This window comes from Ictalurus furcatus, chromosome 19 (genome assembly GCF_023375685.1).
Source record: "Ictalurus furcatus strain D&B chromosome 19, Billie_1.0, whole genome shotgun sequence".
Classification (NCBI taxonomy): domain Eukaryota; kingdom Metazoa; phylum Chordata; class Actinopteri; order Siluriformes; family Ictaluridae; genus Ictalurus; species Ictalurus furcatus.
This window is the reverse complement of record NC_071273.1, coordinates 15727212-15799300: the sequence shown is the minus strand read 5'-3', so window position 1 is coordinate 15799300 and position 72089 is coordinate 15727212. Positions and strand designations below refer to the sequence as shown.

The following is a 72089-nucleotide window of genomic DNA, read 5'->3' as shown; positions in this document are numbered from 1 at the left end:
TTTTAAAGAAATGTACTTGTTTGCTTGCCACACGTCCTGTTGTTAAAGGCAAACCGAGTTAAATGTATTAATGTAATATTAAATCAGAACAGCTTGTATATCATGTATGCATGATGAGAAGAGTTTTTCTAAAAATGTAATTGAATCGGTTTTACATGAAAACTCATTTTGCTAATCATGCTGGAGATATTTGGGGAAAAAGAACACACACTCTTTTCCAAAATATATCATAGGAATAAAAGGCATTTCATGGAGCATAAAACATTTTTTTGCTCCGTGGGAAAAAAAAGTGGAAGATAAATTTGATGGATTTGTTTGGATTTAATAAATAACACATTCAGTCTCTTTTAACCGGGGTTAATCATCAGGAGACGTTATTGCTTTGAAGAGAGACCTTGTACAGGGACAATCATCTCTGAAAACCATTTCAGTTTGTTTATATATTTTTAAAAATATGTCTTATATCCTCAATTTGCCCTCTTATTCAGTTGAAATGAGACATTTACCCAAAATAGAAATCAAAAACATGTGACAAATGTCCAACTCATGACATTATAACTTGTCTTTCCACTTGCTATATTAAGAGGAATTTCTTTAGTTATTTCCATCTGATTATTTTAACATATTAAAGTAGTGTATTTAGTGTATTTAATGTGTTTAATGGGTTTCCTTTATTTGGTGATCACACCTTATAAATGGATTTTTCCTATGAATAATGTAGCAACATGGATTTATATTTCTAATATCTAAATGTTTTGTGCATGCACAAAATTAACAAGTTAATATTTTTACCTGAAAAATAAAATTGTTTAAGCCCTTAAATAATTAACATAGATGCAACGTCTGTATTTAGGAGTATCAGATTTTTATGGCACTTTTACACCTTTTATTTTACACATTCCTTATCAAGTAATTGAATACGTTTTGAATATAGTGAAAAAAGAAATGACAGTGCTGAAGATTCTGTCACAATCAGACCTATTAATAGTTAACAGAAACATTTTCCGTCCCTCTGGAAGCACCAGAGTCAGCTCGTGCATACTCTAGCGATGAGTGCTGAAAATCATGTTGCTTCTTTTGCACAGGACGTTTTATTTTTTTGTTTGTTTTACCTTCACCATAGTTGTTTCTTTTTATATTGTAATAATGCATACCATTGTTCATAATTTCTTATCCTGCCTGTTTATACATTGAGATGCACTTTTATAAAAAAAAAAAAAAAAGGATCCGCCATGTTGTCTCACTCTGCTCCATTTTGTTTCAGGGTTTCACTGCAGCCCTGCCCCACCCTCTCAAATTTATGTCTCTGAATGCCAATTGATCCTTAATGAACAAAGTAAAACTAATCTATTTTCCTATTAAATACGTTTCTGTAATAAACACATTCAACACTTTTCTTTAATAAAATATCCTAAAGTTGTGTTAGTCCATCACTTTCTTTATTTTAGTTCATTTGACTGTTGTTTCACTTCAGTTTCATGCTGTTTCTTATTTTATTTAATTATTCAATTATTATTATTAGTATTGTTAGTATTATTAAAGAAAACTGTATGTATTTTGTAAGAAACAAAAAAGTGTCCTTAGCTTTTTTTCTTTGTCTGACTGAAAGTGACGAAATGGAAAGTGGTATGTAAATATTAATGTTACATATTTAAGTTAATTTTAGGACAGGTTAATGAAATCAGCTGAGCATTTGCGATAACAGCTGTTCAACGGTGTAAAATTAAAACAGCTGTTTTTCAAGATGTACGTTTGAAGTGTGTGTGTGGTTGTTGTTGTTTTTTTCTCAGTGATTGATACAGCAAAAGTAATTGTTTCAGTGATATGAGGTTTTTAATTTGTACGTAGGATCTTATAAATGTATATATTATTTAAATGTAATTGCATATATATATATATATATATATATATATATATATATATATATATATATATATATGTGTGTGTGTGTGTGTGTATTTATTTTAGATATGCATGTGTATTAATTAAAGTAAATTAGTAGAGGTTTTTGGAATTTGGTCTGTATTGAGTGTGTACAGCAAAATTAACCTTTCTGCTTTATATGCTGATAATACACAAAAATTTCCCTTGGTGTAATTATTTAAAATATATTTATTCTAGTGTCAGTGTTTTTTATTTTTTTGTTATAAAAATGATGTTTTTCTAATAAATATGCAAGTGGAATTATTTATTATTATTATTATTATTATTATTATATCCTTTTATATTAATTAATTACTTGTGTGAGTGACATCTGTAAACTGCATAGACTTGCTCTCATCAGCTTTGTGAGACAGACGGGTGAGAGCACTTGGCTTTTCGGCTCCTAATGGAAGCCGTCAGGTCATGCGTAGGCTCTGAGTGACAGCCCTAAGGGGATCACTTCCTAATCCCTATTACTCAGTGTTTTAGTGGTCCTTACCTACACAAAGCAAACAGTACACTCCGTTTGAATGGGGGCCGACCTGCTCCTAGTGTAACACTTCTGACCCCAGGGTCATGCCCTTTGTTTCTCTCTCTACAGAGGCTGACCCTAGAGTTCACAGCTGTAATTGAGAAGTCTTGCAGACACGTGCGCGTGAGGCCCCAGGAGAGACCACCACTGCAGCAGAGCCGCGGAGAGAAAGGTGTGTGTATAAGGTGTATTTTTTCCACTTTTAATTTTAATCTAATGACACAAAATATTCAACAGCACAAAGTATTGATAAAACTTTCACATTGATGCTGAACATTGAGTGCTAAATCAAAAGGGAGTTCAGGTTTTATGCATGCCTTATTGAATTTTATTGCCCTTAATGGTCCTCGCTATATGTCCTGATCCATATTTATTTCCATTGTTTTTATTTTCTATGATGTGCAATATTTAATCACCACATTATTTGAACACAGCATAGCAAGCACTGTTAAGGGCTTAATAATACCATGCTTGAACTGGCCATTGATTGTAAGTCCATGCTTTGCTCTCTCCTCCTTTATACCAGACTTCTGCTCTAGAAATCTAGATGTTTAAGATCCCTTTGAGCCAACAATAAAGGTTCAGGCTCTGTTATCTGTGTGCCAAATTTGTTTAATCGTGTGTTCATTTGTCTGGCAGATCTGGAAGTAAAGTTGCCTTGTACTTAATTTACTGTACTTTTGGTTTCTGCTAATCCTCACAGTTGAAACAGACAATAGTGAAACTTGCTCACTCAACTCTTGGTTATGGATGATCCCCCACCCCCACCCCCACCCAAACATAAATGTTCATATGTGCATCCGCCTCCCAAAAAAACACAATGCAGAATCTTAAACAAAAAGAAATACTGAATATATAAGGTATACGTTTTGTCCCTTTACACCAAGAGTACATTATTTTCTAGGGTGTAATGTGTATGTACTGTATGTATTATTTAAATATACCACTTTGTACTTGTGCACTAACCTGTTGAGGTACAGCAGCCATTTTGTTTTGTGAATGAAAGGACATTTTGCCTGGCTGCAGTGACATTAGTGGAAATTTAAGCCTGTTGCTGATGTACATCTTTGCTTTGATTAATTATATGCACTATTGGACTGAATGAATAACTCTGTAATTTTGTAAGATAACAGTATAACAAAGCACCAGTCATTATATATATATATATATATATATATATATATATATATATATATATATATATATATATATATATATATATATATATAATGGGTTGTAATTAACTGAGTACTTGCAGACTTGTAAGTCAAATCAGCTTATTTTTGCATATTACTGCCTGATAAAAAATAAAAATATGTAAGCAAAAGCAAATCTAGCCATGACCATTAAGGGTTGAGGAGATTAGGTGGGACCTTCAGGGGGAAAAAAAGCTTTTAAATTGAAAGAACATTTCACAAATGAAACAGCCCTGAGGTTGTGCCGTGAAAAGTATCATAAAGAGTTTGTTATGATTGGCACTCCGAGTCCATCGGTCTTATGAACGATAGGCCTTATAGAGCAACATACTGTTTGGGAGTTGGCAGCCAAGCCAAAACCAAAATTGTGTCCTCGTGTGAACTCTGCAGTGTACAACACTACACGCATGCCAAGCCCAAGCTCCTTAGACACAGGTTAAATAGTAAACAAGCATCAGATTAGGCCAGCGTCACACAAAATCACCACTGCGAAGACAAAACATTTCGAATGTGTCTCCATTTTCCTTTAGCCGCTGTAGTGCTGTTGCATGTGTAAAACATGTCTGGTCCATTTTTTGCTATTTCTCGATTGGTCAAAAGACATGGCGCGAGGTGACGTCAGAGCATTCGAGGCCTTGCCAAAGTAAGTGCGCTATCTGCTTTTGTTACATGAAAACTAGAAGTGCTTACTTTCCATTTTACCCGTCACGGTCTCACGTGGTACCCTGCGGCCCAGATTTGCTATTGGTTTGAAGGTGTGGTGTGTGTCTGGCACTGACTGATTGTGTGTGTGTCTGTCTCGAATGACCAGTTAGCACCAGCAGCAGACATGAGGCTAGACATGAGGCTAGAAAGCTCCCAGAGAAGCAGGGAGACAGCGAGAGGGAGCTGGGGTGGACCGGACACTTTCTTTCCCACCTCCTTGTCAGAGAGTGTGTTTGTCTGAGATTCTGTGTGTGAGAGGGATTAGGAGCGCTCAAGGAGTAACAGCAGCACCCTTCGTGTATCTGTGCTAGGTAGACACAGCACAGGCTTTTGTCACACTGATAACTGCTCTATGAATAGAGCCACATCGGCTAAACACGGTAAAGCATTAAAAGCAGCAGAATCCCGAGTGTGTACTGTAACACAGACAGCTCCATCTATCCTGTGGCCGCTCTGTTCAGCACTATACATGTGCACTGCTCCTGTTTCTCCAGGGACATGAGCACAGTAAGAAGTTCTTCATCTTACAGTGTAGTAGTAACAGTGTAGTGTGTCTGTAGTGTGTGTGTGTGTGTGTGTGTGTGTGTATATATATATATATATATATATATATATATATATATATATATATATATATATATATACACACACACACAGACACACACACTCCATATATGTGTGTGGGTGTGTGTGCATGCCATATTTGTGCTTACGTGTTAAGCGATTCATAGCAAATTGATCATGGATTATTAGCACATGGCACGCGGTACACCATTAAGAGCTTCAGAGGTCTGAATTTGTCTCGATTTTTGTGACCAAAATAAGAACAGGAGGAACAATGTCAGTGGCGAGCGTGATTTGGTTAATACTGCAACCACATAAACCCCTCCTGTCTTCTTCTGTGAAACACTTCTCAACCTTGGGCAAAGAGTCAGGTAGGCTGTGCTCTAGCTGTGGTGTGGCTTCAGTGTGTGCTCGTGTGTGTGTGTGTGTGTTTGTGTGTGTGTATGTGTGTGGGGCGTCACTGCATAAGAAGTTTTCCCTGCAAATGACAGCAGCTGTTTCACCTCTAGCAAAGCAGGCTTTCTTTTAGCTTCTGATTGGTGGAAGTACAGTGTGAGGGGGTGGGGTTTGGGGGGGGTCTCTGAGGTACTACAGTCACACACACTGATGAGTAGCTTACCCACAAACTCAAACAGGAGAAGCTGTCAGGAACCATCCTGGATCCATCTCTTATGCTTTGGACTTGTTACATCCAGCATCTTGATATTTACAGCTTTGCATGGTGAAATTTTCCCCCTTTTGCTGTGGCAATTGACTCGACCGTCTCTTGACGAAAAAAAAAGAGTCAACATCTCCTTTATATATGTGACCAGTCCTATTCTTTATATATGTATAACTGCATGTAGACAGGAAAAAACATATTTAAAAAAAAAAAGATTCAAAGTTTAATTTCACATGTAGAAGTTAAAACTGCATTTGAATAGTCAACTTCACGTGGGAGTGTGTGATGAGTCCATATGAGAACTACAGGCTGTGTCACCCTTTTCTCCACTCTTTCTCGACCCTCCCTCTCAGCGCTGTCACTCTGTCTCTGTGGCTTTTCTCACTGGCTGTGGTGGAGAATAAAAAAGCTGCTTTGCCCGTGTTCTTTGCAACTCCCTCATTTCATCATCCCCTTCTCCTTCACTTCTCTCTCTCTCTCTCTCTCTCTCTCTCTCTCTCGCTTCCTCTCTTCCCTCTACCATAGTTGCCCCCCTTCCTTTTCCAGACTTGACCGCATGTGAGTAGTAGAACGGAGAGAGAGTGAGAGAGCATGCAGCTAAAAAAGAGAAAAAAGCATCTGCTGCTATTTCTACAGTAAGATCCTCCCCTTCAGGCAGCCTGTGCCAAGAGAAGGAGGGTTTTTTACAACTCTCTGGATTTTAACCCTATGTCTCCATCCAGTTGTGGAGACTAGTTTCCATTTTTCTGTCAATTATTTTCTGCAATATTTAACCATTTTGTTGCATATCGATAGCTTTTTGTGGCTTTTATAAACTGTAGTGTGGGCTTTCCCTGTTTTTTTCCCTATCCAGAGTGACTATTCTCTTCTACTGCTTTGCAAAAGATTCATTTTCTCCTCCTGGCTGGTTTTGTTTGGATCTGGTGTGCAGGTGTTTGTGGTTATTGCTCAGGTTTCTCAGATGGTCGTTCGTAATGCTGAGGTTTGAAAATGGCTGTGGTCTTCCAGCTTGTTGCATGTCTCAGGGAAGGGAAGTGCCAATAGCTCTATTGCTGAAGCACCGCCCCCTCTCTCTCTCTCTCTCTCTCTCTCTCTCTCTCTCACTCACTCTCTTGCATTCTCTCTCACCCTCCCTTTGCTCACTCTCTCTCTCATGCGCACACATACAGTGCTTCTTTCACACTCCTCTCGCTCTCTCTCTGAAAGGAGTGCAGGAGGGTGGTGCAGTGGTGGAGCTTTTTCTGGGACAGGTGCCAATTCCAAACAAAAGACATAAAAAGGCAATGAGTGAGAGATGCCTCCATCGAAAGCAATAAGTTGCATGTTGAAACGAAAGAGCAGATTTGGAGCTGGGTGTGTACGTACATGTGCTCGTGACATTGCGTGTTTATTCAGCTGGACCTAAAAGTGGACCTTCAGCATGCCATGGCAGAGGAAGTGAGCTAGCGAGCGAGCTGAGATTTGGAATACTTTTCCTCCGTCTCTCCTGCTCTCTTCGTCTCTCTCCCCTCATGCGCTCTCTCCGTCCACTGAAGGCATTTCAGATGCGTGGGGTGTGGAGGGGAGGGGGTTAAAGGGGGAGGGAGCTCAGTTTTCAGCCTGCTGAATTATTCATAGGCCCGGGCCAATGCTGCAAGCGGACTGGCTGGATCATTAGCATGCAGCGGACATTCTATTTGCCTGTTTGCTAACATTCCTCATTCAAAGACTTGTTAACTGGCAGACGGGCCGACCCACGCGCCTCACCGATGAGCCTCATGGCCTCCTATTGTGGCTTGGGCCTGGTTGTCCCAGGCCAGCGGTGGTGGACAGGCATGTGGCCCAATGCTGGGGGCTGCAGCTGGGCTAGAAAGACTGGCTTGGCCCCCTCGGGCCTGCCTCCTCTACGAGCGCTCACTGTTTGCTCTCTCTCTCTCGCTCTCTCTCTCTCTGTCTGTCTCTTCCTGAACACAGGCCTTCAGGACCAGTCTGTATCGCCTCATTCTGCCCACATTTTCCTCATTCATGAGGTAAGTTTTTTTTTTTATAGTTTTGTGTGAGGTTTTGCATATAATTTAATTCTTAACTTGCACAGTTCAGGTCTGTTATTGTTATCGGATGTAGGCTCTTATATTTAATTCAAATATGTGTCTATGTTTGCATGTCTTGGGATGCATTTTGAATCACGTAAAAACATTGTATTTTTTAGACTTGATTTTACTAATGGGTTTTGAAAAAAAATTTCCATGAGCAAGATTCAAAATCTGCATAGTAGCCGATCGAATAAAATTTGAATTTATTGCTACAAAATATGGTGTAAATCTGCGGGCGGTTTTTAATAATAATAATAGTACGTCAACCTCATAGATATTTGGGTGCTTAGAATAAGAAAACTTGCCTACTTTACCGTAGAACTTTGGACCTGTTGTCTTTCCTGAGCTTATTTGGTTTCCGATCACTAAAAAAATAAGGCTGAGAAAGGAGTCCTTCTCAAGCGACTCCTTATAAAGGCTCATTACGACATTAAGGCCAGGCCAAACCCTACTACCATCTCAACATTTTCTACAGGCATCCATTTCGTTTAAGGAAGCCATGAGTACAGGACACTTCATATGAACACTTCATATGCTGCCTGACTCTGGGTTTGTTTTATATATGCTCAGCCTAATGATTTTTAAAAAAAAATTTTTTGCATAATTTTGAACTGTATTGTGTTGCGCTTCGTTAATATTTTATAAATGTCAAATTTACAAGAAATAAACAAATAATTCTTATGCTCACAAATACGTATCAATAATATATGCCTTTTTTATTTCTAATGTTTACAATGTCATTTTAGTATTAACGTTTGCGATATATGTACTGGTTGTATTATTACATAATAACATATATGTTTCAAAATATTTCATTTTTCAGAATTGTGAATATTGCAAAACATAAAGCTATGAAAGCTTTGCTATTGCAATCGATATTTTGTAATTTTTTTTTTAATTTATGTAACATTACTATTGACATTTTGTAATGTTTAAAAAAAATGGAACGTAACATTACAATCGATATTTATCACTAAAGTCTGCACAGAAATTCAGATGTGTCACTTTATATTTACAATAAGTATTTGAATATTTTTCTGGAATTTTCCATCATTCATTTTATGCATATCTATCTATGTCTGCATTTATTTTATTTTGTTTTATTTTTAATAGTCTAATGTTGCTGGTATATTATTTTTTGTAGATTAATATTGGTAGCAGTAATAAGACAAAAATAATCTCAGTAGCACAAAAAGAGATCTCTGAGCACACACACACACACATTAAGTGCCTTTTGTAGATCTAATCATTTGTTCTTTCACATGTGTACTCAACAAAACAATCAGAAATTGTGTTCAAAATGTATAGGTGGTGGTGCAGTTGCGAGGGCAACATTTCTCTCTGTAAATGCAATTAAATTAAAATGTATAGGCAAGTAGTTCAGCAGGTCTGCTTCACCTGAGTTGCTTTATTATAGGTAGTTTACTGCTGGACAAATGACAGATTAAACTCTGAGTGGGGGGTTTTGAAGTGTTTTGGCTCATAAGTGCCATATTGAGTTGGCAGTGAACTCCCCCCACCCACCCCACCCATCCTTTCCCGATCTACCGATCTACTCTGTTTTTTCTGTAGTGAATGGAGTGTTCCAGAAATGTTGTATGGTAAAAACACATTGCAGGTGGCATCATGTAAACGGAAAGGGCAGTTGGTACATGATTAAAGCTAGAGGTTAAACCCTTAACCCTTTGAAATTATGAAATATAATGTGTTTCTTGGATTTTGGCATTATGATTTATGTTGTGTCTTGTGAACGATTAAATTTTTACATTTATCTGGGGTATTTCTGTAGAATATTATGACACGTCACGTGTGTGTGTGTGTGTGTGTGTGTGTGTGTGTGTGTGTGTGTGTGTCTGGTTAAAATGTGTGCATATTCCCAAAATTGCAAAACACACTCCATGACTGTCACATAAAGACACACACACACACACACACACACACACACACACTCAGACACACCTAAACACACTTGTCATGTGCCCCACAAGAGGACTCTAGTTCAGCCCTGAATGAAATTCCCACGCCTTTAATGTGTGCATATGAGACTAAAGGGTTTACCCCCCCCCCCCAACTGCCTGTAAAGACACTCATCCATACCCAGTCTAGACAGAAGACGTGTCTTGTGTTCAGTCCAGAATTAATTTTTTTTTTTTTTAAAGGAACAGTGAGACATGAAATTAAAGTAACGATTTAACAGCAAAAACTGTATACAAACAATATTTATCTAGTTATTTCTGGAAGTTAAGGATATTTATTAACATAAACATCTAAAGCATAATTATTGCTGTAGCACACACAGTGTATACACACTGGAAAAATTAACTCACGATTTCAAATTAGCTAAATATTTCAAGCATGTGTAGGTTTATAGAATTGGAGGTTCTGGTGTTTGAAAATTTGATTAATTCATTAATTAATAAATGGTGTTTGAAAATTTTATTAATAAATAAATAAATAGTTTTGTGTGAGCTGCAGGAGTTTAACGCATGGACATTTTTCTTGTGCCTGTGTACATGTGTGTGCGTGTGTGTGTTTTAATGTTTAACTGTATGTTCAGATGAAAGGTAAATTGTAGTGGAACTGAATGTCTTGTTTGTTTTCAAAGCAGTTCGACTGTGTGTGTGTGTGTGGTAAGTTTTTGATTGAGCTCTAAAGCAAATTGCTTCACAAATCTTTCAAACAATTGAATACAGAAACTCTGTGGCAATTTTTCTTCTAAAGGAAAAATAGTTTGTGTATATGTGTCAGTAATGATTAAGCAAGTTGTGTGTTAATGTTGTCAACAGTTATTTTGCATTGCAAAAGGTTATGTACATAAATCTTTTTTTTTCTTTATTTTCTGTGTGTGTGCGTGCATGTGTGTGCGTGGTGTACCTGCAGCAAAATACTGACTTTTATGACAATACCTGCATTACTTGTGTCTCGTTTCAATTCTCGAACAGATTTAAATGGGAGGGGAAATCATAAATCATTTTAAATCAGATTACAACAGTATGTGTAAGCTCCTCTATTTCTGTGACTGCACTGTAGAAAATAGTGAAAGTGTGGTTTTCGAATTATACAGTGCCATTTAGAAGTATTTAATGAAAAAGTACAATCGTTATGCCCATTTATTTTGCAGGCCTACATCTGTAAAATGATTTTATATTACTGTATGGATAATTGATTTATTCTATGAAAAAAAACTTACATATAATAATAACTTATAAGATATTGCAAGTACTACAGCAACAGATGGATTTTACAGTTAATTAGTAAAACATTTAAAAAAAAAAAGGTACTGCTCATTTTCTCTTGATTTAAAACGTGTCGCTGAAATTACTGCAGATTTCTTTCAATTATCTGATTTTTTTTCTGCTATATGAAAATACCGATTCAATTCATTTAATTGCTTTAGTGACAATATAATGTTTGGTCTCAAACCGCATTCAAACTGACAGTAGTGTTTTATCCTAGTGACTCACAAGGATGAAGAGTACAGTAGTTGCACTGTCACTTAGATGTGGCTGAACCAAACCTATTTGCTTAACGTTTGCCATTTCTGTTTTGGCATTACATCAATCTATAGTCAAAATCATGTAAACGTGTAGACGACGGAATATAGACGAGTGACGTTTTGTAGAACGAAAATTTATCTTTTAAAATCGTGTCATGATTTCGGTCAAGTCTATACATTTGTTAAAGTGAGGGCAAAGATCAAGCCAAACTTGTCTGGAATGAACAAATCAAACTGATTTTTTTTTTTTTTTTTTGCTGTAAGAACGGTGAAAAGAAAAAAAAAAAACTTTGCCAAAAAATCTTTTTATAAACCATCCTGATTAGGACTTTGACTCTGCTGCTTGGTTCTGTTTAATGTATTTGAATGTCTTTGCGTTTATTACGTCTATACCGTGTTCAGTTTTTTTGCTTAAAAGCCGGGAAGCTTGTTGATGCCTCATTTTTATGGTCTGTAATCTCAAGAGTTTTGCTATCAAGTATTAAGTCTCTGTATTGTGATCATTTAACCACATGGTATTATTTGTTCATTTGGCTAGTGTGCGATTGGCCATCTTAAATGTTCAACACTTCAAGCGGTGTTTAAAGGTTTTTTTGTTCTCAGGCAGCAACTTCATTTTTCATTTTGTTGACTTATGACTTTAGTGCGAAAAGACGTATTCAAATACCTGCAGCAGTGATTGATCACTGGAATATTACACCAGACAGGGTGCATTGCTCTCTGTCAGTGGAGCCCACACACCACAGCAAATCAAATCGTTCTCTGTAAAAAAAAAAATTGTCACAGTGTCCAGGTTCCTCGCTGCAGCTTTTGGTAACAGAAATCAGGTACATGAAAAACGTGAAAGTGACTCCAGTGCCCAAAGGTCAAATGGGGATTAAGAGAAACAGGACTCTGGAGCAGTGCAGAGAGTGGCCTGTTCTGCATAAAAGCCCTATTGTCACAGAACACAGCTCTCTCAGGGCAAGGAGCAGGCAGGACTCAAGCCTTAGGAGTACAGCGCCACCTACTGGCTGCTAATCGCTCCAACCTGACACCGTCTCCACCAGGCTCCATAGGGTCATATGAGCAAAGTGTTCTAACAACAGACAATGATAACCTACATCTAGCACAAATGAATACACAAGGGGTGCATTGTGAATGTATAGGATGTGCGTGTTTCAGACTGAGAAATGCATTAAAGGATATTATAGCTCACTCTTATAGATGCGCCACGTGTATGACATGGCCTCTCTCTTTAACTTATATGCTTATATGATCGAACCTGGCCCTATGAGGTGTGCCAGTCTTGCATCTAGGTCACAGGTCACGTAATGGCACGGTCACGCTATGCAATGTTACAGTGATGTGATGGAACTGGGAGGAGAGCAGAATGTGTAGGATAAAAGAAGCCTTCACATTTATCTATTAAAAGTCCAGTACAAACAGCCCCTGTTATGCCAAACATTGTTAGACACATGGACAGGGAGTGGAGCTCAGCTCCACATTTAACTCTACTCACTCCAACAGGTCTTTCAAGGACACCAAAGAGGCCTTATAATTACTCCCACCACAGTTTGATGTGGATGGATGATTTGGCTTGAGGGATGTTGTTAATTCACCCGCTTTATTTTAGAGGTGGTTGATTTTTTAAATGCCCTTCACCCAGGAGGTGTACATTTATAGAGCATGATTCAGAGCAGGTTACTCCTACTCTATACTGTCCAATAAAAAGCCTCAGAAAGAGAAAGTGTTTGACATGTAATGTAAATGACACTGCGAATTGTTCATTTTTCAAAACTGGTCAAAGTCAAAAAAGAAAATAAAACAGTGTGCCTATTTTCTGAAAATATATTTTTAAAAAAAAGAACATTGAAAAAAGGAAAAGAAATATGTTTAAATACAATTTGTCCTTATATAACTTCTTATGGAGGCCAGAGCAAACTAAAGAGATTTCATTGGTTTTTCTTTTCCATGGTGTTTGATTTTAACAGTGTGATTTTTGAGTTGATTGATTTAATCCATTTATACTACATGATACATTCAGTGTGCTGAATTTCTGTTCATCCTATTTGAAATGTATTTTATAACATTATTCCTGAATAAACATTGCATAAGAATAATCCCCGAACCTAATATTAAGCCATGAAATATATATATATGGCTCTTAAAAATAGACCTTTGATGTTTTCGTGTTATTCTGTTTTGAAAGTGACTTGAATCAGTGTTTTAGTTAGTGGTAGTAGTGTGTTTGTGCATTGTGTGTGTATGGTGAGTCAGTGCTGCGCTAACAGCAGGGTCTGTGGTAGTATGAGTAAGCTGCGTGTGTGTGCCTGAGGTAAACCACAATGTAGCCCACACTCTCACTCCCACACATGACTAGCTCCTTACTCTCACCACAGACCTCCCGATTACTGGAGATCTGGACACTCACGAACGCATGCCGAATGCAGTCGTACCTGCACTCTGGCAGTCCACACATGCGGATGCGCACCGATGCGCCAGAGCTCACTCGAGCCAGACAGAGGTGCGATCTGATCCTCCTCAGGCTCAGCATGCACAACTGTAAACAAAGATTCCATTAATAATGAAGGGAGCTTGAGAAACATCACACCATGCAGATGCAGCTAAAGACACAGTGAGAGAAAGCAAGTGTCACTGCTGTGTTGACTGTCGTACATGTAAATAAATATGTTGACAATCCAATATCTTTTTGTCTCTTTCTCTCTTTTTCTCTCTTCCACAGATGGCCAAATGATGTCTTTTTACATAGAACCGTGTCCCATGGAACTCCTCATGAAGCAGAGCTGGGTATTAAGGTGGTATTATTAATGCACCCTTCTTGCCTACATGTTTGTTCTTGAGATGTGGTGCCTAATAATCATCATGTATCATTCGTTACTTTGTACAGAATTGCGGGAATTAATTGTTGGTTAGTTGAGATACAGGAACCATCAGTTCTGCTGCAGAGAGACACTGTCCTTTGGGGTGAGGTAGTAGGTTGTATAGTTTTAGGGTTGAGCCCTTGCTGTCAGATAACTATACAACTTACTGTCTTTCCTGAAGTGACCGTAATGTCATCATTCAAGAGCTGCACGACCAGTGAAGGCCATCCACATAGATGCTTTTGAGGATTTACTAGACTCCCTGTGATAGTAGCTACAGAAGGATATAAAAGTTTGCACCCCCAAAGGTTCTGGGTGAAAATTAAACAAAGAAATAGATGTTTACAATTTTTAAACACGAAGTGTTGTGTGTATTATGAAACAAGACAAGAATCTACAACATAAATGCAAAGCAAAATGAAACAAAAAAAAATATTGTGAAAAGACCTTTTGCCCTGACCTTGACCTTGATTTGAAAAGGAGCACAAAGAAGTTCTAAAGAAAAAGCATGGACATACAAGATGTTAGAAATAATTTACATGACATTCAGAAAGGGGGATGCAAACATTTGAACTTACATACAGTTTGACCATTTTTATTACATGTGATAACGATGTAATCTTTGTGAAACCTAACAGAAAAAGTCTTCATTAATGTCTTCTTTTTTTTCTTCAAGCAAAGGCAAACCTTTGCACTGAACTGTGCTAAAAAAAAAAAAAAAAAAATTTGGCTTCAATGAAATTGAATAACGAGAAACTGAGTTTATCCAGCAGTGTCTTCATATATAGTCTGATTTCTGGTGCCAGTCTGAGACAGACAAAAGCCGAGCAGCGCTTCTTTGAGTTCCACTGATGTTTGTTCATCTCTGAACTCAAACGAGATGTCTGTGTCCTGGAGAACCCTTTCAGTGATGTTCGTACAGGGTGAGGTAGTAGGTTGTGTGGTTTCAGGGTCGTGATTTTGCCCCATCAGGAGATAACTATACAACCTACTGCCTTCCCTGAAGGGCAGCAATACATCACTGGATACCAACGACAAAATGGCGCCAAGCTAGTGGAGATTTTTTTTTCTAGTAGGACTGTCAAATTTTGCAATGTGACCTGAAGAACAAAATAAAGATAAATATATAACTACATGTGTTGTGTCTGTTGAATATTTAATACAAAATACTTGTTTAAGTTATGTATTACTGTTGTTCTTTGAGGAAATTGTTATTCTTGCTATAACCTATGGGACCAGGAAATCAGCAAAACATCCAACACTGTTCCCCAAAAACACCCATTTTGTAGCCCTGGAGCAGCTGGTTCTATAACCAAAGCCATTATCCAGTGTTAAGAGAGCAGTTACATGGCTGCAGGCTGGCCAGCCTTTGACTCGGTACAGAATTTATAGATGCTGGCGGGCACCTAGACACACAGAGACTGGCACACGCAAGAGAACAGACGGAGGGGCAGACAGGAAGTGATGGCGCTGACATGGGACCATGGTAACCTTGTTGCCATGGTATTGCATGATGGGGATGATAGGCTGATATCAGCATTCTTCCCGTCTACCACTGTTTTAATGAAATTGAATATTTCATGTTATTCTACTTGTATGGGAATAATCCATGGGAATTTGATTTGTTTGTTCCAGATAAACTTACACACACACACTCACTCATATATATATATATATATATATATATATATATATATATATATATATATATATATATATATATATATATATATATATATATCATAAATCTGTACCAGTTGGTTGCTGGTATTTTTTTACATTTTGCAATGGAATGTTTATTTATGCCAGTGAGGGTTTAACTAATGTAACATGGATACATTTGCATACTTAATAAAACCCAAAATCAAGTCTTTTGATATTATTAAATATTAATCTTTATTTAACAGTGAAGATGCTCTTAAGATAAATAATTTTACAGAAAAGTTTGTTGGAAAATAATTTATTGTTTTATTTTTTTTTAAAAATCATACACATTAATAAGTTAAAATATATTTTTTAAGCTGTTTTAAAATCTTTTACAAAGTTATTTTATGCTATTATCAAATTTAATTAATTTAATTAAATAATTTCAATAATCAACATTTTGGGAAATTCCTCTGTAATATTCTTATCAGGGATTATAGAAGAAAAAAAACATTTTGAGAAAATGTGAAAAGCACAAGGCGATTTAATATTTAATGAGTTAATGATTGATGTGACCAAACTTACTGTCTTTAACCTGTAGTGTCTTGCCATTAGGAAAAATACCTTACCTTAGTTGAAATGCTTAGTTTAACCAATTAGAACTAAGTGACCTTAGATGAAGTAATTAAAAGCATTTAACAATTTAATATTAAATTTAATACATTTAATCTTCCTGACATCTAATGAATGAAGGGTTAGTGAAAGTTGAACTGGGTTTTGAGACTGTTTAGTCCATTATGAATTTATCAGCAGGTGGCAGCACTGGCCAGATTTTTCCTTAACACCTTTAACAGGTGGCTGTATTATTAGCAGTGTTGGATAAATTACTCCAAAAAAAAAAAAATTTAAGTAATCCACTACAGATTACTAATTACTACTTTAAAATTGTTTTACTGCATGTAATTGTAATGACTGTAATTTATTACTGAATGTAAAAAGTGATCAGGTTACTAATTACTTTCAAGTTACTTTCCAAACATCTCAAACCTACAAAAATACACTACAAAGTGAAACTCATAGTTCTTTCAGTAATGTTAGTGCGCCTCAGTGTATGACAGGATCAGAAAAAGTTGGCTTTATCATCAAACTTGCCTCAGGTGTTGTTACTGTTTGTAGGACTACCAGACTGATAAAATATAAAACTTTTCTAACTAGGTTAGTTTGGTGTCACTAGCCAAGATGAGGCACAGCTAAGCTATCATTGTATGGGTTTAGCTGCTACAGTGCCATGCAAAGTACATTATCTTTCCTTATGCGCTGCTCATATCATGTTCACGTAAACTGGAACTCATATAGACATTTACACATCTTGTTTTCCTGCCCAACATCGCAGGATGTTAGTGTTTCAGTTTCAACCCATTTACTGGTTTTAAAATAATAATAATAATAATAATAATAATAATAATAATAATAATAATAAATCTGGGTATATCCATTTTTCCTCACACTGACTGTATGAGCTAGTGTTTGTTAGAATTGATATCTGTCAGCCAATAAGACTCGAGTATTTCCACGTATTTTCCTGTAAACCCTGTCTGATTGGTCTCCTCCATTCACTGAAGATATAAAGTTACAACACTGCTGTCTTCTTTTACTGACGTTCAGTTACATAGTGACAAACCGCTCACGTAGAGAATTATTCAGGGCTAAAGAAAAAATCTTCAGTGCTACAGCCCCTAATGCCCAGGCCAGGTTACACCCCTGGCAGCCGTGCAAAACTTGATTTATTTTAAAAATACATTTGACTTAATAATGTTTTCTTAACAATACATTTGTAACACAAGTAACATAATGTTATTGATATCAGTAACTGTAATCAAATGACATCAATTTAAAATGTAACGCGTTACATTGCTTCGTTATCAGAAAAAGTAATTGTTGTGATCAGAGTTAGAGTTATACCCAACTCTGATTATTATTATTCACACTGAGAAGATAGTCAAAGCAACTGTCTTTGGAGTAACTCACACTTTACAGCTTATCTTACATTTTACAAATAGTACATTTTACTTAGTGTAGCTTCTTTTTTATATATATAGTTTCTCAATGATTTGACTTCTTGTGCCATCCTGACCGCCGAAACACTGAATGCCTCCTCAGTAATCACATACTCTAAGGTACGTTGCCGTCGCATAGCAACCACTCCGTTGTCCTTCGCTTATTGGATGCGCCGATGGGTTTGACCGGAAGTGGAGCGGCGGCGAAGAGGCTGGAAATAGGAGCTCTGGTGGGGCAGTTTGGAGGGACTGGTGGATGGCGACTTTGGACTGAGCGAAATGAACTTCACTGAGGTAGTGGGGCATTTTGGTCAGCAATGAGCTTGTGTGTCACTGTAATAGATTATATGAATCATTGATATCAGTACAGTTCGATTCTAAATGCTCACTGCAACTCAAAAGAGAGCTAGTATCTACAGTTTGTTTTGTTTTTAGTTTTTTAGAAAAGAGTCTGTTCTCTTTTTAATCTAATATAAATGTATACATTTCTTTGCATGTCAAGACAAGTTTGCATATGAATGTCCATTAAGTGCCATAACAGTTCAACTTTGGCCTCAGCTTTCTATACGGTAGCATTGCCTTGTATGGTATTGGTTTGAATCTGCACTGGACGGACGGATGGATGGATGGATAGACAGACAGATCGATAGACAGATAGACAGATAGATGAGTAGTAGTAATGGCATAAAATTATATGACTGAAATTATATAATTATATTGCCTGCTATTATTATTGTTGTTATTAATAGTAGTAGTAATAGTAGTAGTAGTAGTAGTATTGTAGGTCAGTTTTATATCTTTATTGATCAATTTAATTTGCAGCATTGCAAATACTCCTTTTATCTCCCTGCTATGATTAAAGCCACTTTTAGCCGTCACATGATATCTTCTAACTTTATACCCACTCACTGGCCCGAGTATGTCTTTTGGATTTTCTGACAAACTAATGCATTGGACCATATTTTTAATCATCTGTATCTTTAGTGTCTTGTCCATTGAGGGCCCTGGGAATCAAACCCCCTAGCTCAGCTCATCCATCCTGTTTACAATGAATCTTTTCTTTTATGTATTTTCACTTGTACTGTTTTTGAATCACTGCAGTTGATTGTACTATTTTTTTAAAAAAAATCCTTTTCTATGTCATACCTTAGTTGATTCTTGCACAATGAATGTTCCAGTGACCTTGAATGTATCTCCAGGTTAATGTGAGACAAAAGCGTAACACTGCCCCTGCTGCACTTCTGTTTGTACACATGTTTTACAGACTGAAGCTGCATGGTCTGTTTTACGCAGCCCCCAAAGAGTTATCTGCTCTTTCTCGTTTCTCAGATCACTGAAACGGACTTTTCTGAGAACTGTGTGTCAGGTAGAGTCGGGATATTATAATAGATGTCTATGAGGGGGTGTTTAAGGACAAGCCTCTCTTGTTGTTGACATGAATGCACTTACATGTTTATCGCTTCCTACATATTGAGAAAAAAGTCCATTTTATCAGATGTGAGTGCTTCTGGCTTGCCCTCTTGGATTGGTGAGGTGCCAGGAAATCTGCTCCACAGCGAGAGGCAGGAGAGTTGTGTGTGGGGTTTGGACTTTGGCCCCCGCTGGGGCCAGACGTATTTATTGGCTGTTGCTGCTCGAACAAAGTCGTGTGGAGTGATCTGGTAAGCATTGATTTCCTTCTGCTCTCTCTTGGTGCTGAGGGATATCTGTGGGTCTTACATATATCTTTATAACGTAGGGATCTTCAGTAAAATTGAGATTTCTGTTTTTTTAGGGCTATAGTTTTATAGTCTAAAAAATAGTCAAAAAAATATATAGGAATATATTCCTGCCTTTTTTACCTTTCATACCAATTTCTGTGTTGGTTCCACTTGTCTGTCTCATGTTGCATCCAGCTGTGAGACATTGACCATGAGACAGATTTGACTGGAAAATGTCTTTTTTTGTTCCCTGCAGAAAGCAGCACTGTGTGTTTAGGTGTACTAATGGATGTCTGGTGTGTTTTTGAGTCTGTTAATCTGTTGTCTACATGTACAAGATACTTTTGCTTGTAGTCTCAGTGTTGTATTAATCTGTTTTGCACAAGTTCATTTATTATGCTTTTGAGATAATGTCCAGCGGCTATTCCAACATCAAAGAGCGTCCTGTATCAGTGAGGAGTGTCATCTCAAAGAAGGAGCATGCATGTTTTTATTGTTGTTGTTTTTTACTGCAGAGACATTGATTGTCTTCCTGTTCCTGTGGTCCCAAAAATATTTCTCAGCTATTGTTCAGGAAGAGTAACGTAGACCTGCCGTGAGAGGACAATGAGAAGAGAGGGGCTTAATGGAGCTTTATTACTTTCCCAGTCCTCTCAGCTCTAACCCTCCACAGCCTGCTTCCTCTTCAGCACGTAGCCTGTGCTGGCTGCACATTGGGAATAACACGTGTGTGTGTGTGTGTGTGTGTGTGTGTGTGTGTGTGTTGGTTGTGGGTCAGTTCTCCTCCCTCTTGCTTAAGCGTGAAACAGGAACCCTAAGCAGCTGTCTTATGCACACAGCTGATACTCTGATTGCTAGCTGTGATATGATTACAGTATGTGTTGCAGTTGCAGTAATGTAATTAATCGACGTGCAGAGCCGAAGATTAGGTGCTGGAGGGTGTGGATGTGTGTTTAGGTTATGGAGGATGTAGATATGTGTTACTGGCAGGTTATTTACAGTATGCTGTTGAGTAATGAAGTGTTTGTACTGGCTTCAGGGGGCATGCTTCTCCACTGTTGATGACCTTCCTGTACTTGGCTACAATTTCGTTTCATAAGGCAGGTGCCACGTGTGCTCTGCTTTGGACACAGAGTATGATCACCTGGCATGTTAGACTCCACTGCAAAGTCAGTCGATTAAATTTACAAAATTGGGTGATATGACCAAAGGGAGAAATCCATAGCTTAACCACAAGGCCACCCTAAAGTCTTCTGACCACCAGTGCATGCAAGGGGAGCTTAGCTCTATAGCATGAAGTTCTCCCACTCTTTTTTCTGAAGTGATTGTTAGCAAAAAGGCAGAGAAACCTATTTCAGCTTGGCATCATATATAGACCCGTAAGGAAGGGCCTTAAGAGGCTGCAGCACAAGTGGGAGATACCACAGCAGGGTTTTCTGTGGAGGATGGAGACGCATCACCACTTTCAGAATGTTCTTAATAAATTTATAAGTCCCCAGAGAGATGCCATTCATAATACCATGGTGTGCTGCAATTACCACCAGATTTTGTGTGGGATTTTGTCACCTTTAGTCTAGGACTTGCAGTCCCTCTCTAGCAGTCCCTGAAGAAAAGTTGGTATATTGGAAATCATGCAATGTACTGGATCCAGCCAATGAGGTGCATGTCATTCACAGAACAGTTTCCACCGAAGGGCATATATGGTCCATGTATTCATTCAACTCATTCACAGACACAGGTGATCTGGTTGTGGGACAACAGATCTTCTTTGGGAGGAAGCCATCAATGTATTCTGACCACTAGCTGTCAGGGCCACAAGTAGGATTCTGTAGACCTTGTTGACTTGCGTGCAGAATGACACTTTCCCAGACCTGTGCTGTCTTGACAGTGTGTCTGCTGCACTCAGAACTGGTAAAAAGAAGCTAATTCTAGTGTCCCGTGGCCACCACACTGTTCCTCTACCAGTAAACTAAGTACACACAGGGCAGAGTTTGCAGAGTTGATTTGCACACTTCTAGTAGAATGTGTTGTGCTAATTGCACTTGGCACTGTCCGTAAACTAGTAATATACCGCATATCCTGGTCTAGGTGTTCCACTGCTAGGAAAAAGGAGGGATGAGATGAACTTTTGAAGATTACTTTGATTGTTCCAATTCTAAAATAATATGGCAAACATATTGCCAGGGCATGCCACAAGCAGTGCAATATCATAAGCTCTCAGTAGAACATCATCAACTAGCAAGTTGTCTAGCTAAGAAGCCCAGCAATACTATCAAGGGAAAAACAACTTGAAGCTAGATGTCTAGTTTCATTAGAAGAAGCACTTGCCATGTAAAAAAATACTCTCACCAAGGTAGAATAGATGAAGTTCCTACCCTTTACACCAGCTGCTAAGCAGATAGCTCCATATGGTGTACATGTGGTCCAACATGTGTATGAGGCGGGAAGAAGAAAGGGAAGGATGGTTGTATGACAGTGGCAATTATTGAAATACTGTGTCACTGTGACTTTGTTGGAAGGTCTCTTTACCTAGCAGGGGTTAAATATAATAAAGCTAACGCTTACTTTCGTTCTTACTTTCGTTCTTTCTTTCTTTCTTTCTTTCTTTCCAAGACCATGGCTTTTTGAGAGGCTGCACAAAAACTAGGCACCCAATACTCGCTAGTCACTGACCTACATTCCCAAAACTGATGTCTGCCTGTGTGGCTCCTCAGTGAGAGTGCATGTGGCAACACTTGTCTGTGCATGTTTGACACAGCCGGGCTCAGGGAATATCTGCTAGTATTCCTGTGGAAGCTTCAGAATCGTCTGTTCATAGAACAGTCGCTTTAGGTCTCCTTTAGGATTGCTCTAAAAGCGGCATTAGGAAAGATGTTAGCAGCTGGGTAAGATTTCTAGCTTGACATGATATGAATCGTACAGAGCAATGAGCAGACAGGAGTTTGGAACCCCTTGCAGTTGGTTTTTCCCAGGCTGGACAGAGCTCTGGAAACACAGGAGCAGTGCCCAAGCCTTTCAGTCAGACGATGCGGCAGAAGAACGCTTTTCCTGTTTGATATTTATTGTCGGTGTTATCATGACACCTTTTCCATCAAGCTGTGACCCAGTTACATTGAGCAGTAGTCATGTGATACTTGCTCTTCCTTTATTGGCTATAGGATAGACATGTCACAATAAAATAAACTTCAGCATGATATAAAATTATGGTAATATTTTTGCATGGATATTATAGTAGTAATGCCTATAAGAACATTTTACACATTGTCCAGTGTGTTATATAATTAGGAACACCTTGTACTCTTGTGCATGTGTGTAAGAGAAGAGGCATAGTGATAATCAATAGTACAATCAATAAGAGGATCTGTTCACATGCAACTAATGTCACAATTTCTCTAAAATGGAAATTTTCTGCCATACCCTGTGATAATAAATCTATTTTATTATATCACAATTATTTTACTATGTTGGCGTATCCCCATTACCTTTGGTCAGTGTGTGAGATAAGATGTTGCCACTCCTTTGTTTTTTACTCTGAAGACAATACGCTGTTTGACACAGTGAGCATCTCAAAGCAAACATGCCAAAGTCTCCCTACCAACTATCTCACCCATGGATAAGGCCATGTCTTATTGTGATTGCACTGTCTTGGTTGGTTGAATGTGCGGTTGTTGAACCTTTGTGGTATCTGTGCCATTTGGCATGACAAATCAAAATGTGATGTTTATACTGTTTGGTGGACTCTTTATTTATTAACTTTGTAATCTGAACTTGTTCTTCTTCTCTCTCCAGTCTAATGAGTGATCCAGTGCTTGCAGTCCCGTGGCCCAACACCATGGTAGACAAGCCAAATCCATTCAGCCCGTTGCCCTCAGCGGGGGAAATAGTGTTGGACAGCCCTCTATGTGGGGAGCTAATCAAGGAAATGGAGGAGCTAGAGGACATCTCTCGAACCTTCAGCGATGACACCTTCAACTTGCTGTGCCTGCCTGACTTCCAGGAATCCAGCACTAGTTCCAACAGCTCTGCTACTCTCGGTAAATATGTGTATAACACACATCCGAACACAGCACATATAAACATACACACTGTAACTGCATTTTAAGTGTTACTATTGTAGGTTTAAAGTGCTTTTAAGAGTCAGTTCAAGGTATACAACTATTTGTAATTTCTTTCTAAATTAAGATCACTATAGTACACTATTTGACATGCCCATAAACTCTGAAACTATTGGGACCCATTGGTAGGTCTTACATAGATGCAAACTCCTCACCTTTCAGAGAAAATTCACCTTTTTGAGATCAAAATAGGTCACCTACGAGATTCGCGTGAGATTCGATGAGAAAGTGTTTGGGGTTCGGGGGGGAGCGCGGTTCGGCTGATCGTGTTTTTTTTTCTATACAGCAGAGCTGAACGTAAATGGTGATCTTACAAGGGTAAATAAAGAAATGGTTGTTTCAATCAGTACAGCGTTTTCTTTACACTTTACTTTAAAAACTATGTCTATAAGAGGGATTTATGTATTTGAGGTCTGAGATGAGGAAACGGCGAAGAGAGAGAGGGCAAACAGTTTGCAGTTTAGCTTAGCATTGCCGTCTGATCAGCCAATATTGTCATAAATAGCCTGTACATAGCATTTCATCTTTTATAACATGAGATTTTGGCTAAATGTATTCAATCTAGATTTTGGTAAAAGTTGCGACAAAATGTTAAAACAATTTGGGGTTTTTTTTCCGTTTCGTAAAAAGTGACAGTTTTGGACATACAAGGTAATAAAAAACCAATAAAAGAAAAGAAAACATGTCTCATGCGTGAACATGACAACAGCACATGTTCTCCATGGACTGCTCACTGCATCTCAAAGCAAATATCTAAAGCAAATATCTTTTAAAAAGATTTCCGTGCTGAGCATGCCCCGGACCCCACTACTTGTGGCAGGTGTTCTCACCTTTTTTTTTTTACCCTTTACCTGTTTGCATCCCTGGTCTTACCCTCTTCACTCTCATAAATAAATAAAAAAATCTGTTCTATTTTTTGTTTCACTGTAGTTGCTGAAAGATTCATAGTGGTTACTGAATAATATGCCTTAAAATGAATTACTGCATGATATTCTGAGAATAGGGAGTTAAACAGACTCTGAAAAGACTGCTGCCTTCATATAAATTTCTGAAACGCTCATTCCAAATGTTATATACAGTGATGGGTTTTCATTGAAAAAGAAACAGAACAGATGCTGTACTTTTCATGAAATATGTGAATGCATATTGAACATAGAGGAATACTCTTAAAATAAGCATTTAAACTCAGAGTTCATCTAGTGCGTACAGTAATTTATATTGTCCCAGACTGTTCTTTATATTCACAGTGATTAAATTTTTAAACTTGTTTTTTTGTGTGTGTGTGTGTGTATGTGTGTGTGTGTGTGTGTGTCCTTAGATGTTTTGAGCCCAGCCTCTAGTCCGTCCTCAGCAGTCTGTGGAGCAGTCACAGGGCAGGATGAAATCAACCCCAGCCCCCTAAACCTTGAGTGCCGTATATGTTCAGATCGTGCCTCAGGCTTCCACTATGGAGTACATGCCTGTGAGGGGTGCAAGGTGAGCAGATGCACACACACACACACACACACACCAGTTTCATGTTTCAAGCTATTTTTCCTCGTGGGGACCAACCAGATGTTCCCACAAGTTCAAAATTCCCAACCAGATGTTCCCACAGGGTCAAAAAGGTCAGATATTCCTATCCTGGTGGGGACATTTAGTGCACAACAAGAAAATACAGCACACCCTGGTGTGTGAGGGTGTGGAGAAAGACAGGGATCTGGATCATTGCTCCTGCTTCCATGAGGGAATGCTGATCCTGAAAATTGGAGGAACAGTGGGGAGGAAACCAGGTTTGGGGGCCCCTGCACCTCGCTTCTGGGGAGCTGGGTCCAAGGGAGGAGTAAGGAAGAGAGAGAGAGTAAGAGAGCAAGGGAAAAGTGAGACAGGTGGAATTTTAGCTGAGCACAGTGCTCGCATTTATTTAGTCTGTGCTTTTTAGCACACTTTTAAAAACTCAACAAAACCAAAACAACTCATAAAAGGGTCCATTCCGGATTCGCAGCTTTCATCAGGCTCCATCAGTGCTCTCTCTCTCTCTCTCTCTCTCTCTCTCTCTCTCTCTCCCTGGTTACGGGAGACTGAAAGCACAAAGAGTAATGTAAACTGGCGGTAATAAGACGCAGGTGAGAATCATCACGCATTATCTGCTGGTTTGACCTGCCTTCTCTCCATCCACAGCTGACACTCGACCACACACCCGCTGCCACATACCCCCACTGCCCAACTCAGGCCAGGGTGTCTTAAAAATGCAACCGAACCGACACCATAGAGAAGAATTAGATTTTATTTTTGCTCTTTGCTGTTTTAAATGGTAAACCATGTGAATGTGTTGACTCAGAGTGTGTGTGCGGCCCATCAGTGTTTTAGAGCGGCTCAGTTCACAGTAAATGCCGCTCCACATCATCTTCATCTCTGTCTGTGCTTTGGTTTTACATTAGTGTAATCTCAAACATTTTTGTGGGCATAGGTTTACAACATTTCACCTGATTGGTAATGAGAAGTGAATCTTAAAAAACTGTTGCCAGTTTTTTTTTTTAGGAAGGATGTCTTCCTACGGTTTTCCGCCAAAATAAAAGCACATAAAAGTGAATTAATTCAGAAATATATTACAATTGTTATATTACTATTTGTACCCCAAATAAAAATGTATTATTATTATTATTATTATTATTATTAAGTCTTATTCAGTGCATTAGTAATATTATAAAGTATATTTTCTTCTTTACAAAAATTTATGTATATTTATAACACTACTTTTAACACTTATAACACTACTATTACATTACCCTGACATTAAATTACAAAAAAACTTGTAAACACTGCTGCGAGGGGGTTTCTAATACAGCTGCTGAGGGAGTGATGGTAAATTTGACATCTTGTTCTCTTCTGACTGCTGTAATCCATCTCCCTGTATTTTTTTCCCTCTCTTGGAAAATCATGGAAAGGAAATACTGGGTTTTCTTTTCTTTCACTGTTGGAACAAATATTAATGCAAAAAGAATATTTGCTATAGTCTCCCATATTCCCCTTAGATGTTTACCCTGTTATAGTTTACTTAAACCCAGAAATGGATGTATATGCATGAACACAATCCATTATAGCTGATGTATCGTGTAGCATGATTGAAGTGACATGCAGGTCTTACATTTTTTTGGAAATGTCTTGAATATGGTATTTAAAAGTATTAAATATGAAGTGCTGATACCTGCAGATACTCTGCAGGCCAGGGAGCCATCTGGGCTGCAGCTGAGAGGTAATCCGCCACCACCATCTGCGCCCTCGGTCTGTGGACCACCTCGAATTTGAATAGCTGAAGCGCCAGATATCACAGAGTGTACCGCACATTGGCATCCTTCATGCGGTGGAGCCACTGGAGTAGGGTGTGATCAGAACAGAGGGTAAAAGGCCCCCCAGTAGGTAGTACCGGAGGGAAAAGACTGACGACTTGATGGCCAGACACTCGTTCTTCATCGTGCTATACTTGGTCTCACTTACCGATAGCTTGTGGCTGATGTACAGCATGGAGCCTTCCCCCACCTCCACAACCTGGGACAAAATGGTCTCCAGTCCTCTGTCCGACATGTCAGTCTGTTGAGCAAAAGAGAGAGAAAAGTCAGGAGAATGCAACAGCAGGCCCCCACACAAAATCACTTTTACCTGTCAGAAAGCCACACAATCCGTCTACTGGAGCGGATCCAGCACTCCCTTTTTAGTGAAGTCAGTCAGCTGGCTGGTGACATCCAAAAAATTAGTTACAAACCTATGATAATAGCCAGCCAGCCTCAGGAACTGTCTCACCCTCTTTTTGGTCTTAGGTCTCGAGCAGCCTGCAATCACTGCTGTTTTATCAATTTGGAGACGCGCCTGCCCATGGCCCAAGTGGAAGCCCAGATAACGTACTTCCACCCGTCCAATTACACACTTTTTTGGGTTTGCTTTGAGTCCTGTCTCTCTCAAGGATGTCAGGACAGCCCTCAGATGTTGTAAATGCTGTTGCCAATCATTACTATGAATGATTATGTCATCTAAATAAGCAGCAGCATATGCATTGTGTGGGTGGCTGATTCTGTCCATGAGATATTGAAACGTTGTTGGGGCTCCAAACAACCAAAAACGGAGGGGTGACAAATTGGTCTCTTGGGATAATGGAGTCAAGGGAATCTGCAAATACCCCTTGGTTATGTCCTGTGTCGAATAAAAGCAAGCCGTGCCTAACTGATTGAGTAATTCAACAATGCAAGGCACTGGGAATGCGTCAAATTTAGACATCATGTTGACTTTTCTAAAGTCCACACAAAAACAGACCGGCCCGCTGGTCTTGGCCACAAGCCCACCGGCCTGCTCCAATCACTGTGGTACTCCTCAATGACTCCCATATCAAATATAGCCTTAAGTTATCCTGAGCATCTCAAACAACATTTTTTTTGTGTTCAGGTAACCGGTATAAATTTGATTAAACCATTTGACAAGCCCATCCATCCCAATTCATGCGAATTGATATGTACAGTTTGCGAAGAGTGCATGACATAAAGGACATGCCCTGGTCAGTCAGGATCTTTTTCGGGATCCCGACTTGGGAGATAACATGGAAGAGTGCATCGCAACTCTGTGTGCTGAGATGTTGCATAGTCCACTAAAACTAACTCAAACCGATGCCCTCGTACAGTCCGTTCTAATGGCCCGATGAGGTCCATACCAATTCTTTCAAAGGGGACATCGAAAGTGGCCACAATGGTGCTTTTTGGGTGGCTAGTGGATTCACCAGCTGACATTCGCAACATGCTGCACACCACCTGTGAACATTGCCGTGAATGTCCGGCCAATAAAACTGGCCCATGAGACAGCTTAGTGTTTTATCTTGCCCCAAATGCCCAGCCAAGGGATTATGATGTGCTGCATGGAACAGAAATTTCCTACGGCTCTTCGGTACTAACAACTGGGTTGTCTCTTCTTAGTTTGATTGTCCTGCATCACTCGATATAACCTTCCTCAATAAGTGAAAAATACAGGTGGGATAGTGTAACATTAGGCTGAATTTGCTTGTCTCGTCTGGGCCTCATCACGCGACTGCTCCGAGGGGAATCTCCGTGTTCCCCTTACATGGAGCTGACATCAATGGCCCTGGCACTGCCTCCACAGCCAACACTACTCACATTCCACACCGTGCAGGACCCATCCACAAATATTTACCTCACTAATGCCTGAAAAATAATTAGTGGATGGGTGAGGCAAGGACTAACCGCCACCTCCACTTTATGCTTTTGCCCCCATAATTTAATAATGAATGGCACCAGCGGGTACTCGTGAACATCCCCGTGCACACATCTCACCTTCACCAACTGTGCATTTCCCAATGCCCCGCACTGAATCTTTGGATGGTGGTTGGGTTACACACGAGTCCACCAAGGCCTGAATTGTACTCCCTTGTATACTCGCTGATATGTGGTCAGGGATCTGGATTATTGCTCTTGATTCCATGAGGGAATACTGATCCTGAAAATGGGAGGAAACCAGGTTTGGGGGGTTGGTTTTGGGGCCCCTGCACCTCGGTTAGGGAGCTGGGATCTGGGAGGAGTAAGGAAGAAAGAGAGAGCAAGGGAAAAGGGAGACACCTGGACTAGTGATTGCCATCAAGTGATCCTCTACCAGCTGCACAGCTTCGTCCAGGGACACAGGAGTTGATCAAAGAATTTTATTGTATGGTATTCACCACCTTGATGATCTGTTTTGAATCCCACACCTCTGCCATCAACCACGGGTGACAGGAGTCCTTCAGCTGCTGCACTTAGGTGAAGGGGCAGCCGACCTTGTGGAGCTGCAGCGACAGGAAGCGTTGGCAGTGCTCCTGAGGTGTTCGGCTGACACGCTATAGGACCACCCTCTTCACACTGGGACTGTGTCTGTGGCAGCAGCCTCTTGGTGGCAAGCTGGACTTCCCCTGATATCAAGGGGAGGAGTTGCAGAGCCTCCGGCCAGTTCCATGCACCTGCCACACACTCGAAGAGCTCCAGGAAGGCCTCCGGATTGTCCGTGAGCCTCATGGGTGGCCCAATGGTATGGGACACAGCTGGAGATGTGGTGGGCTGAAGCAGCCTCTGGAGTGCCTGCTAGCTCGCCGCCTGCTCCTGTATGAGAGGTTTGAAGCGAAGCTGCTGCTCATTGTGCAGGCTGAGGAGCACTTGGTGTTGGGTTTGGTGGAGGATGGCAAGGGCCTTGACGATCTCGTCGAGTGGGGAGGCTTCCACAATCCCGGGTGTCAGCACCACTGTAGAATTCTGGTGTGAGGGTGTGGGGAAAGACTCAGGAGACTTGCATTTCAGCACACTTGTAAAAAAAAAAAAAAAACCTGAACAAAACAATTCAGAAACGGGTCCGTTCCGACTTTCTCTCCGTCCAGCATGTGTGTATATGCATGTCTTGCAAGCTCCGCCAGCTATATCGCATGCTGTCTCTCTTTCTCAGCAGTTATGGGAGACTGAAAGCACAAAGAGACACAAATAAGTAAAGTGGCGGTAATAAGACACAGGTGAGACTCATCACGTGTTACCTGTCGGTTCGACCTGCCGCCTGCTCGTCCACAGCTGACGCTTGACCATGCTCCCACTGCCACAAAGATATAAAAATAGAAGTAATCAAGTTTAGTGGTATGTTAATACCTCTAATATGTCACTTATGGTGTCCTCCATCCCCAATTTTATAATGTAAATGCAGCTTAAGGTAAAATGTTTCCAAACAGCCTGACTCTAATATGTTAATATGAACACAGTTATGTTAAGTTTATATTAGTGGAAAACCTGTCTTAAATCATTTTTCAATAGGGCAGTGACATCTAGTTTTATAATATGATGAAAAAGACTTGTGGATAATTAATCATGCTTTACTCACGATCATGATTTTGTCTTTCTCAATTAATTAAGCAATATTGCACGTGCAAGTGTGGTTATACTGAATATTTGTACAGCTATGATTCAGCGTAGGGATTTGACACAGTATGGGTAAATGTTCTGTATATTTTTGCTTCGCTAGTGGAAATAAATCCCAAACAAGCCATAATCATTTTATAGCCCAAGAGCTGACTAGCTAGCTCACATTGATTTGTACATTCCCGTTAAACGTTGCACCCAGTGAAATTGGCATCCCTTCTTCCTTTTTATCTTAATCTGACAAGCTTTACGTTTACGTTTACTTTTATTCACTTAGCAGACGCTTTTATCCAAGGCGACTTACAAATGAGGAAACTTTTATAGTTGAAGTCAAAAGTTATATTCCTGAAAGGTATCATGTTCGCTGATGATATCACTAACTCTACTGTAGCAATAGGACGTGTAATAGGACGTGTTATTTTATGTGGCGAACACAGGTGAGTGGAGTGATACACATAGCACTCTTATACAACTCTAACTGTTGTTTAATTAAACATAAATGACTGTGATATTGGTGAGCTTAGCAATAGTTATACAGTTAATGTTAGGTATTGATTCACAAGCTCACATTAATTCAAATTCATACACTGTAATAACTGTCTGTATGGATGCATAGTGTGATGGTGTATTTAGTGTGTTTGAAAGATGAACACTCATTTACTGTAACTAAGTATCAGTCTTTACGTTTTATGAAACACTGGCTCATGTACAAAAGGAAATTCTATTTTCTGTTGATTTCCTGATAAAAGTATGATTTTGTGATAAAAGTATATAACTATTTTGGTATTAAATCATCACAGTTGTTATTGTAGCCTTTTTAATGCAACCCTAGCATCACCCGACTGACCAAAGCAAAAGCATACCATGTACATTTTGGGTCACAGAGACTTGGTCGTGGAATAACTTTGCTCTGTAAACACTTGATTAAACTCAGATTACAACGAGTCATCAAATCCCGGGCTGTTGAGATTTAATAGAAACATCAGTCACATTCTTGTGCAGTGTGCATACTATGTTCACATGGAAGTGTGATGCAAAGCCGTTTTCAAACTCGCATCTATCTCTAGATGAGATAAAAATGTGTTTTTATAGTTTGACTTGGAATATTTTTATTTTTATTTTTGTGCATCTCAGGTTCATGTTACAACTGAAGTACAACTGAGGAATTGACAAGCACAAACGGTTCTCCAGACAGTGTGTACTTGGCTGGTCTTTAAGGACAGGCATGTTTGATATGGTCATATTAGCACCCTGGTATCTGGCTTATTTTGGCTACTGGTATGATTGCTGTGTATCAGACAAGCTGTTTATAGCCCAGTGTACTCTCTACATCATGTTCATTCCCGTGTTTGTGACTCATGCCTATGACGCAAAGACATCTGGTTTTTAACCGTGACGTGGTAGCTAGGCAGCTGACATGAATAATTAAAAAATGTATATCTCATGACTGGAGTGGTGTGAGTCTCACTGGAGCTTACACATATGTGCATACACAAGCTGTACATAGAAAGCATAACTTTTATGCTCAAATGACTGTTACATAATTGGGTAGAGGCTAAAGTGCAGTTGGTTGTACTGTACATTAATGTGTCTAATTCCTATATATCTGACTTTTCTCTTGCTGACCTTGCCTTAAACTTTCCCAACTATCTGATCTTAGACACAGTTGGCAAGAGCATTCAAATAGTGGCCATTACCCATAACATGATTCCACTGCCATTATTTGATCATTAGTTATTACATAGATACATACTGTACATACGTACATACAGTAACATGCAGTGCAGCCATGTAAAGAGGCAATCAGTCAATCATGTTTTGATTGATTTCAATTTATTGTCTCATGCAATTTTTCTGACTTCCAGTTATTGTCACATTCAGTTTCCATGGGATAAATAGTAAAAGGCGAGTGAAATTTTGCATAGGTGAGTGAAACAGCAAAGCAGTCATTTAAATCAAAGTTAGTAGAGGTAAAGGAAACTAAAACACAGGTAAAATACCAAATAAAATACAGAGGTACGAAGTACTGTATTTTGTGTGCACAATAACTAACTAACTAAATTAATTAATATTAGGACTGTATATTGAACTGTACAGTATGTTACTGTATAAGAATTCTGGTAATAACAGTAAGTAGTTATATTGACAGCATGATCAGTTACAATGGCTTCAGCTTTGACACTGTTTCAGCTATCATGACTGGACTTTGAAATTAAACACGTTAGTTTGTGGGCGGATACTTCCGGTTTTCTTCAGATTGTATTTACTGCTAAGAGAGATTGTTTATAAAGACAATTGTGTGGTAATCAGTGAATCACATATGGCACAATATGCCTTATCACAAAGGCAATCTACCCTGTCATATCATCATTTACTACACATGCTGAATGTTATGATTATAATTTACTACTAGGATATTGAAATTGACCCTATAAATCAAAACAAGACATCTTTAACACACTTTAAATGGTAAATGGTCTGCATTAATATAGCACTTTTTTAACCTGTAAAGAAAAGCTGTATGAATTCTTTGTAGGGCTTCTTCAGGAGAACCATACGCCTGAAGCTGGAGTATGACAAATGTGAGCGCCACTGTAAGATCCAGAAAAAGAACCGGAACAAGTGCCAGTACTGCCGTTTCCACAAGTGCCTCGCCGTGGGCATGTCCCACAACGGTGAGTGCTTTATGTACATATTGGCTCTGGCTTTTAACACAGTGCTTCATCACGTTTTTATGGGTTTATGCTATAATTACACAGCCGGGTATGCCCTCTGATTACTTTATTGGTCATAATATGTGGTAGAGTTTCCATCAAATCACTTTGTAGATAAACACAATGTAATCATTCACACTGAATCACTTTTCATTAAAACATTAACATAATTCACTTTATATAATCAGTTTTGTTTGGTAAAATAAAATAACATAAAATCAATATAATAAATATTTAAAATAATGAGCCAGTGTATTTTAAATACACCGTGTCTGGTCCCAATTTTTATATAAAATAAGCATGACATTGACATTTTTCTGAGTTGGACGTTGTATACTGAAGATGTGGTCTGATGCTGTAGCTCTCAAATTTGGGCCAGCAGACAAACACAAAAAGGTTTTTGTTTTTTTTCAAGCACCTATGACCTGGATGACGTGGAGGTACACTGGCCACTTTTGCCACAGGACTTTGATCTCATCAACTCATCAAGGACAAAGCATTCTGGTTGTGTGGGAAAATATTTCACTACAAAGCCCCTCCCGCATGGACCTTTGCCTATCTGTACTCTAGACCGCCCTTGACCAGTACATGAGCATATAGAGTTTACATACAGACATGTGCAGCCACTGGAGTGGTTTGTGACCTTCCACAATGTACAGGGCTTCACACTGAGTCCAGGCTTATATCACACCTACTTAAGCCACCTGCCAACTTGTACCCTTCCCAGGAATGGTGACATGGTGCATTTCTCTAGTTTGTTTCCTGTGTGCTTGTGTGGCTGCCAATGTGTATGCTGTGTAAATGTGTGTTAGTTAGTGTATGTGCATGCACTTACCTTTGTTTATGTGAGACAGTGTATGTTTGACTGAAATCATACCTATAGTGTTTTTCTTTGTCATAGCAATTCGTTTTGGGAGGATGCCACAGTCTGAGAAGCTGAAGCTCAGAGCAGAGCTGCAGATCCCTGAGAAAGAAGAGAGAAAGACGCAGCTGGATGACTGGAAGACTCTGGCCAGCCAAATCCACGAGGCCTATCTTAAACAGTTCCACCTGAACAAGGCTAAAGCACGCGGCTTTCTCACTGGCAAGACCAACATGCCAGTGAGCAATAAAAGTTCATTAATTTGCACATTACTGTTATTTTTCTTCACACATTTATACCATTTCATAGATTTAACACTACATATTAATAGAACATATTAATATGTATTAATAAATATTAATCAATACATGTTCTTCCATTCTATTACTGGTTATATCAGCCTATTGTTGGCTTCAAACTGAACAGCAATACAGCAGACAGTTGGTCCAACCTAGTGTCTTTTTTTCCCCAAACTGCTTCTGCACTTGCATTCCTCACTTGCTTAACTACATATATTTCCATTTCTGTTTATATCAGTTTCATTGTATTTACTGAATAGTATTTATAGTAGTTACTAAACAATATGCTTTAAGTTCAAGAGCTGAATAATAAGTGGGAAATGTAGTGTGTTAATACTGTATTACTTTCCAGTGGATGAATAAGAGTAATAATGTATTTCATAAAAATGTCATATATTTAATGTATATATCACCTTAAGCCAAAGTTTGCAGCCTTTGTACCTGGTTCGGCTTTTAAGATAGAGATACAACAAACTGCTAAGCCTACATGCACATTATGAAACAGGTACAGGCATGTGAAAAAAATAACTACACCCCATGGAAATTGTTGACTTTTTTGACATATTTGGAAAGCAAACATTTGATCATCTTTGAAACGGTGCCTATTAATGACGTTGATATACTTTAAGGAAACCACAAGGAACATTAGCTTTTTCAATCATTTATTCAACAGAAATATCAATAGATGTTATTTCTTCTGTGGAAAAAGTAAGTACACCCTTGGCCTCAGAAGCTAGTAATGCCCCCTTTAGCAGAAATAACTTCTTGTAGGTGTTTTGCATAATTTTCCATCAGTCTCTGGCATCGGCTTGCGGGAATTTTTGACTACTCTTCCATGCAATATTTTTTCAGTTGTTTGAGGGTTTTATTGCATCTAATGCCCATTTCAAATCATCCCACAACGTTTCAATGGGATTCAGATCCGCGTTTTGACTAAGCCATTCCATAACTCTCCATAGATTTGATAGTGTGCTTCGGATAATTATCCTGTTGAAAGGTCCACTTTCAGTTCAACTTCAACTTTTGGACAGAGAGACCCTGGTCTTTGCCTATATACTCATTGGCAAACTGTAGTCTTGCTCTTATGTTCTTTTCAGACAGCACAGGCTTTTTCCTGGCACACCTCCCATACAGATCAGATTTGTGCAATCTCTTTCTGATTGTAGAAGCATGTACTTTGACTTACTAGCAGATCCTGTGATGAAATTTTGGGGTTCTTGGAGACTTCTTTTAGCATCAGACAGTCTGCTCTTGGGCTGAATTTGCTGAGATGGCCAGTCCTGGACAAATTGGCGGTCATTTGAAATCTTCACCATTTGTAGATTATTTTCTTTACAGTAGAATGATGTATTTCAAATAATTTGGAGATCTTTTTTAAATCCCTTGCCAGACTCATAGGCATCCACAACTTTTTTTTCTGAAGGCCTTACAGAACTCTTTAGATCTTGGCATGATGACACCACACACCTCAATAACAAAGGGAACACCAGACACTAGATATGAGAGGGATATAAATAAGACAGGTTCCACCTGCACTCCCTAAGCAGGTTCTAATCACTGGCACACAGTCTTGAACACCTGATTCTAATTATATGGTTTTGAAGGTGTGATAAATTTAGGGGTACACTTACTTTTTCCATGTGAATAATGTGGGTTTTTTTTTTTGTTCATTTCAGTTGTGAACATTACTACAAAATATCCATTTTGACAGAGTGAATCACCTTTATTAATAGGCACTGTTTCAAAGAGGATCAAATGTTTTCTTGTCCAAATATGTCGGTTTAAAAGAAAAAAAATTTCCAATGGATGTACTTATTTTTCACTTGACTGTATGTATTCATGAAACTAATTCATTCAACTAATTCAAAAAATAACCTAATATACATTTTTTCAAATTTGTATTCAAATCTTTATTTATGCTTTATGATAGCAGGCTTTCCATAGCTATGTGCCTTAAACTCTCTAAATTTCCAGCTTATTATTCACTTATTTTTAAAACATATTACTTTGTAACTATTATGAATTATTTAATGGCTAAAGTAATACTAAAGAAACATGTCGTTACATCAGGGAGTAAGAATGATATGTGCACCCTGAGCGTGTACAGTTGCTGCTTACTACACCATCTATTACATTATTGCTACTAGTAATTATCCTTTCATGTTTTTTTCACCCCTGCAATGCTTTCACCAGCCATTTGTCATTCATGACCTGGACACACTACAGCAGGCACAGCCTGTTCTGGTCACCCAGATGCTGAGTGAGGGAAGGGAGGACTTTGCACTTAATGTTCAGGGGCAGGAGACTGAGGATCGCCTCTTCCACTGCTGTCAATACATCTCGGTTGAAACGGTCACGCAGCTTACCGAGTTTGCCAAGGCTGTGCCCGGCTTCCCCAGCCTCGACCTAAATGACCAGGTGACACTGTTGAAGTATGGTGTGCATGAAGCTTTCTTTGCCCTGCTGGCCTCATGCATGAACAAAGACGGGATGCTGGTGACACGGGGCAGTGGCTTTATTACCCGTGAATTCCTTAAGAGCCTCCGCAAGCCTTTCAGTGATATGATAGAGTCCAAGTTCCAGTTCGCCATGCGCTTCAATGCTCTGGAGCTAGATGACAGTGACCTGGCACTGTTTGTGGCTGCCATAATCTGCTGTGGAGGTAAGTCTCAGAGCAAGTGCTTTATATTTCATGAAATAGAAATTCTGTTCACGGTCATAGGGCATTGTCACGCTTGAGTTCACGCAAACAAATTCCTTCCAAATTGTGTATTGACTGTAGAATTTGATTGTCTCTTCTGCTGTGTTTGCAAAACCGGAGACACTAGGTACAGTTGGCCAGAGCACCCGTGGCTAAATTTAAAAAATGTAGATTTTTGAAGTGAAGAGAAGCAAAAACTTCTATTTGATGAACTTAAAAAAAAAAGAAAAAATAGTACCCTTCGAGTTGTAAAGTAACAAATCTTAATTAAGTCACTAGGCCTTAATTGACTCATTAGAACTTGTTAGGCAGGTCAAAAAGTGTCATTAGGAACAACAATTCTAAACCATAATGAATTCTTTGACTCTTCAAACCTTGTGCTAACCTTGTGCCATGGGTTCCTCTGAGCCAATTGATGCCTACAAAGCAAAGGAAGGCTATAAAAGATATCAAATTGCTTCCATCTCACCATTTCCACTGTCTGAAGGGTCATTAAGAAATTGCAATTAAGGGGAACTGTGGAAATAAAGGCATGATCTGGAAGACCAAGAAAATTGTCAAAAAGAACTACCCATATCCTGGACTGAAAGGCAAAGCAAAACCCTCATATGACACTTAGGACCTGCAGGAAGGTTTCGCTGAGTGGCAGTGCACTGTAGTGTGTGAACGTGTGTGTGACTGTGTATGTGGTTCTGCCCTGTGATGGGTTGATGCCCCGTCCAGGGTGTCCCCAGCCTTGTGCCCCAAGTTCCCTGGGATAGGCTCCAGGCTCCCCTGCGCCCCTGTGTAGGATAAACAATATGGAAAACGGTTACACAGCTTACAGAGTTTGCCAAGGCTGTGCCCGGCTTTAATAAATGTTATATATTTTCCATAGCGCTTATCCTACACTTTTACACTTCGAATTTGTATACACTTAGAAATTTTACTAGTAGCCAGACTTTTCATTTCTTGTGCTTCATACAGTATGTTACGCTCCCGCCGGCAGATGGCACTGAGGTGTCGACATGCACGAGACTCTTGTATATGGACACGCACCTTTGTTTGTTTTGGTTCTCCCCCTGTTTAAGCATTGGTTGATGTTCGAGGGTGTGTCTTGATTTACTCCAGGTGTCTGTGTTTTAGTTTGATTGTGTTTGTTATTTAAACCCCTCGTGTTGCTGTGCACTTCGCGCAGTATTGAATGAGTATTTGAACCTGAATGTAATGGTGAATACACTACGCATGCTAAGCGGTCTTGTTTGTGTGTCCTGTTCTCGTTCCATGCCTTGACTTCAGTTCTATGTTTAACCCGTTAATCTTGTCCAGTATAGACCGTGTTTCCTGTGTTTTGTCTGCTGTGTAAAAATAAAGACGCTGATCTGCACCTGCTCCCGCCTTACCTCCCTGTATCATAACAGAATACTGCGCCCACCACGCGGAAGCAGCAGATCAAAATGAACGGCGCCGAAGCTGCTGAGTTTGAGAAGTGGCCTCGATCGTTCTGGGAACAGAGTAACTAGATAAACGAAGAATCTTGCTCAGATCAAACGCCTTCTGAAGCCGCTGCAGCAAGCTGGGCCACACGCCACGTTGCCACCCGCGCAAGTTCCCCCGCCCCCGCTGCCGGAGAGCTATGCCGTGCTACGCGGGCAGCCAAGCTACACGGATTACTGGGGCTTCCCGCTGCCAGGGAGCAACGCTGCGCTACGCAGGCAGCAGAGCTATCCGAACTCCTGGGGCTTCCCACTGCAGGGGAACTACACCACGATATGCAGGCAGCAGAGCTACCCGAATTACTGGGGCTTCCCGCTGCCGGGGGACTACACTGCAGTGCACTACAATGCAGGCAGCAAGAGGTCGCAGCCCCAGAGTCCCAGCCCGAGGTTAACGTGGCGACCTCGGAGCCTCCGCCTGAGGTCAACAGGGTGACCTCAGAGCTCCAGCCGGAGACGTGGGGAGGTCTCTGCCACCGAAAAAGCTGCCCTGCTGTCCTGCTCCTCTGAGGAAGCTGTTCCACTGCCCTGTTCTACTGAGAAGGCTGTCCCGTTGCTCTGTCCTGCTGGAGAAGCTGTTCCACTGCCCTGTTCTGCTGAAGAAGCTGCTCCACTGCCCTGTCCTGCTGAAGAAGCTGTTCCACTGCCCTGTTCTGCTGAAGAAGCTGTTCCACTGCCCTGTTCTGCTGAAGAAGCTGTTCCACTCTCCTGTTCTACTGAGGAGGCTGTCCCGCTGCTCTGTCCTGCTGAGGAAGCTGTCCCACTGCCCTGTCCTGCTGAGGAAGCTGTCCTGCTGCCCTGTTCTGCTGAGCAGGCTGTCCTGCTGCCCTGTCCTGCTGCCCTCAGCGTTCCAGCCCCGCTGGGGATGTCGCCCAGCGTTACAGCCCTGCCGGGGGCGTCGCCCCAAGTTTCAATTCCACTCGGGGTGGTGCTCTGCCTGTCTACAGCCCGGCGAAGGCCACCTTGTTTTCAGATGCATCGTGAGACAGCTCACACGGGGGCCCTGGACCGCCGTTGCAGGGGGGTGCTCGTTGGAGGGGGGTTCTGTTACGCTCCCGCCGACAGATGGCACTGCGGCATCGACATGCATGAGCAGCTTTAGAGAGCGCGCGTGCACGAGACTCTTGTATATGGACACGCGCCTTTGTTTGTTTTGGTTCTCCCCCTGTTTAAGCATTGGTTGATGTTTGAAGTGTGTCTTGATTTACTCAAGGTGTCTGTGTTTTAGTTTGATTGTGTTTGGTATTTAAACCCCTCGTGATGCTGTGCACTTCACGCAGTATTGAATGAGTATTTGAACCTGAATGTAATGGTGAATACGCTACGCATGCTAAGCGGTCTTGTTTGCGTGTCCTGTTCTCGTTCCATGCCTTGACTTCAGTTCTATGTTTAACCCATTAATCTCGTCCAGTATAGACCGCGTTTCCTGTGTTTTGTCTACTGTGTAAAAATAAAGACGCTGATCTGCACCTGCTCCCGCCTCACCTCCCTGTATCGTAACACAATATCTCACAAAAGTGAGTACACCTCTCACATTTTTGTAAATATTTGACTATATATTTTCATGTGAGAACACTGAAGAAATGACACTTTGCTACAATGTAAAGTAGTGAGTGTACAGCTTGTGTAACAGTGTAAATTTGCTGTCCCCTCAAAATAACTCAACACACAGCCATTAATTCTAAACCGCTGGCAACAAAAGTGAGTACACCCCTAAGTGAAAATGTCCAAATTGGGCCCAATTAGCCTTTTTCCCTCCCCGGTGTCATGAGACTTGTTAGCTTACAAGGTCTCAGGTGTGAATGGGGAGCAGGTGTTTTAAATTTGGTGTCATCGCTCTCACACTCCCTCATACTGGTCACTGGAAGTTCAACATGGCACCTCATGGCAAAGAACTCTCTGAGGATCTGAAAAAAAAAAATTGTTGCCCTACATAAAGATGGCCTAGGCAATAAGAAGATTGCCAAGACCCTGACACTGAGCTGCAGCACAGTGGCCAAGACCATACAATGGTTTAACAGGACAGGTTCCAATCAGAACAGGCCTCGCCATGGTTGACCAAAGATGTTGAGTGCACATGCTCAGCGTCATATCCAGAGGTTGTGTTTGGGAAATAGACGTATAAGTGCTGCCAGCATTGCTGAAGAGGTTGAAGGAGTGGGGGGTCAGCCTGTCAGTGCTCAGACCATACGCCGCACACTGCATCAATTTGGTCTGCATGGCTGTCATCCCAGAAGGGAGCCTCTTCTAAAGATGATGCACAAGAAAGCCCGCAAACAGTTTGCTAAAGACAAGCAGACTGAGTACATGGATTACTGGAACCATGTCCTGTGGTCTGATGAGACCAAGATAAACTTATTTGGTTCAGATGGTGTCAAGCGTGTGTGGTGGCAACCAGGTGAGCAGTACAAAGACAAGTGTGTCTTGCCCACAGTCAAGCATGGTGGTGGGAGTGTCATGGTCTGGGGCTGCATGAGTGCTGCCGGTACTGGGAAGCTACAATTCATTGAGGGAACCATGAATGCCAACATGTACTTCAGAATGCCTTCAGAGACTGGGCTGCAGGGCAGTATTCCAGCATGATAACGACCCCAAACACACCTCCAAGATGACCACTGCCTTGCTAAAGAAGCTGAGGGTTAAGGTGATGGACTGACCAAGCATGTCTCCAGACCTAAACCCTATTGAGCATCTGTGGGGCATCCTCAAACGGAAGGTGGAGGAGCACAAGGTCTCTAACATCCACCAGCTCCGTGATGTCGTCATGGAGGAGTGGAAGAGGACTTCAGTGGCAACCTGTGAAGCTCTGGTGAACTCCATGCCCAAGAGGGTTAAGGCAATGCTGGAAAATAATGGTGGCCGCACAAAATATTGACACTTTGGGCCCAATTTGGACATTTTCACTTAGGGGTGTACTCACTTTTGTTGCCAGCGGTTTAGACATTAATGGCTGTGTGTTGAGTTATTTTGAGGGGACAGCAAATTTACACTGTTATACAAGCTGTACACTCACTACTTTACATTGTAGCAAAGTGTCATTTCTTCACGTGTTGTCACATGAAAAGATATAATCAAATATTTACAAAAATGTGAGGGGTGTACTCACTTTTGTGAGATACTGTATATGTTTGTCCATTAATTAAAATGTCCAAATTATGTATGTTACTATATTAACACTAAAAAACAAAACAAAATGAAAAACTGTATCTCGCTTCATTAACATGTAGGCCCACCTTTTGTCTTCATAATTCCCTCCTACCTCCTTTATAGCCTCTGAACAGCTTTTGGATCCTGTCAGTTTTAATATTGGCTCCACCTAGCCCAATCTTTGCCCATTATTCTTGACACGTCTGTAGCGACTTTTTTAGATGACATCTTTCTTCAGATCATGTTTGGAGATTGTCATGCTCAAATATTTCTGTAAATTTTGCCCGATGGATACACCGCATTTCATGTTTACTTTCTACTATTTTTTGTAGAGTTCAATTAAAGTGAACCCCAGACTAACGTTTTCCAAGTGGGCAAGAAATGTGTTCAATTGAACTGAATTCAAAAATGCATTTAAAAATTGAACAAATTTACTTTTGATAGAACAGAACTGATAGATGCACCAGCGTTACTTTTACAAATGTGAGGTTCTGGCAAACATTCTGTCAAAATGTTTAATTTAGCTTTTTAAATTTTATTGTATTTTGTATTTTATTATTATCAGAGAAATTGATTATTGTACATATTTATGAGAACTTGATGAGCTGCAAGTATAAGCTGTGTGAGAGGGCTTTCCTTCTCTGTGTTTTTCATCTCCAGTACTGAGTGGGTGTTTGAATAAGGTTACACAATAATAGCCAGGCTCAGTGTCTTTTTCTGATTTTTTTGCTCTCCTTTAGCAAAAATATCCACAGCTTCCAATAGTGTTTACTCCAGCTGCAGCCCACAGGGTTCTGTATGACCTGAGAATTTAACTAGAGCCTGCTACATGCTCCCTCTTTCTTTCACAGGATCCCTGTTTAACATGCCATGCAATACACTCTATATGCGGTCATTAATTTACCTGGAGAAATAATGTTCAGCGTTTCTCTTACACTATTTTTATATTTCTCTCTGTCTTTTGTTATGCCTCCACAACCCCCACCCCCACTCCCAACTCTTGCAGACCGACCAGGACTAGGAAACGTGTCACATGTCGAATGCATTCAAGAAAGTATCATTCATGCTCTGAGGCTCCACCTGCAGACCAACCACCCTGATGACACCTTGCTCTTCCCCAAACTCCTGCAGAAACTTGCTGACCTTCGGCAGCTCGTAACAGAGCATGCACAGTTAGTCCAGGACATTAAAGAAACACAGGACGCGTCTCTCCATCCACTACTACAGGAAATTTATAAGGATATGTACTGAACATTGAACTACAGGGTGGAGTTGTTGGTGTAGCAGGATGTGAAGTAGCCTATGCCTAAATAATGTCCTCCATCTTCAGGACTGCAACAAGAGGATTAACAGATTAACCTGCTAGTGGATTAACTGATTAAACTGTATGGTTGTACACTAATATGCAGCCCCAGTGGACAAACGTGCAAGACTGTAGTTGTATGCAGTGCCTTTTACTCCACATGTTGTGGATTCACTACAGGGAATTATAAAGCTGAGTGCAAAGTTTGCATACCCTTAGAAATTTTACTAGTAGCCAGACATTTCATTTCTTGCGTTTCATGCATGTTTGTCCGTTAACTAAAATGTCCAAATTATGTATATTACTATATTGACAGTAAAATAAATAAATAAATAAATAAATGGGGGAAAAAATCATTAACTTGTAGGGCCACCTTTTGTTTTTATAATTGCCTCCAGCCTCCTGTATAGCCTGTGAACAGCTTTTGGATCCTGTCAGTTTTAACATTGGCTCCACCTAGCCCAATCTTTGCCCATTATTCTTGACACGTCTGTTGCGACTCTCCTAGATGACTCCTTTCTTCAGATTGTGCTTGGAGATCGTCATGCTCAAACATTTCTGTACATTTTGCCTGATGTTTCTGATTCCTTGGATACACTGCATTTCATGTTTACTTTTTTCTATTTTTTTGTTGTAGATAAATCATAGAATAGATACATTACATTTCTTCCATTAAAATGTATCATAGGGGATACAAACATTTGCACTCAACTGTATGTATACCTTTGTCAAATTCAAACAAACTGTTAGGACTTATTTGCGTGAACAGTTATTTAATGCTTTCTGAGAGCAGCATGTGCCACATGGAAAATGTATTCATAAGTCTGTTCTGAATATGAAGTGTGATTTTCATGCCATGCTAGAATACAGCCTACCCACACAGCCCTCATGTAGGACCAATACCTCTTTTTAAATGGCATAAAGGACCATGTATAGTAGTTTTGTACTACAGTGTACAGAGTGTATAGCACTCCAGCTGTTATTATCAAAGGATGTTATTTATTTTTGGAAATAAGAAACCTGTGTAGTTAAAAAAAAAAAAAAGAAAGAAAAAAAGGGGGGGGGGGATTACTTTATGAGTGTCTCAAAGGTAAAAATTGAAACTGCCAGCCTTTTGCGTGGTAATAGCACAATAAGGTAAAAGCTATATTTACAGTTCTGCTCAGTAATTACACAGGAGTAAAGTATTTGAATGTTTGTTTATTATTATATGTATCAGGAAATATATTGTGTAGATACTCAGGGAGAGTCAGAGTCTGATTTACACTAGAATAGATTACTCATCTCACTGTAACAGCAGGTACACTAATATACGCACTTATTTTAAGGAAATTGGTTATAATGCTTTTGAATAAATGCTTTTTGTTGGTTTTAATGCTGTTCTTTATGGGGGAAAAAAGAAAAAAATTGTGTTTGTATGTGAAGGAACCGTGGTTAAACTGATTAATGTGCTCTAATAGAGTAGTTCTGTATTAAAACCTACAAGAATTTAACAGTCTAGAATCTGCAAACCAAAAATAAATATGTATATACATACTATTATGAATAAATCTAATTCTTTAAATAAATAAAGGTTGTGTATGGAGTGAATATATGCTCAAGCGTCTGTGTGCTAAATTTTCCTGCGCTTCTGTTTTAGCAATCAGTCCCAAACCTCAAAGCCTTTACGCCATTTTCCAATGATCTGCGCAACATGTAAACTAAGTACTTCCGGGTAGCGATGATGTAAAGCTCAGCGTAAACACTGGTTGTCCGCCTGAACATTGTGTTACGCTAACAAACTAACTAAGTAACATATAGACATACATAATACAGACTGAATAGATTAATTAATGGAATATATAATCGTTGTACTGTAGTGTTGCTTGTTGAGCTGTTTCTAAAAATGTTTATTTCTGATCAGGCGCAATAGCTGCCCCTTTCTAAAGGACGTGTTTGTAGGGGTCCTTGCGTTTTTAACGTTTTTCGCGCCACCTCTGAACAGAGAAGGACAGCACAGAATAGCATCTTCTAGTTATATCGCTTCTTATTTAATACTTTCGAGCAATTATTTTAGTGAATATGTACACTAGGATATTCTTGTCGTCGTTCTGTTCACCATAAATGGAAGAAAGATGTCGATATAATCGGTTTTAGCTTAATTTTTTTAAATGTTGTACAGTTAGCCTGTTTACTTCGTTTATTGTGAGTTAACCCTTGGCTAAGAGACTAAGATTAAGAGCTGCCAGCAATATTCCAAGTCATCCACTGATTAAAAAAAGAAAGAAAAAAAAAGTCAAGCAGTTCTTACTTGCTTTTATAGAAGACTGGTGTGATGACTGGTGAGTTGTAGGTTAAACAGGTTTAGATGACCATCGCATTGTGTTGTCAAATCATTAAAACCTCTCATCTGTGATCTGACTGTAATTTAACGCCTTATATCTAATACTACTGCTGTGTCCACTATAATCTCTATTTCTTATTCTTTCCCCCTTCTGCTGTTATTGTTTACAGCTGTCTCCATGTTGTATAGGACAAATCCAACTCCTGAATTCCTGCTTTCTTTAATACATAGTTGCTATAACATGTGACATGCATGAAAGCTTTGTGATTTGTGATCCCAACCAGCTGAGGACGAAAACCTGGACGAGCTACTCTCCTTGTTTGAGGAGAGTCAGGGTCCGGATCCAGAGAACTCCTCTTCCAAGGAAGTGGAAGATAACTTGGATGGTCTTTTCGATGATGAAGACGGCGAAGGTTATGCTGAGCCAGAGGAGGAGGATGCGACGTTGGAGAACTCGGACACAGGAGCAGAAAGTGAGCACAATCAATCCAAAGAGGACCTGGAAGGTGAGATTAGTTCAATTCCTGGACGTGGGACATTCTTCGCTACAGATTTGCATCGCACTTGATACTGAATATTGAGATAAATCACTTACAGATAGAAAGCAGTTGGTAAAGAGTGGGAAATGCAGTGTCAAATCTGCGATACCACATTTTGCTGTTATTTCCATTGACAAGTGAATCATATTGTAACTATACACTGATCAGCGGTAACATTAAAACCACCTACCTAATCTTCAATTCAATTCAGTTTTATTTGTATAGTGCTTTTAACAATGGACATTCTCAAAGCAGCTTTACAGAAATATATAAATTCAGGATATAGATTTGAAATGTATGAATATCTCTGAGTAAGCAAGAGTCGTCGGTAGCAAGGAAAAACTCCCTGAGATGATATGAGGAAGAAATCTTGAGAGGAACCAGACTCAAAAGGGAACCCATCCTCATGTGGGTGACAACGAATAGTGCGATTATAAATAAGTAAATCTCTTCTATAAATGTGCTAATATTATATGTTCAAATAGTGCAGGTGTGTAACCAGGAAAATTCATTACAGTTTTTACATGAAGTCTGTTTTGTTGAACCTCTCCACTGTTCACTGATGGAGACTTGAATGCAAAACTGTTTGTGGTAATTGCAGTCTTAAAGCTGTAATAGCAATTTGTAGTCCTAGCCATTATAGCATAATTGTTCACATGAATTGAGGTCCAAAACCAACTTATGGTTTTTAAATGGTACCATCCTCAGCAATCTCAGTGATCTTTAGGCTGCACAATGTGGGGCCATTCTCTGCAGCAACATGTAACTTCCAGTTGATGCGAACTCCAGTCAGAAGTAGGGCATCAGGATGGATCAGGCAGGTCCTGAGAGCAGAAGGGGTCAGGATCACTGGGCTCTCAGGAGTATCATGTTTAGCCATACAGACGGAGAGAGAGAAAAAGAGATCATTAGGAATGCTTATTGTCTCCGAGATTAGATATTGGCCTATAGCTGGACAATTGACAGGGGTCAAGGTCAGGTTTTTTAATCAGGGTTTTGATAACTGCTAGTTTAAATGATTTAATTGCATAGCCATTGCTAAGGGAATAATTGGTAAATTTTAGAAGGGGTTTGATTACTTCTGGAATAATCTTTTTAAGAAACATGTACATGATCTAGTATACAAGTTGATGATTTTGATGAAGAAATGAATGAATTTATTTCGGTCTCTCGAAGGGGAGTAAAACATTCTGGTCGTTGGTCTGACATGGCTATATTATTATCTACAGGGTTTGTTCTAAAACTCTCTGGTTTTAAATTAATGGTCTGAATTTTTTGTCTAATATTTTCAAATGTTCCAATGAAAAAATTCATGAAATCATCGCTGCTATAATGATTGTGTGCAAGTTTCTGTTGTGGTCTCATTCCTAGTTAATTTTGCTACAGTATTAAATAAGAATCTAGGATTATTTTTATCTTCAATTAAGGTGGAGAGAAAGACTGATCTAGCAGCACTAAGAGATTTTCTATAGTTCAATAGGCTCTCCTTCCATGCTGTTTGAAATACTAACATTGTTGCAGACCAAGTATGGTAACGGTGTTCCCTGGCCTCATTCAGCAGGATAATGCACCCTGCCACACTGCAAAACTTGTTCAGGAATGGTTTGAGGAACATGACAAAGAGTTCAAGGTGTTGACTTGGCCTCCAAATTCCCCAGATCTCAATCCGATCGAGCTTCTGTGGGATGTGCTGGACAAACCAGTCCGATCCATGGAGGCCCCACCTCGCAACTTACTGGACTTAAAGGATCTGCTGGCAATGTCTTGGTGCCAAATACCACAGCACTTTTTCAGAGGTCTTGTGGAGTCCATGCCTTGACGCATCAGAGTTGTTTTGGCAGCGCAAGTGGAACCTACACCGTATTAGGCAGATGGTTTTAATGTTATAGCTGATTGTTGTCTACTTACCATAATGTTCACTTGTCAGTGGAAATAACAGCAAAATGTCATCTCACAGATTTGATAATTCATTACATTTGATACTTCTTGCTTAGGAAGCAGGCATACTGAACAGGGCCATGTTGATAAAGCTGGAAATAATGCAAATCATTGATTTTATGAACAGGTCTAATATTATCATCCACATAATGTAGCAGTGGTAGAGGTGACTCTGTGGTTAAGCTGTTAGGCTACAAACAAACGTTTCATTTTTCAACTGTGCAGTTGTATCTTGTCTTCACTGTAAGCTGCTTTGGTAAAAGTATCAGCCAAATGAATAAAATGATCATATCTGTGGCTAAAATTACTTTACTACTGACAATACAGCCCAGAAATCTTCAGTAAGTAATAAGTTCAGTAGTAGTGTAGTGACTCTTAGTCTCTTCACTTGGCCTTTTTCTGGCTGCTTTAGCAGGTAATACCAGAAATGTTTAGCATAAAGTTTAATATTTTACATTTGATATTATTTATTTACCTACAGGAGTGTTAACATGTTGAATGTTTAGCTCAGCGTTACATTAAATAAAAGCTACCATTTTCAACTTGGATTGAATCGCAGGTTGCTTCCTGTTCATTACGTAATTCGTATGTAATATGGTATGTGACACGGCTGTCCCATATTGTTTCATCTATAGTATACCGGTACAATTCCTCCCAATGATAAGAATTTGTCATCCTGTGATATTGACGATATAGTTGATGACGTGTTTATGCGAGATGCCACAACGGTGGGCATCTCGCACGTAGAATGAGAACAAGCATGGCAGAAGGCAGAGATCCAAACCTAGACGAGGAAGAAGAATTAAACCCCCAAAAGGAACTTCCTCTGTAATATGGTAGTGGTTGAGATACATTGTGTTTATATACCGTATTCCTGTTTTGCAGCGTAGTATAAGATTTGTTAAGTTTGCACTATTTGAACATTTATATGTACTTTTACAGATGAAAAGTATTAAAACATTTCCATTAGTTTTTCCTGGGGTTAGATTATGAGTCCTGTGTGCACGGTGTTTGCACTTTCACTGGACTTTTAATTTGTGAATAAAATATTTATATTCTATTTTTTAGCCCATGTAATTGGTATAGTTTAGTATTTGATTGTCAGGATTAAGTTATTACTGTTGATTGATACTATTTTTATATCATCGTTACATATCGTTACTGCAAAAAATACCATCATATATCGTGATATGGTATTAAGTCTATATCGCCCATCCCTACTACGGAGGGTATAAAATAATGTTGTAGAACATATGTAGTATGCTCCGTGCATGATCGAGTGCCGTCTTGAGATTCAGCCTTAGGAAAGACTCCTTATATTCTTTATATTTTGAATTTATTACTACTAATTCCCATCACTAGTCACCACCTTACAGCCGCCAGAGAACAGCCCTAAGAGGGTGCTGTGTTGTGCTGTATTCTTGATTCACTGCATTTAGTATGTGCAGTAGCACTGTTTATTATTTATATTATTTAATACATTTAATTGTAGCAGCAGAAGTATCAAATGCAGACTTCTACTGATTTGTGCTACTTGTATTATGTCACGCATACATGTGTTTTGTATTGATGGTGCTGTTTTCCACACCAGCTGAGTTGAGGAACATGCAAGAGAAGATGCAGAAGCTACAGCAGCAGCTGGAGGCATCACAAAAGTGTGCAGATGTCTCCCGGACCAAACGTACAGAAGACAATGCTTTCTCCTCACAAAGTCAGACAAGTACCAAGAGTTCACCAGCAACCCAGCAGTACAGCAAGCCTCTGACTTCACCTCAGCAGAGCAGCAGACAAATCAAAGCAAATCAGAGCACCAAGACACCCCAGAGAGCAGCTACAGTGTCTTCCTCACCCCAGTTCTCAGCAGCAGGGCTGACTAGGAAAGTGCAGAACAAGCAGAGGACTGCACAGCAACCCAATGCAGGTAGACCGATATCATGTATGTATGAAGACTTTACAGAGTACTGTAGGGTTTTCATTGATATTACCTTTAGCCAGTTAGTGACATTAATAAAATCTGAAGAGTGTGCGTAATAGGTAAAGCGAAGCTGATGCCATAATTAATTTTTTCTTTTAAACAGCCTCCCAGAATTCTTTGAGTCAGGGTGTGAGTGACAAGTTGTCACAGCCAGTGAGGAGTATCAGTGTGGTCAACAACACAATGAAGTCACCACCAGTAAGCAAAAGTGCTGGTGTATCCCCTCCCATTGCAATACAGGCCACACCCCGACCATCTGTCACTCAGGATGTTACCGTGGAGAAATTCTCAGGTCTCAGGCTTAGGTGTGTATTTTGTTTTTTTATAATGAAGCCATAGATTCTGTGCCAGTATTCAGTCTTATTGTTTTTCCTTGTTGGAAGGGAAATCATTTTACCTGAAGTGACACTGACTCTCAAAGTGGCATTTGGTTAAAATTTGTTAGACTGTTAAAACTAATCTAAAGTAAATTAGTTAAACTATTATTAAAAAAAACAATATAATATCCTTGAAGTAGGTCTGTTACGATAATTGTTATCGACTTATCTTACAATATATGGTCATGACCTCGATCATTTTTGCTGACCTCGATATCGCATGTTGTGTTTACAAGTGTGTTTGTTTACTTAAGAATTAATGTCACCAACATTTTAGCCATTCGCACTGTTTCTGTCCCCTTGTCTGCTCTAGGGCTGTCAAATTAAAATTCGAACTTCAATATATTTGTTGAATTTAAGATAAAAATACACATTTGAATGCAAAAACTGTGCATTCTCATTTAAGATGTGTAGCAAGCACTTGCACTGATTTTAAATACAACATACTGTTGAAAAAATGACACGCAAGATATTAACAATGAACTAAAAATGTTTTTGTGAAGAAGAAAAATCTTGAAAGTATAGTTCTGGTTTTTCAAATAATCCAATCATGGTCCATAATGTCTGGGATTGAGCCACATAAATTGCGTGAGCAGTAAACTGAAGCGCTTTACAAGCGGCTTAATTAACTCACCCAAACGCATCCTGTACACTTATGAGATTAATCAGACATATACACAACTTAAACCTAATATTACAACTTGCTTCTGCACAAAATAATGTGAATGCACAAGAGAACTTGAACTGAAATAACATGGTAGATAGAATGGTATGTCACGTTGTGAATATGCTCTTTTCTGAAACAACACACTCATGTAACACACTCATGCAACTCATGTAGAACAAAGCATATAGTGATTGTATATTGTATTGCAATGTCTGAATATTCTTAAGAATTTAAAGTTTGTTGCTCTTTGAAAGGGTGTACTATGCTGCTATTGTATTATCATTATATCAGTGGTATAAAATTGACTTAAAAATGACAATAATATAGTTTATCACAATTATTTATGGGACAATATATTGTCCAACAAATGTAATTATCGTGACAGAAATAATTGCTAAATGCTAGTAATTGCTGCATGATATCATTTTACCTGAACTGACATTGTGTCATGCATTGCCATTTGATTAAAGTTTGTGACCCTCGTTACAGTCGTGCCATTGTCTTCATCACTTATCCTTCCTCTGTAGGAGACCTCGGCTGTCCTCGGTAGAAATCGAACACAAAATGGCTAACCGCAGAATGATCCGGATTTCACAGCTGCCCGATCGACTGGCTCGGGAAAATCTGGAAGACAGCGACTGGGTCACATTTGCTGTGCTGATAAATAAAATCACCCCACAAAGCAAGAATAATGTAAGCAGCAAACCATCTGACCAGTTTCAGCATTGCATAGTGACAAATATCACAGTGCCTGAAGCAGATAAATGACCCATTTCTAGATTTATCACGAAACAAATGTTTTAAACCAATTTATTTGCAGGGGAAAACCTTCAGTATCTGGAAGCTGAATGACCTTCATAATTTAGATGTGACCGTATCACTCTTCCTCTTTGGGACTGTTCACGCAGACCTGTGGAAGACTGACACCGGGACAGTGATTGGTATACTCAACCCAAACCAAATGAAGAACAAAGATGGCTCCAGTGAGGTGAGACAGTGTTGTACTTACTACTGAAAACTAAATAGTAAAGACTTGTGTGTAGAAGATAACATGTGACTGATGACCTTCATTTAACATAATAAACGACTGTACTTTTTAGTTTAGCTTATGAGGTACTGAGTGATTATTATTATTATTTGATTTAGGTTTTCCACTGCATGTTCAGCACTAGGTGGAGACACCAGCTGTTAAACTGCATAGTGAAACATTTCTATTCTGTAGCTTTGCATATGATGTTGATACTATTCATTTACAAATAATCTAGTCTTAATTGGTGAATTTGTTTTAATAAGGATTTTGATTGTGTGTAATATTAGTGTTAATAATGGAAGCGGTATTAGTGTTTGTAATGGAGCAGGCCATTATGGGAAAATAACATGATTCTTGAAAACACGTTCAAAATAGAAAATGTATGTTATGATCATTTAAATTAGCATATAATAATAAGCTATTTAATACAGAAAAGTTGGCAGAATTAAATATTGGGTACAAAAATATTTATCTTGATGTCCAATCATCCACTTATTGTAAACAACAGTGGAGTCAGGCAGTGTTATTAAAGTACTGACAATACCCAAAATATCTCAGGAAAGCGTTTATTCATCTTTAGTATCTGCTTTATTCTGGCCAGGGTTGCAATGGATATTGAGGGAAATATATAGTCGGTAATAAGCAATATATAGTTTAAGTATATGAAATATGCTGTATCCATAAGTAGACTGATGTTTTCCATTACTATGAGATTGATCTTGTTCTTGTCTTTGTACTCTGATATAATGCAGTCTATATCCTTTCTACAGCTTTGCCTCACAGTTGACCATCCACAGAAGGTTCTGATGTTGGGAGAAGCCATGGATTTTGGTACCTGCAAGGCCAAAAAGAAAAACGGAGATTCCTGCACACAGCTAGTCAACTTGGTGAGTTTACCTCTTCTAGAAAGCCATGTTGTCATTTCTGTTGGATTTGTATTCATTTTTTTTCCCCCACTGTCAATAGTATGAATGCCAGTACTGCCAGTACCACGTTAAAGCACAGTACAAGAAAATCAGCTCAAAAAGGGCCGAGCTCCAGTCCAGTTACACAGGCATTGCCCCTCATAAAGGAAAAGGCAGTGGAAGTTTACGAGAACGCTTGTGCCAGAGTGACTTCCACTACGGGGGTCTGTCGTCACTTGCATGTGCACCATCAATGTAAGTTAATCCTTTTAAAGGAAAAAAAAAATAGGTTATTTAACTTGCTTTAGTTTTCTAAAATCACTGTAACATCTTTTGTCTGAAGGACTGGCCCACAGCCTAAGAAACAGCCCTCAATTCAGGCAGTTTTGGCTTCCATCCCTAACAAGATGATTGGTAAGAGTATGACTGTTACCACTTAGAACTGTCTAGTATATCTGTCTCTGTCTATAGATAGATAGATAGATAGATAGAAATTCAATAGAACAATGTCAATGTCGTGCAGAGCTGTGAATCTTACTTTGAGTGGTATCTGACAAACTGAGCATAGTAACTGATGAGCTACACAGAGTACGGTGGGGAGCTGAGTTCATTTTGCATATCAACAGATGAGCTACATTCAGTACCTGGTTACCTACAAAGTGCAACTTTATGCTTGGTTTACCTGATAAAACAGCCAGTAAATGTAGGTACATTGTAGGTGTACTTAATAACGTGTCAACTGAGTGTTTGTGTGTATAACTTAAAGGATTAAAGGACACAGTCATAATAATGTCTGATATATAGGAATGAAATGTGGGACTGTGATGATTGAATAACTACATGCTTGTGTATTGTGCTAATTTTCTTTGTCATTTCTAGCCATTAGATCAGGTGAGGTGACGGGATGTTCTGATGACTTCAGAAGCCTAATGACCATGCCTACACCAGGAGCTCTGAACATAAAGAAGCATCTAGGAACAACTAAGACACGAGGTAATTGTTGGTTGTTAACACAAAACCAGTTCGATAAATAGCCTATTTGCCTGGTCATGTATATGCTACAGTTAGAGGTGTGTTCTCCCACCGAGGCTTTTGTGTTGCAACATGTCATATACATCAGGGTTTCCACACATCTTGCAAAACCTGGTATTTTATTGACAGTTACTGAGTCATTGAAAACCTACATGTTGAGAAAATGAAAATGGATAACATCTAGTCAATTTGAATTTGATAATAATATGGTAAGAGTGTCGTGTGTAATGTGCTTGCCATGTTTCCTGTTAAGGTCAAGTCCCTCACAACCTTGTGACAGCTTCCTGATTCAGCAGTGATTTCAATACATTCTTCTTTTGTCAAAAGCATTCTTAAAGACAATCTGAAAAAGAAAAGAAAATATAAACTAATTGGGATCTATTAGTGATCTATGGCCGTGTGCCTTTTGCTTTCAAATTAGCGGTAATTTGGGGGCGGCAATTGCTTGAATGGTTGAATTTCATTATTATTATCCTTAATGAAAAACACAACAACAAAACACTACAATGACACTCATATTACTCACTTATATTAAACATAGAACTTTTATTAACAAAACGAATAAGACTGCTTTATTAACTCTTCTTGTCAGTCAGCTCGCCTCTCTCTCGTCACGTGATTTATGAAATCTGACTCCTGCTGATCTGTGCTGCGACTCTGACTCATTCAGCTCATGCTGAATTTAAGCAGACACGTTCAGTTTTTAATTGTAGCGTTATCCAACTGAACTAAAGGATTTTTATTACTATAAAAAAGCAAAATGACAGTGGGGGCAGTGCCACGGTGGGCAAGTTGAACACTGTGTAACACCGGTAACACCGAGTATCCCAGCAAGCATCTAAACTAAGGCCTTTTGCTATAAAGTGTTAATTTCCCATATTTAAGGACACTTTTTGGACAACCTGTATGTATATGTGTGTATACACAGTGCCTGCCACTAATATTGGCACTCTTAGTAAATATGAGCAAAGAAGGCCGTGAAAAATTGTCTTTGTTTAACGTTTTGATCTGAAAAATTCACAAAAATACTCTGCTCTCATGGACATCAATCAATTTTTGTGTGTGTTCGTGTACATGCACACACACTCACTCAGCAAAAAAAAAGAAACATCCCCTCATTCAACTGCTTTTATTTCCAGCAAATTTCTTAGCATATGTAAATATTTGTATTAACATAAAAAGATTCAACAACTGAGACATAAACTGAAAATGTGTGAAATGTTACTCCACTCTTCCACCAAGGCATTTGCAAGTTCTTGATCACGTCTAGGGTGGACACATGGTTACATGTAATTTTCCATTGCAAGTATGATCAGCTGTCCTTCCTGCCTCCCTGTAGCACTGTCTAAGGCATTTTACATTACAGACATGGCAGTTTATTGCTCTGGCCACGTCTGCAGTCCTCATGCCTCCCTGCAGCAGGCCTATGGCATGTTCACGCAGGTGAGCAGGAACCCTAGACATCTTTCTTCTGGTGTGTTTCAGAGTCAGTAGAAAGGTCTCTCTAGTGTCCCAAGTTATTGTAACTGTGACCTTAATTGCCTACCACTTGTAAACTGTTAGTGTCTTAAGGACTGTTCCACAGGTGCATGTACAATAATTGTTTATGGTTCACTGAACAAGCATGAAAAACATTGTTTAAACCCTTTCCAATAAAGATCTGTAAAATTATTTGGATTTTACAAAATTATCTTTAAAATACAGTCTCCTGAAAACGCGACGATATATAATCAAATGACCCACAAAACTGACATTTTGTAGTAATCTTCACAATTTAAATTAACCAAAAAAACACTTCAGTCACATGGAAAAAAAAGTTCACCCCTACATTTATCACACCTTTATATCCATATAATTAGAATCAGATGTTCAAGATTTGGTGTCAGTGATTAGAACCGGCTTAGGGAGTGGTGGTGGAACCTGTCTTATTTATACCCCTCTCATATCTAGTGTCTGGTGTTCCCTTTGTTATTGAGCTGTGTGGTGTCATCATGCCAAGATCTAAAGAGTTCTGTAAGGCCTTCAGAAAAAAGGTTGTGGATGCTTATGAGTCTGGCAAGGGATTTAAAAAGATCTCCAAATTATTTGAAACACATCATTCCACTGTAAGGAAAATCATCTACAAATTGTGAAGATTTCAAACGACTGGCAATTTGTCCAGGACTGTCTGTCCCAGCAAATTCAGCCCAAGAGCAGACTGTCTGATGCAAAAACAGCTATCAAAGAACCCCAAAAATTCATCACAGGATCTGCTAGTAAGTTTTGCAACTGTTGGCATCAAAGTACATGTTTCTGCAATCAGAAAGAGATTGCACAAATTTGACCTGCATGAGAGGTGTGCCAAGAAAAAGCCTTTGCTGTCTAAAAAGAACATTAAAGTTTTGTTGAAGTATATCAACCTTATTAATAGGCACTTCATTAATAGTTTCAAAGATGATCAAATGTTTGCTTCTTCAAATATGTCAAAAAAGTCAATGATTTCCATGGGGTATACTTATTTTTATTACATAATCATTCTAAAATATAATTATTAAATATAATTATGTTCTGAAAGGAAACATGGTTCGAGCAAGACTGTTGGCAGTTGAAATAATGGAAAGGATTATAAAACTCCTTCAAGTAGGAAATCTGAGAACAAAAGATGTTGGTTGTTCAGTCAGCTTTGTCTAAAATTTGGTGCAAATATAAATCAAATCGAATGTTATAAAAAGAAAACATGTGGGTAGACCAATTTACACTTCAAAACGTCAGGATAGAAAACTCACAGCAATATGCCTTGAAAATAGAAAATGCACACCAAAACAACTGGGTGGAAACAGGAGTCAATGTTTATGACAGAACTGTAAGAAATGTGCTGAATGAAATGGGATTTATGTATAGAAAAGCCAAAATTAAAACCAGCACTCACCTAAAAAGAAGAAAAGAAGGTTACAGTGGGCTAAAAAGATTGCAATCATGGAGTGTGGATGATTGGAGGAAAGTGATATTCAGTGATGAAGCACGAATCTGCATTGGCCAAGGAGAAAGAAACATGTAAAAATGACTGCCTGAAGAAAACAATCAATCATTTATGATATGGGGTTACATGTCAGGTTGCATGACCAGGGGAGACCTCAACAGTCAATGCACAGGTGTACACTAAAATTTTGAACACTTTTTTCATTCCATCGATAGAAAATAGGGTTTGTGATGAAGTCATTTTTCAGGATAATGCATCTAACCACAGAGCTGAGTGTGTTAAAGCTTATCGACTAAATGACATGGACAGCAAACAGTCTGGATCTCAATCGTATTGAAAATTTATGACGGAAATAATTTTTTTTTAAAAATCGGTCCATGACAAGCCTCCATCCTGCAGTTTTGTGTCATCTGTGGTTTGTTTATTTGCTTAGAAGTGTTAAAAAAAAGGCAGCTGGATGAGCATCCTCTAAGTGTGGTGATTTAATCATTTTTGACAGAAGTTGTATGTATTTTTTTTATTTCTAATTTCTCCTGGTTGAGACGCTGTGTAGTTGCAGTTCTAACCAGGCATTTAAAGGCTTTGAATCACTTTAGACTTAACCATACTTTTAAACATAACCAGCCTCTGGTTTCTTAGTCAGCAAGTTTGTTTACTTTTATTTCGGTAGCAATTAAATGATAATTAAGAGGTCAATATGAAGTGTGTTGTTAAGTATGTCAGCAGATGTGAGTCATTCTGAGATTTCCACGCTGTGATGTATTTAAGTCATGGAAAAAGCCCTGGAAAATGATTCTGTTTAAAGAATGGCAACCCTGTGTATGTATGTGTGTGTGTGTGAGAGAGAGAGTGACTCGCTTCTCTTCCTACGCTACCAGAGCAGAAGTTGAGCTTTTTTATTTTGTGCACTAACCAAAAACAGTACCTTGTGGTACAGAGCTCTTTCCAGCACAAGTGTTATTACTTAAATACATCAAGTCTTGTGAGTGGGTCCGTGTTAGTGCTCATGGCTACCACTCCTGCTGTGTGTTTAACACAGAACTTTCCGGATCATCGGTTCAGTCCATCTCTGCAGCTGAGCTCCTCAAGCAACAGAAAGCACTTCACCAGCAAAGGTTTCAGGCCAGGCACAAGAGGGCCGAGGAAATCCAGAAGAGGTGTGTGTTACAAAGACTGAATGATGGAGAGAACTGAATGTGTCGAATTGTTGAACTGATTTTGTACTTTTTCTCAGGGTGCTGCAAAGCACAGGAGGTGCTGTGATTCCAGCTAGACCTTCCGTAAACAGGGCAGATCTGTCCTCCCCGAAAGCAGCTTCAGAGGGTCGCAAAGGCTCCTCTCCACCTAAACCTGGCCTCTCCACCCCTCCTGTACCCACCTTGGGACGAGGTTACACAGAAGGAGAGGATATTCTACTGGACATGTCACCTCCTCCATGCTCAAAAAGCATCTCTGCTGCAAAAGTTTGTGTTCCCTTTAATTGTGTTCACAGAGAACAAGATTAGGCAGGCAGCATGATGAGAAAACAAAAATACACCATTTTTCTTATTTTACACGTTCATTTTCAATAAAGTAATAGTGTATAATGTTTAAAGTGTTTCTGTAATGACCATATGATTTAATATATTTTAGAAACAATTTACTGTTTTGCCAGTGTTTGCATATTTTCCAGCGTGAATTTTATAGCAGTGTAAATAGAGGGGTGGAGTTGGTTGTTGGGAAGGGGGAAAAGCTTGTCAGTTTTGTCCTTGCTATTGCAGTTCACTTTGGCAGCAAAAGACAAAAAATTATAAACTGCTCCTTTAAAGCCAGACCTGACTTGTGACAAAGCAAAGCATGAGAGATTGTTATTGACACTGTCTATCTGGGCTTTATCAATCATAATATCTTGCCTGTTTTTTAAAATTAATTGTTGGCATTTCATTGAACGGTTGTCTATAATAACAACTGTCTCTTTGTGAGTCAGTAGTGTTGACTGTTTCCCTTCTGTATTGTCTCTCAGCTGGCTGCAGTCAAAAAGCTCCAAGCCAAAGGAGTGGCACTTATTAAAGATGACCCTAACGCTGTGAAACGCAAGCGGCCGAACAGCAATGACCTCACAGTTCGAGTGGAGCGCAGCCTAGCCTCACCTGAAGGTCTGATCTTCAGCTGACATTGTGACAGCTCTGCCATGGTTACAGCCAAACCCTAAGCTCACATTGATCTTAATGTCCTGTCCGATTTCAGGGGAGAATAGAGCAGAGCAGGAGGTAGAGGAGCCAGCTCAGAAGAAGAGGCGTGAGCAGCTAGATTATATCCAGTCTGAGGAGTTTCAGCACATTCTGAATGCCAAGTCTACAAACTCCTGGATAATGGGGGAGGTGTGTGTGCGCATGTGTGTGGAGTAGTTATCACTGAGTCTGTTAGTAATGTTCTATTTGATTGGTTAATTGCTGACCCTAAATAAATAAAAACAGGCATGTAGCTAATTTTGTTGCAGTCTGAATGTAGGGTAAGGCTCTGTCACTGTTTCACAAACTACTACGTATTGGTGGTGGTCTGGAGTAACAATATTACAGCAGTATATTAAAATTCAACTGAAAATGCAGCTCATAATGATTTCTCCAGTTTCAAAATTATTCAACCCTTTCATGGCAAGCATCTGTAGTACTTAGTAGAGCACCCTTTTGCTGTTCTGACCTGCTGCAAATGAGACGCATAGCCAGACACCAGCTTCTGGCAGTGTTCCTGAGGAATCTTATCCCATTCCTCATGAGCAATGGCCTCCAGTTCAGTAATATTCTTGGGTTTGTGTGCTGCAGCCGCCTTCTTCCAGACATACCGCTGATCCATCGTGCCGAAAAGTTCCAGATTTGTTTCATCACTACACAGAACAGAATCCCAAAACTTCTGTGGTTTATATAAATATGATTTTGAGCCAACTTTTCTTGTGCTTTTGGGTCAGTAGTGATGTACGTCTTGGAGTTCTGTCAAGGAAATCTTCTGCGTTTAGTACACGTCTTACTGTGCTCACTGAAACCTCAGTGTCTGTTGCCACCAAGTCTTGCTGCAGATCTTTTGCGGTCACTTGAGGGTTTTTCCTAACCCGCCTTCTCAGAAATCTGGTTGCAGCCGTTGATAGCTTCCTTTTTCTCTCCCGTCCAGGTATTTCATATATTTCTGCCCCTAACCAATTCAGGTATTTCATGTGCTCCAGCTCAAGCACACCTGGTATAACTAATGAAGCCCTTGATTAGTTGTATCAGGTGTGCTTGAGACAACGCCTGTTTTGTATATTTGTGCTGTTGTGAGGGATTCTATTCAGGGGGTTGAATCATTTTGAAACTGGAGAAATCATTATAAGTTGCATTTTCAGTTGAATTTGGAGAAACCACTTGAAGCATTCGTTGTGTTGATCTATTTCAATTGCTTTTGCTTGATTTGTTCATTGCAAACAACTCAAAGTCTGTAAATTGTGACAATAAACCTGATTTGCAGTGGGGGTTGAATAATTATGTTTGCAACTGTGTATATTTATTTTTATGTACATTTTTCAAACTGTGTTTAGGTGGAAGAGAAGGCCATGCAGGATTACTTTGAGCCACTGGTACAAAAAGAGAAGTTGGAAGAGAAGATGAAGAGCATCAGGGAGCTGAAATGTCGAGCAGTCACCTGTAAAACTGTAAGTTATACATTGTTCATTTCTGTCCCACAATAGACACAGTGTTTGACTCTAGTAGCAGGTAGCAGGTAACCGTTAAGGATACATTCTAAATGGTCCGTTGACTTGGAAAAACTCTGTACAATGATTCAAAGTCTGTGGCTCAGTGCCTGTTTATCTGCCTGCCTCTTGCTAATTCTTGTCAAATACCTCTGAATTATTGGTCGTGCCTCATTACACCGCTGTGGTTGCTTGTCTTTAGAGCAACAGGTCTGTGTACACAAGGCCAACATAATGATGATGAACGCCCACTAGAGTGACACATGCTAACCATAATTCTTTCATCAACTCACATGTTGTTAAATATGGAAGCTATCTAGATGAGGGAGCATTATCTGATTAAAGAAATTATCCAGTGTTTTTCAACCTAATCTCTACTCACAACATCTGTTGTGTATTTGCAGTTTATGTAGTCTTGCATACTGTTCTGTGTTGCACCATGGTCCTAAAGAAAGACATTTTGTTCCAATGTATGCAAGCTATATAGAGGAAAGACAATAAAAACTCACTTGATCAGTAGGGTTTGGCAGAAAGAATTTCTATTTGATTTTCAACTCCGCATGACTGTACACCATGAATGGAAAAACCACAGCCATTACAGTCTAACAATAAAGATCTCAGGATGAACATGGAGCAAAAGTCTTAAAGTATTTTACAGTTTCTTATGCTTCCTTGAAGAATCCTACTTTGAGCTATATTTGCAACACTGGTAATGCGGAACTGTATATTTCTACATGTCTAAAAGGAATAGTTTTGTATATGTTTGGAGCTTGATGCTATAAAGAATTCATAATAAAGCATTTTACACAGATTTTTCACACTTTTTCCATAAGCATATTGTTTTTCAACAACTACCCTTGGAAATCCTATATACAGGTGCATCTCAAAAAAATAGAATATCGTACAAAAGTTTGTTTTTTTGGGGGTTTTTTCCCCCCTAAATTTAATTAAAAAAGTGGAACTTTCATATATTGTAGATTCATTACACACAAAGTGAAATATTTAAGCCTTTTTAGTTTTAATCTTGATTATTATGGTTTACAGCTCATGGAAATCAAAAATGTCGTATCCCAAAATATTAGAATAAAAAATTTATAATACAGAAATGTCACTGTGTCACATTTCTAGTGTCAAGCCACTCCTGAACCAGACATAATGTCAAAAGCATCTTACCTGGGCTAAGGAGAAAAAGAACTGGACCGTTGCTTGGTTGTCCAAAGTCCTCTTTTCAGATGAAAGTAAACTCTGCATTTCAATTGGGAATCAAGGTTCCAGAGTCTTGAGGAAGAGTGGAGAGGCACAGGATCCAAGTTGCTTGAAGTGCAGTGTGAAGTTTCCACAGTCAGTGATGAGTTGGGTTGCCATGTTATCTGCTGGTGTTGATCCACTGTGTTTTCTCAAGTCGAGAGTCAGTGCAGCATCTACCAGGAAATTTTTGAACACTTCATGCTGAAAAGCTTTATGGAGATGCTGATTTCCTTTTCCAGCTGGACTTGGCACCTGCCCACAGTGCCAAAACTACTAGTAACTAGTTTTCTGAGTATGGTATTACTGTGCTTGATTGGCCAGACAACTCGCCTGACCTGAGCCCCATAGAGAATCTCTGAGAGACACCAGACCCAACAATACAGACAAGCTGAAGGCCGCTATCAAAGCAACCTGGACTTCCAGAACACTTCAGCAGTGCCACAGGCTGATTGCCTCCATGCCACGCCGCACTGATGCAGTAATTCGTGCAAAAATTACCATACTTTTCAGAAGGATGACATTTCTGTATTATAAATTCTTTATTCTCATATTTTGAGATACTGGATTTTTGATTTCCATAAGTTATAAGCCGTAGTCATCAAGATTAAAACAAAAAAAGGCTTGAAATATTTCACTTTGGGCGATGAATCTACAATATATGAAAGTTCCACTTTTTTTTAAATTAAATTACGGGAAATAAATTTTTCCCTGATATTCAAATTTTTTAGAGGCTCCTGTCAGTTAGGTTTGCGTAATCGGTTTTCCATTCTTCTGTACATGTGGTAGATAGAATCTAGTTTAAATACTTGCTATAGGTTAAAGAATTAACCTTTGTAACCGTAATATCGAGTAAAAAATTAAACTTGCTTTAAGCTGTAAAAGCTATGTTTTACATAGATGATTGGTGTCAAATTGCTCACTAATATGACTAATATAAGGATAATGAGGCATTCTGTTCTGCAGTGTAAGTACACACACTTCAAACCAGCTGAGCGCTGCATAGAGGAGAAACACGATTACCATTGGCATGATGCCATCAAGCGTTTCTTCAAATGCCCGTGTGGCCAAAGGAAGATCAGCCTGAGCCGTTTCCCCACCGCAGCTTGCAGGTACGCAGTAGAAGAAGCTGCAAGCTGATGTTTCTTCACATATGTCTGTGGCAGGAAGGTTACCCATGAGTTATAATAACGGTCCTGTTATGCATGTAAGTTTGATTGACATCTGCATTTTCTGTTTCAGCAACTGTGGTGTGTTTAAGTGGGAGAGAGATGGCATGTTAAAGGTACCAAGAAAGTTTTACTGCTTTTGGTGGAACACAATAATGCTGCTCATTTAGGGATTTTTATTTTGGCTTTGATTGACCAATCCTAAGCTCTGCCCTTGTTTTGTTACTCCTGCTGTATAGATTTCTTTTGAAGAAGAAAAAAAAAATAGAGGCTGGAGTCACTGAGTTAGATGGAATGATCAATTTTGGGGAGCAGGAAAGGTTTCAGGTAGAAGCTAACACAAAGCCTCATCAAGATGAATTTATTAGTACACAGGGGATGTGATAAAAGTAGTATTAGAGGTTCGCTGAGAGATGTTTGCATTAATACCCATTTCAAGTCTAAATAAAGATTTGAACAGTTTAGCTATAGATAAGATGTAACCTTTTACAGGAGTGTTTTCTCACACACACACACACACCACCGTATTATTTGATATAACCAACTAAAAAGAGGACAGAATAGGGGTATTTGCTTAAGGTGCATGTTCATATGATTATTATTAGTTCCAGCCCTTAAGTCTATGTAGTGGTGGAAGCAGTGATGACTTAGTGGTTAAGGTTCAAGCCCCAGCACTGCCAAGCTGCTACTGTTCGGCCGTTGAGCAAGGCCCTTAACCCTCTCTGCTCCAGGGGCGCTGTATTATGTCTGACCCCAGCTTCCTGGCATGCTGGGATATGCGAAGAAAAGAATTTCCCCGTGCTGTAATGTATACATGCCCAACAAAGTATCATTATCATTAAGTCTAATCCAAAATCTGAAGCTTTTCTACCAATTTCCATAGCCAAAGAGAATTTTTTTGGGGAAAAAAAGCATCCAGCTATGGGCTGTGCACATTTTTTGCCCATATCTAGAGCTTGAATTCAAATGATGTCTATGGGACACACTGACAATTCCAAAGTTCAAGAAAACTTTACTGGAGCAGTGGTGAATAGCAACAGTCGCAGTGCAGTCACTGGAGGGTCGACATAATAAGGCGGGGCCTGAGATCGGCCAATTATGAGCGTAGTCTCTTCAGGTTGGGTTGTTGCTTCATTTCTGTTTTTGTTCCTTTAGGAAAAGAATGGACCAAAAATTGGAGGTGAACTGCTGCTGCCGCGTGGTGAAGAACACTCCAAATTCCTCAATGGTCTGAAATAAAGCCAGCAGTCCTCCTGCTATCTGACTCAGTCCTCTTCTCCTCTCACGCAGTGCTCAGGCAGTCTTTTTATTACAGTGCACAATGATGAAACTGGAAGCCTCTCGATTTTCCCTGAGCCAGGCCGACACCGAAGTGCTGTTAACTTACAGCTTTTCATATCCGCACACGAGGCTTGAGTGCAGTGCTAATGTAAATTGTTGCAATTGATTTGCAGAAGCTCTAATCTCAAGGTGGTTAGTGCCAACTATTTGTCTTGGTCTTTTTTGTGTGTGTGTGTATATGTATTTTATAATGTGATATATTTTAAAGCATTTTTTCTAGTTTCACTTCTGAATCATGTGTGGCTGTGATATAGTGCTTAAATTAAACTAGCTTGAGTACTCGCATACGTTTCTGTAATTGTTTTTCCATTACTATTATAACTTTCACAATCAAGAAAATAGATTTTGAGTAAGTGTGGATGGACCTTGACCGCCAAAGTACCCCCTTTTTGTATCCAAGTGAGCTTTTACTGCCTGTGCGTGTCTCAGCTTAAGGGATCAGAAGTAATAATTTTTTTCCTGTCATCCTGGTGATGGTGCAGCAAATGACAGACCATTTTGCTGACAGATTTACCGTCTCCTGAAGTGCTATTTCATTGTCTAGGCTTTCAACTCTGTAATGCTTAAGGCTTGATTTTGCTCCCAGCACAGGTCTGCTGTCTCTTACAGTGCTGCATTAATATAACTGTATGTAAGATGCAGCTCTGCATGTCTTGAATACTTTCTTTCTTTTCACCTTTTCTGTTTATTAATTTACTTTTTGTGGTTTAAGTCATTCTTTTGAAGAGTCAGGCCAGTATTTATTCAGAAACAGTCTAAAAGTGCAGGGGTTTTTTTTTGTTTTTTTTTTTTAATGGAAGTAAATGCACAGTGAAGCTGAGATCTGGCTGAGGTTGGAGAAAACAGCAGGATGGTTCCTATTTAGAAATGGAAAAGTTTAGAAAATGATTGACACTTTTCATGTCTGGAGAAGTATGGAATGGTTATATGGGATAATGTCTTTGTTTCCAATTATAGTACTAATCCCTGATGATTAGGAAATGCTGCTTTTACAGAAATCTGTAAATATGATTGGCCCAACCCAAATAGAAAAGTTGGTTAAAAATGATAGAAAATGAAAAGCAAGACATTATTCAATCGGTTTCATTTTATTTATTTATTTTATTTATTTAATACTTGTGTAATTCTTATTGTGGTCACAGATTACAGGATTTTGCTGTATTTTTTTTACTTCATTTTTTGAATTTGTGAAATTGCAGTAAACTGTTTTTCACTTTGTGATGGTTGTTGATGCGTCTTGGCCCAAATCCGTGATAATTATGAAAAATTGCAAGCTCCTCATATTGCAGAGTTTGCTTGAATTGAGTTGATTGACCAGACACAAATTAATACACAATATTCTAGTATTTATTGGCCTTTTCCTATTATAATGTTGTGGCTAAAGAACTAATTTATCAGTGGGCAGGGGGGGGGACATGTGTCCATGTTAAAGGCCTACATTCACTTACCTAGAGAAAAGTGTATGGTTTCAAAATGGAAATTGTGTAAACCCACCCACTTTCAAAATGATTCATTGCTTGATCCCAGCCTAATCCATTCCAAAAAAAATACTATTCATATAAAATGTTTCTCATCCATCATGTACTTTTATTATAGCTATATGTAAAGCATACAAAATGATTATGAAATTTTTACAATTAAAAATAGATGATGCAAGTTAAGAAGGAATATAATCGGATTGGATTGCAAGCAGTATATATTCACCATGTTCTGAAATGATTGCACTTAGAAGAGATAGGTATATTATTTATATAAAAAAGTGCAGATTAAATCAATTTCAAGAAAAAATGCTACAACTGTGCATGACCCTCAGCCATGCAAGGTTTTATGAGACGCTTAGACATAAGGGCGGTGATGTGGGTATTGTGGGTAGAGCCCGTCATAGTGATACTCCCTCCATTGCTCGGCATTCTCACGGTTCCTTTCATACTGCTCTGAAAATGGTAAGAAAGAGTATAGACATGACTTTAGTGACAGGTTGTTCTGTTACAGATATTGCTACTCTCAAGCTGGCTTGTAAATTATATATTATTTAACGCAATCCAAAATAAGGCACATGCTAACTCTATATGACCTTGAGAAACCAGTACGCGCTTCAGCTAGTTCAGAATGCGTCCATCAGTATTCTTTCCAGGAAAAGAAATTCAGAGCACTGAATTAGCTATACCTAATGACTTCCACATTGACAGTAAAGTCCTGCTTGTGACTTAAGGCTTAATGGTCTACCTCCAGCATCTTTCTGATCTCATGAAGCAGTGTAGCTCATCCTGAGCATTTTACTCAGTTGAGGCAAGCATACAGTTATTCTGAATCACTTGCAGCTCAGCTGGTAGAAGCATTTCTTACATCACACAAGCGCTACACCTGTGCTTCAAGATGGACTTGTTTAATGTGGGCTATTTGTAGTTCTTGTTCTTTTTTTTTTCCTTTTTTTTTTATTAAAAAGACTAATGATTTGTATTAATTTTCATGAATGATTGTAGATTTATTCATTTATTGTGCTTTGATCATACATATTTTTGCCTAGTCTTACCAAATATGAAATCTGCTATTATAAATACAGATTGTTTTTTACTATAAATTAAGCTTTGGTATTGCAGCTTGCTTTAGTTTTCAGGTTCTACACTGCCGTGTGTCAAACAGCAGGTTGTGATTGCTTGGATTAGTGTGCTATTTCACTCATCAGATGTTGATTACTCCTCCAGACAGCAGCAGCTTATTAATGGGCCTGCTGGAGTTTTTTTTTTTTTTTTTTGAGCGTTGGAGCCAAACTAATCAGAGCAACAGACACGTCTTACCATTTCGGCTCTCCTCCAGATGGTTTTCATACTCATTGCTCTGCTCCTCATAGTACTCCCTCCTGCGCTCAGAGGCAGCTGACTGCAACTTATGCTCCGCTGCAGGGAAAGAAAGCATTATCTTTTGACTTTTTAGGTACACACTGAAGCTGGCTTTAATTTGATTTTGTGGCGGGGTCCCCCGGCTGTTGAGTTGAAGGTAAACTGAAATGGCACAGTCTAAATTACCCACATAAACTATGGGAAAACTAAGCAATAATGTTCATTGTAACAAGAACAACAATCTGTTTGGACCATTAATTGCAGAATAGAACAATTTGCCTAATTATTCAAAATTGCTTATTTAACAGTTAAATGGTTTGTCTTTTTTTTCTACCTTTTCTTCTTCTTCTTTTTTTTTTAAGTAAGGAAATCTTGGGCGAGCTTTCACCTATTGTTGGCAAAACAAAGCCAAGCATGACATTCAGTGCAGACATTTTCTAGTCCGTCAGGTTAGACACAGCAACTATTACAACACACATCATATAGCTCACATACAAGCGAAATACTGCCACTTAGTTTTACACGCATCACTACTGTCACCGACTATCAACTATTGACAGCATAACGCAATCAGATCTCAATAAGTGATCTTAATAAATATAAATAAAGTATATTTGTTTGGGGGTGGTGATATGCATATGGTGGTAAGCATTCACTACTGGAGTAATTAAAGCACGAAGGTGTAGTCCAGGGTTGTCCAGACTTTTTTGTCAAAGGGGGACGATTAGAAAACAACAACATTCCAGAGGGTTGGTCACCAAAATATTAATTCAGAACTCAAATCTAGTGAGTTTAAGTGGAATAATGGAGCAGGGTATCACCCGACAGCTGTAAGTTGTGACACAGGATGATATTCTTGCTCCTTTTTGAGACAAATAACATTGATTAATTTAGTTAAGGACTCTTTCAAGGATTCGTGAAAGCTTTTCCATTCTTAGTGGTTAGATGCATTGCCACGTATTAGCTCTGGTAATGTTCTGTCCCATGTTTGCTCTGGAGAGCGCCCAGCTGCTTCAGGTTCTGTGACTTCTCATTCTCTCAATCCTATCATTTTACAATTCCCATGATTTATTTGATAATGTCTCATGATATTAAATTCCTTAATTACCTCAATGGTCTTTTGACGTATCAGACACATTTTCTTTGGCTTTCAGTGAAACAGTATTCTTATCTCCAGCTTTTTCGAAATTGCTCCTTCTCACTGTTAACGTTGCACTTTTTGTCTGTCGCTATTACTAAATATCATTCAGTGAATTCATTTGTGTATTCTGAGGGGGAAAAAGACCCTTCATTATAAGAGTGAAGCCGAGGTCTGCGTTTGGCTGTGGGGCCAGACATTGGAGACCTCTGGTGTAGTCAGTGATTTCGGAAACAGAAATTAAAATAAATAATCCCGCCTGCTTTCAGTGTTACTTCCAAACCTATGCCACCAAGATACATGGCACATGGATATGCTGATGAACAATTAGAGATTCTCCTCTCTCCTTACTGGTTACTTGTTGGTAGCAGGGTGCAAATTAAACAATGATATCTGAAGAGGGTTAACATGAACTATCTATTATGGTTGTTATCTTTCTGATTTCTTTGTGGCAGTTTTGCCAATTTTGGTTAGGGCAATTCAATCATTTAAAAATAAAATAAAAAGTAATTTTTACTTGTTAGTTCTGGTAAATATGAAAGAAAGAACTTGTATTTTACTTACAATATAGTGGCACTAATAGGTGTTTCTGGGGGGTGAGACTGACCCCAATGTAGCAATGTACCTACAAATCAGAGGCTTATTGTTGTAGCTAGCAAATAAACTAGTGCGCCAACAGATGCAGGATGAGTTAAATAATATTAGAAGTTAACTCATTTAAATAACAATGTGGTTAAAAAAATAGGTTGTTAGCACTGTTCCATTTAAATTAAGCTTAGTCACAAAATAAGTTTGTCCTAGATACTTATAGTTTTCCTAACAGTGAATAAATTTGTAATGATGGCGATAAGTTTTAGGCAGTGAAGAAATGGTATGGCCTGTTGTAGGGGTGTTTAAATGTGTGTATCTTTTTTTTTTCCTTTTCCTTTTTCTTTTTCTCTTTTTTTTTTTTTTTTTATTTTTTTTTTTTTACAGTTTTTACACACACACACACACACACACACACACACACACAAAGATCTTTTATCCTTGCTTTCTTTGACTGAGTGGGAGGTGGGACTTTTCTTTCATTCCTTCATTCTGACAGCTGCCAGAATACAAAGTGAACTGAAACTCTCTGGCCCGATCATTAAGGACCGTATTAATCTGTCTTCTATTTTCTCTCTGTCCTGCGTCGGCACATTCCACTCTCTGCTCCAGCTGTTTTTTTTTCTCCAGTCTGTGTTCTGCAGCGTCATCACACACACCCACATGCGAGCTTGAAAATAAAAATCAAAACACTCTGATGTGGCTCACTGAAGTGTGAGTGTGTGCGTGCCATATTTGCTCTACCTTGCTCCTCATGGGTAAGCAGCTCCACACTGTCCTGGTGATCCTCACGGACATCTTTCCTCATCCTTCCCCAACACTCACAACCATTCACACACTTGCACTGCTCCATGAGTGTTTTCTATCCATCAGGGGGGGATTAATAGTCAAGTTGCCTAAAATGCTTCCCTCACTTAAGATCATAGGATTAGCTGCTGTATCTATTTCATATAAATGATTAAAGCAATACACTCCTCTGTGTGATTTAACGCTTAATAGTATTTGTTGGACTTCTGAAGTGGCTCAGTTAAGAAGGGCCGGATCACAGTGCAACTCACCTACATACTCTGTGTATGAATATGGGGACCTGCGGCCACGACGCTTGAAAACGTTTGATGCATCTGATGCTGGAACGAAAACCTTCTTAGATGATCCTACAGGGTAGAGTGATTACAGAAGAAATACAAAGACCACATACAGGTTTTCCTTGAGATCTCTTTCTTTCTCTCTCTTTGTGTATGTTTTTATACACTATATGGCAAACGTATGTGGACCCTGATCAATCACATACAGTACAGTATGTACTTGTTGAACATCTCATTCCAGATTTATCCCCCCTTTTCATTTATAATAACCTCCACTCTTCTGGGAGGCTTTCCTTTAGATTTTGGAGCGTGGCTATGAGGATTGGTGATCATTCAGCCACAAGAGCATAAGTGAGCTCAGGCACTGATGTAACTGTAGGTGAGGAGGTCTGGGGTGCAGTCGGTGTTCCAGTTTAACTCAGTGGTGTTTAATGGGTTTGAGGTCAGGACTCTGTGCAGGACGCTCAAGTTCTTCCACTCCAACCTTGGCAAACCATGTCTTCATGGACCTTGCTTTGTGCACAGGGACATTGTCCTTCTTGAACATGTTTGGGCCACTTAGTTCCAGTGAAGAGAAATCTCAATGCTACAGCATACAGAGACATCCTATACAAGTCTGTGCTCCCAACTTTGTGGCAACAGTTTGATGTAAGGGTTTGATGGTCAGGTGTCCACATACTTTTGGGTATATAGTGTATCTTGGTGGAGACCAGCCAACTTTCCCCACAAGGATAAGAACACCTGACAAGTTTGACATTGTGGGGAAATTTGGCCAGTCTCCACAAGGAAACCTTTTATTATTATTATTATTATTATTACAAAAACTATAGCTTTTATTAAAATATGTGTGTGTGCAAATCTGTGTGTGTGTTGAACTCACCATGCCGTTCATTGGCTTTTTCTTTTCCATTCTTCACTGCTGCACTTTCTACCTCAGACAGCACTAGAGGGAGGGAGGAGGGAAGGAAATAGCTTTAATGAGAGGAGGTATTGTATTGTATTGGAGGTAAAAGTATTGATCTCAGGTTTCGTTGGGGAGGAAACTGGACATCTTTCATCAGTAGAGTTTGAGACAAATAAATTATGTATTTTAATATGTAAAACCTTTATAGTTTTAATTTTTTTAACAATTTTCTCTACAAACGCACTTTGTCTAATGTCTAATGCATGTGAGATTTTTAAGAAAATGCTCATAAACAAGATGGGCAAATATAGCAGCCACCAACACAAATATAAAATATTACGGATATTCCATGTTTACACATTCCCTCACTAACGACAATTCACAGTAGATTTTTCATTTTTTATAATTTTTTAAATAATGATAAAATCGACTTAATAGTCAAAGTGAGAGTATGCACTACATTATCTCTAAATGATCTTTTAAATGGCTTAGGATTAAAACACAAAGGTACCAAGGCTTATGAAAGTTGTGAAATTTCTACCACAAGAAATTCAGCAGTGACTTTTTTAAAAAACAAAACAAAACAAAAGGTTGAAAATGACTTGTTAAATTTCTGACTTTATATTTATTTTTAAATACTTGTGTTTTTTTTACGTTATCTAATAAAGGTTTTGTATAAATATTTATCTTTTATCCTTAGCTCATTTTAAATCATAATAAATATTTTCAAACAGATCAGAATATTTTCAGTATTATATATCTTTCAACCATGTCTAAAGCACCTTGATCTACATTTTATATATGAAAGGCGCTATAATGAGTAAACATTTATTTTGTTGCTTCGTCCGCTCTCCTCACTCACACACACATCCTCTCACACACCCTGAATGAGACACTCACCAGTTAGGATGAGGACGATGGGCAGCAGGGCCAGGAGAGCTACGTGCAGCCGGGCCATGGCTCAGGCAGAGTGTGTGAGAGAGTGTGTGTGCTGCAGGTAGCACAACCGCAGCAGTCAGTCCTGGCATAGGGTACGAGAGAGGGAGGAAGAGTAGGAGGGGACGAGATGTAATTCCACAGGCCCAGGGGACACAGGAGGGGCGAGAGAGAGAAAGCGAGAGACTGATGGAGGAAGCAAAAGAAAAGATGAAATGATAAACCACTGATTATATTGACCTGCTAAGACTTGATGTATGGTTGCAGAACCTTTGATCCATCCATCCATCTTCTATACCGCTTAATCCTTTTCAGGGTCACAGGGAACCTGGAGCCTATCCCAGGGAGCATTGGGCACAAGGCGGGGTACACCCTGGACAGGGTGCCAATAGAACCTTTGATATGATACTTTTATTGTTACCTGAGTATGCTTCAGCATGTTTTATTTAAATGATTCATCTTT

The 72089-nt window shown here is 39.2% G+C and overlaps 3 protein-coding genes across 5 annotated transcripts; 2 read left to right on the top strand and 1 right to left on the bottom strand.

Annotated features, from left to right (window-relative positions):
- Nucleotides 1–17794: 17794 nt before the first annotated feature.
- pparaa (peroxisome proliferator-activated receptor alpha a) lies at nt 17795–44472 on the top strand. Of its 3 annotated transcripts, none has more exons than XM_053649756.1 (9): nt 17795–18008; nt 18979–19080; nt 19210–19375; nt 23204–23448; nt 24848–25005; nt 32971–33109; nt 34050–34249; nt 36503–36971; nt 38411–39954. In XM_053649756.1, the coding sequence occupies exons 2-9, from the start codon at nt 18990–18992 to the stop codon at nt 38467–38469; spliced, it is 1527 nt and encodes a 508-aa protein (XP_053505731.1). In that variant the 5' UTR covers nt 17795–18008; nt 18979–18989; the 3' UTR covers nt 38470–39954. The 3 variants fall into 3 exon arrangements, with proteins under 3 accessions (XP_053505731.1, XP_053505730.1, XP_053505732.1); XM_053649755.1 differs by lacking the exon at nt 38411–39954 and adding an exon at nt 42639–44472 and having other exon boundaries at nt 17796–18008; XM_053649757.1 differs by lacking the exons at nt 18979–19080; nt 19210–19375; nt 38411–39954 and adding an exon at nt 42639–44472 and having other exon boundaries at nt 17797–18008.
- Nucleotides 44473–44803: 331 nt separating this feature from the next.
- mcm10 (minichromosome maintenance 10 replication initiation factor) lies at nt 44804–68233 on the top strand. The gene is made up of 18 exons (XM_053649754.1): nt 44804–45256; nt 45543–45764; nt 49327–49656; nt 49814–50015; nt 51282–51447; nt 51575–51742; nt 52555–52671; nt 52751–52944; nt 53033–53103; nt 53569–53682; nt 57720–57837; nt 57915–58143; nt 58683–58815; nt 58907–59040; nt 60228–60341; nt 62592–62737; nt 62868–62910; nt 63950–68233. The coding sequence occupies exons 1-18, from the start codon at nt 45250–45252 to the stop codon at nt 64031–64033; spliced, it is 2592 nt and encodes an 863-aa protein (XP_053505729.1). The 5' UTR covers nt 44804–45249; the 3' UTR covers nt 64034–68233.
- On the bottom strand, nt 65700–71739 carry ucmaa (upper zone of growth plate and cartilage matrix associated a). Its single transcript, XM_053649759.1, has 5 exons — nt 71591–71739; nt 70667–70729; nt 69760–69855; nt 66934–67032; nt 65700–66069 (listed from the first exon to the last, which is right to left on the bottom strand). Exons 1-5 carry the CDS (start codon nt 71646–71648, stop codon nt 65972–65974), a joined length of 414 nt encoding a protein of 137 aa, XP_053505734.1. The 5' UTR covers nt 71649–71739; the 3' UTR covers nt 65700–65971.
- Between the last annotated feature and the right edge of the window lie 350 nt (nt 71740–72089).

What these genes read in the sequence shown, in the direction of transcription:
- pparaa (XM_053649755.1), top strand. Translation starts at nt 18,990, where the DNA reads ATGGTCTGTTTTACGCAGCCCCCAAAGAGTTATCTGCTCTTTCTCGTT. An exon ending in TTCTGAGAACTGTGTGTCAG is followed by an intron (nt 19,081 to 19,209) that starts GTAGAGTCGGGA and finishes CCATTTTATCAG; the next exon opens with ATGTGAGTGCTTCTGGCTTG. An exon ending in CGTGGGCATGTCCCACAACG is followed by an intron (nt 33,110 to 34,049) that starts GTGAGTGCTTTA and finishes TCTTTGTCATAG; the next exon opens with CAATTCGTTTTGGGAGGATG.
- mcm10 (XM_053649754.1), top strand. An exon ending in GCACACAGCTAGTCAACTTG is followed by an intron (nt 52,672 to 52,750) that starts GTGAGTTTACCT and finishes CACTGTCAATAG; the next exon opens with TATGAATGCCAGTACTGCCA. An exon ending in AGGAACAACTAAGACACGAG is followed by an intron (nt 53,683 to 57,719) that starts GTAATTGTTGGT and finishes TGTTTAACACAG; the next exon opens with AACTTTCCGGATCATCGGTT.
- ucmaa (XM_053649759.1), bottom strand. Translation starts at nt 71,648, where the DNA reads ATGGCCCGGCTGCACGTAGCTCTCCTGGCCCTGCTGCCCATCGTCCTC. An exon ending in AAAAGCCAATGAACGGCATG is followed by an intron (nt 69,856 to 70,666) that starts GTGAGTTCAACA and finishes TCTACCCTGTAG; the next exon opens with GATCATCTAAGAAGGTTTTC. An exon ending in TTCATACACAGAGTATGTAG is followed by an intron (nt 67,033 to 69,759) that starts GTGAGTTGCACT and finishes CTTTCCCTGCAG; the next exon opens with CGGAGCATAAGTTGCAGTCA.